Source organism: Manis javanica, chromosome 12 (genome assembly GCF_040802235.1).
Source record: "Manis javanica isolate MJ-LG chromosome 12, MJ_LKY, whole genome shotgun sequence".
NCBI classification, from domain to species: Eukaryota; Metazoa; Chordata; class Mammalia; order Pholidota; family Manidae; genus Manis; species Manis javanica.
The window spans coordinates 73,486,599-73,557,851 of record NC_133167.1 but is presented as its reverse complement, the minus strand read 5'-3'; the positions used below and the strand labels follow the sequence as shown (position 1 = coordinate 73,557,851).

Sequence of the window (71,253 nt, the reverse complement as noted above, 5' to 3'; positions counted from 1 at the left end):
CCCTGGTGGCGTCACTGAGGCGTTGCTCTAGCTTGGGACCTCTGATTACGTAAGACACGCAAGGACTGTGACATTGAAGGGCTGTTTCTTGTTCCTTGGCAGCTGAACGCATTGCTGATGGACACAGGCCCGCTTGGCAGAGACTACCGCTTGTCACAAGTCTGTTTCCTTGCATTTCCTGTGTCAGGCTAACCGCTGTACATACAGACCGCAGTGTAGATCAGGGCGGCCTTTCCCCTTGCTTAGGGGTGGGCACAGGGCTCAGTTCTCAGTTCTCAGTTCAGTGAGATAGTGAGGGATGACGATGGGCTGGCAGTGCTCCTGGACCAGGTGTCTTTGCTTCACAAAGAGGATCACAAGGAAGAAGGTGTAAATTTTTGGTGTAAATGTTGGCATGCAGGAATGTGAAGCCTAGAGCTACTGAAGCCATCTGGCCGACTTGAGGGAACAGCTGACACTCTGAGCCTGGAGAATAGGGAGCTGAAAAAATCTGAATCTTGCTGGTAGGACTGCAAGGCTGCCCTACCTTAGGACTCTTCTTGCGAGTCAATGAGTTTCCTTATTGCTTACACTACCGTAGTGGGCTTGCTGTTACTTGTAGTCATCACCCCTTCTCTGACATAGCCCTGCATCATCTGCTTCATCCTCTCATTCTGCAGTCCTCATCACAAGTGTCTTTAGGTTTCTGCATGTGTTACTGTCATTAGCATCATCATTTTCATCAGCAGGTACACCATCAGCAACATCTATTAGGTGTTTTCAAAGGGCCAGGCCCTGTGCCACATTCATTATATACATTGTATCTTACAACCACCTTATGACTCAGATACTGTTACTATTGATCTTCATAGATGAGGAAAATTAGGCTTAGAAAGGCTGCATAATTCCCTAGGTTGTCTGTTTCGTAGGCAGCAGAGTGGAGGTTCACACCCGGGCCCGGGGGGACTGTTGGGCTGTGATGCATTTCTGCTTTTCATTTGTTGCCACGCTTTTTCCTCTTGAGTTCTGGGAAAATTTCTCAAGCTGGACTTCCAATTTTCTACATTTCCCCTATGTTATCTAACTCACAGTTTAGTATTTCCATTACATTTCATGTGGCCTGCAGTTTCCTTTATATCTCAAACTGACTTCCCTGATCTTGGATTCCCCTCATTTCTTAGATGCAAAATCCTTCTGAATTGTGATAATATGGTAGTGGGGGTTTGAAGATTACTGTATGTTTCTTGCAGGAAGGTCATTTTGTACAGGGGCATGTACTTCCATTCCCCAGGTTGGTCCACTCCTTTCAGACCTTTGAGTCTAGTGATTTCCCTTTTTAGCTTAATCTTATAGGGGAATTTGCCTGTAATTTCCTGTGTTAGACTTGGAGATTCAGAGATGCTGTGAGTCTCTGTTTTAATCTTTCTGTTCCAGGAACGGGGAAGATGATCACCTATCTTTCCTTTTGCCAGTTTAATTTCCAATTGACTGTGAAAAGCATCAAGGGAGCCATCACAGCCTGAGGAGCCCAAGGCAGTGGAATGGCCCACACGACTGGGCTGAGCTATTTGTTTTCCACGTTTACTGTAGCAGCAAGTCAGTGGAGGCCACACCTCTTACACTAACTGCGCTGACTACCCTGTTTAGGAAGCGACCAGTATCTCTGCTCAGCACGTAAGTGAGGTGCACACTGTGGTGTCTGCTCTGAACACTGACCCACGCTGCATTTTCTCCAGTTGCTTATGGGGTCAGGCTTTGTGTCCTTGTCACCACCAGCTTGTTTGTGCTTGATTAGAGCCTGCTAGCTAGAGCCAAAGTCAGACATAACATAGGGAAAACTTTGATGACCTGTCAAATATCTTTCAATGTTGCTGATGCTCTTCCCTTTAACTGCTCAAGGGCTGGGCTTGGCCATGCTACAGAGCAATACAGAGCGTAGGGCTCCCCGCTTCTGCCTCTTCAGCCCTGAGCGTTATGTACCTCCTTCTTCAAGATTCTTATTTGGACAACCCCCTTCTTCCCCCAGGAAAATAACACCCGTCCTACAAGAGGACATTTTCTTTCTTGGTTCCTGTCTGGCTCTGTCTTCTCTGTGAGTTTACCAGAAAAGATGCCGTTGTTTGCCTCTGAACAAGTTTTTAGGCAGGAGAATGGGTTGAAGTCCAGAGAAGGTGAACAGGGGTTCAATTCTAGTGTAATTTTCCTGTTAATGGAGCTGCTAGGCAATCAAGTCATCAACCATTTAGAAGGCAAGTTTTTATAAGCCACACAGTCTAATTCTATATAAAGAAAAGAATGTGGGCAAAAATGAGTAAAGGGGTCAGAAGGTACCGACTTCCAATTATAAAATAAGTAGGTCCTGGGGATATAATGGAGAGCATGGTGACAAGACAAAAAACAATTCTCTTATTAGCAGGGCTCTGGCTCTGCCCTTAGGAGAACAGTTCTGACTGTCATACTGAAGTATATTGGTCTATTCTTTTTTATTATGAGTGAAGGGGTATTTGGGCAGGCCTCAGGTTTTAGTGTCTGCTTTATTTATCAATGAACAGTATTAAATATAATTAAATGCTTTAAATTTAGAGTCTCCTGAAGATGGAAAGTGTTTTTGCAATCCTCTTTCAAATTCCTCCCACCATCCGCTCTATCCAAGGTGTCACTTGTCACCATTTTCTGTAGGGGACGGCCTTTGTCTTCTCACACGTTTGTAGGCAGAATGGGAAAGCACCTTCCCCATGTCTGAAAGCAGCACAGGAAAGCACCAGCTTGAGAACAACTGGTGCAGTCCTTGGAAGTTATCTGCCCACAAAAACATATCTTGTCCTCGAAGACGAGCCAAGACTCCTCACTCGGAAAATAGGGAGACCTTGAGGATGTGTGAAAACACCGTCCCTGCGTACCAGGCAGCTTCTAAGAAAATCAGCAAGGTGCTCTGGCCTGTCCCCCAGGGGCATGTGTAGGGCTCATGCTGCACTCCCCTTGGCAAGTGAATCCATCTCCTTGGTATTCTTGTCCTTCCCCAAGTCTCCCTTAGGCCACCACGTCCCTGGGGTGTGTCCTTTTGCTGTGCCCAGCTTTAAGGGTCCTTTCCTTCCTCCAGAGAATCTCAGCTTCTTCCACCTAAACTGAGCCAGGCCCTTGGTAGGATCTCACCTTTTGCCACAAGACTAAACATGACATTGTCTCAAGGAGAAAGTTAGTGCTTCACTTCAGAGGCATATGATGAATGAATTTTCCCCTGTCCCCTATCAGTTGCTGTTTAGTAGTTCAGTCCACACTGCTTTGAGTTGGTTGGACTGCTCTATTTCTTCTCTAGAAATAGAGCCTCTCCAAATTCGAACACTCTTCGTAAGCCAACTTAAATTCCTTCTCTATAAAACCTTCCAAAGTCGTTGAGACCTTTTTTGAACGCCTTTACCTTTTTGTGGTTGAATGGTGCTGGCAATTTATTAAGGAAAGTTTTATCAAGGACTGCTTCACAGTCTCACTTCTCTGATTATTTTCATTTCATTTCCGTTATGTGTTTACCTTTTATTTCTGCAGCGACATGTTTAGACTTATCAAGGGCAAGAAGCATCCCTGTATGTTCCATGGTGATCAATAAATATTAGTTTTGTGTATTTTAGTGTATTTGACAATAGTTTCTAAAGGTTCATTAGAAAAGGTGTGCGGATAGTACTGAGATGAATATAATGTTTTGATTTAAGGTGGAAGTTATTCTCCACGTGAAAAGGTGAATATAGTCATAGTTATGTCTGATCCCTTGGAATTAGGAAATTAATTCTTTATAGATTTATCACAGCGGAGGACCATTTCCATTTCCCCTCTATGCCCAAGACTAAGAGCTATTGCATCATCCCACCATTCTCTCCCAGGGATTCTAGGTTAATTTCAAATGGCAAGGTGGTGGTGGTTGTGGAGGTGACGGTGGAAGGACTGGAGGGCATTTGGGGAAGTGATGCCAACACCAGAACGAGATTAGCAAGATGGAGTTCCGGGTGGCTTAGTGAGCAGCTGCGGTTAACAGCCGGGCACTACGGAGGTGAACAAAATCTCCGGTTCTTAGTTTTCCCAGATGACCATCAATTCCCAGAAATGCTCTGGGTTTCCACTGTAATTTTCTAATTAATCAGGTGAACTCTGCCCTTCAAAAATGGTTATGATCAGATTGTTACATCCTTACTAATTTTTCCTGCTCTGTACATTGGCAGGTCTCCATAATTCATATGCCAGATTTCCAGCCTGCTGATCAATCAGTAAGTCTGCTCAGAATTCTGTCAAGTGAGCCAAGATATTGATGTATAAATAAAATAATGGGCCACTTGGCTCTGATGATATTAAATAGGAAGCTGATTTCTCAGAGTATGCTAATTCAGTATAACAGAATAAAATCGCCTTGCATTTAGAGCTATGTGACTTCAGAACCTACCAATTATCCTGCTTCTAAAAGCCCAATTCCTCTAATAGGGAAGAATTTATTTAGTTCAGATAGCCCTGATCCTGACTTTTGGTCATAAAGTGCCCTAGATATATTCAGAAGCCACCAGTTTTATGGGCATTTTCTTAAGCCAGAAGGATGTGGGAGGACATGCTTTTGCCATGTTAGGAGGAAGGATGAGAAGGTGCTCTTTTCTAACTCCAGCTTGCAGGGGCTTCCTTGGCCAATCGGACAGCTTGGAAATGTATTCCCCACAGAAGGGAGGCCCAGAGGATGCGGGCCGGACAGGGCATAGGCGTTCTCACAGAGGCCTTGAGAAGGCCTGATGTCTGCTCTGGTGGCAGAGCCGGGAGATGTGTCTGCTGTGCAGGGCCGCCTGCACTCCTGGACTGTGTGAGTGTCATCGATGTGCAGTTGTTTCCAGAGGACACGTGTGGACCAATCAGGAGAGAGACCTGGCATGGGGCCTTTGGGGGCTTCTTTATAGGGTTGGCCTGAAGAGGAGCAGAACTCATTAGAAGGAGGCTGGTATTGTATCTGTGGATGCCCAAAGGTTGGAAAGGAGTTGCCAAATGGTTCCCTGGGGTCATGGGAACTTGAGGGATGTGCTGGAGAGCCTCTGGGAAGCACCACAGTAATCCATGCGTAATCAACAGCCAGACCCATCTTGGGAATACCAGTCAAGCAGGAATCCCTTATTGCCTCTCGCTGTCACCCCCCCTGCATCCCAGAGGGGTCTGAAACTGTAGCTCCCCTGTGGGGGAGGAATAAGCTAGGACAGAGTGGAGACCACGGCAGCCACATGGCCCCCTCCCACTTCTGAGCTGGAGCCAGGTGCCCACACTGAAGGTTGGAGAGAGTGTAATGCTGAGCTTCAGAACTTCCACTATTATATGGGAGTAGGTGTTTTAATTTTTGAAGTCAGCTGTTTTTATGAATAAAAATGACTGAAGGATACTTTATTATCTTCTAGGAGTTCAGAAATGTCCATGCACCTCCGTGCTGCTCTTTCTTCTTAGAGTGCTCTCTATCCAGTGGAACCCTGCTCTCCCTTCAAGGCCCAGTCCCAATGTCACCTCCCCCGTGAAGCCTTCACAGATCTACTCAAATGGAAGCTTTTGTTAACCCCTCTACCCTCTCTTAGCACCTTGTTATGTTACTGGTTTAGTACAGTGCAGACCCTATCCAGAATTTCACCAAAGTCTATGTTAAGCAAAATGGGGCTGTCAGCTAGCTGACACTGGAACAAACCAATTCTCTCTTTTGCATCTATGTTATTCTCTCTGTGCTCATGGGAAAAGTGGAGCAATATCAGTTCAAAAGTTGATGGAAAAGAAAATTAAATTCTTAGCCCTGGGGCCTATGAAATCATGAATGTCATCTTCGCCATCTGAGCCCGGGTCCACACTGCACAGTAAACAGTAGCACCGCTGACATGGTCATTTATTATTTACCCTTCCTGTGACAGACGGTGATGCATCAATGTCTTCCTGAGTTTCCTGTGGAACTGTGCCTTCCTGTGATATGGTACTTTGCTCTGTTCTGAGAGCCCGTGCCTGCCAAGTGATGTCTGCCAGGGGCTACATAATACTGCACAAAATGGAGCAAGGTACAGAAACACGTCATATAAAATTTCAGGACCTTGTTGGGTTGGACAAGTTGCTAAATTGGAGACACTGTGACTGAAATCCCAGGGTTTCAGAGTGTTGATGGAACTGGGGTTTTGTCTTGTATATATTTTATAGGGGCTGGGAAATAGCTCCCTAAGTGGAATCCCTTCCCCCTTTTTGTGTCTATGGGAAAAGCAACAGGCAGAAATAGAAAAACCAATCATAATTTTTATGGAGCCACAAAAGACCCCAAATAAACAAAGCAATCCTAAGAAAGAAGAACAAAGCCAGCGACATCACATTTCCTGATTTCAAACTATTCTACAAAGCTATAATGATCAAAACAATATGGTATTGGCATAAAAATAAACAGACAGACCAAAGGAACAGAACTGAGAAACCGAAACAAACCTTGCATATACAGTCCACTAACATTGACAAGCGAGCCAGGAAACTCAATAGAGAAGGAAGAGTATCTTCAGTAAACGGTGCTCGGAAAGCTGGAGAACTGCAAGCAGAAGAATGAAATGGGACCTTAATTTGAACTCAAACAAATTAAGACTTAAACATATGACCTAAAACAGTAAAATCCCTAGAAGGAAAGATAGGGGAAAAGCTCCTTGACATTGGTCTTGACAGTGGTTTCCTGGATATGACACCAAAAGCCCAAGCAACAAAAGCAAAAGTAAGTAAGTGGAACTGCATCAAACTAAAAAGCTACTGCACAGTAAAAGAAACAATCAACAAAATGAGAAACCAACCTGCAGAAGGGAAGAAAATATGTGCAAATCATGTATCTCAGGCATTAACATCCCAAATATATAAAGAACTCATACACCTCAGTAGCAAAAATGAAATAAAAAGAGTGGAAAATGGGCAAAGGATATAAATAGGAATTTTCCTAAGAAGACAAAAAAATAATAAACAGGTAGATTAACAAGTGCTCCACAACACTAATAAACTGCAAATCAAAACCCCAGTGAGGTCATCACCTCACACCTGTCACATGTGCTATCACCAAAAAGAAAAGATAATAAGTGTTGCCAAGGACGCAGAGAAAAGGTGGGATGCTGTTGGTGGGAATATAAGTTGGTACAGCCACTATGGAGGCTCCTTAAAATCTTAGAAATAGAAATACCATATGATCCTCCAATTCAGCTTCTGGGTGTTTATCCAAATGAATTGAAATCAGGATCTCTGCACTCCCACGTCCACTGCAGCAGCATCCACAATAGCAAACATAGGGAAACAACCTATATGCCCACTGGTAAATGAATGTAAAAGAAAATATTATGTATATTATATATAGACATATATTATACTATCTTTAATTATATATACAAATTATTTGGAAAAGAAGGAATTCCTGCCATTTGAGAGCACTGGTAGGAACTGAAAGGTGTGCTAAATGAAATCAGTCAAAAAGAGAAAGACAAATGCGGTATGATCACTTATGTGTGGAATATAAAAAAGTCAAACTCAGAGAAATAGAGAGTAGTATGGCGGTTATCAGAGGAAATAGGTAAATATTGGTCAAAGAGTACAAACTTCCAGCCATAACATCAACTAGTTACGGGGAAAAATAGTTTCCAAGCTTCAAGAAATTAAATATTAGACATAAACACAAAATTTGGTGTTAAAAACACTAATTGCTAATCACATCCAGAATAAGGAAATAATACAATGAAGTTTTAAAAATCTTTTTAGCTGCATTATTTTTAAGAATCTTAAAGAGATAAAATGGTTACCATCTTAACCATTTTAGGTGTATGGTTCAGTGCTAGTAAATACATTTATACTGTTGTGTTACCATCACTACCTCTATCCCCATAACTTTTTCATCTTGTAAAACTGAAACTCCACACCTATTAAAGAATAACACCCCATTCCTCCTTTCCCCAGACCTCTGGCAGCCACCATTCTACTTTCTGTCGATATTATTTAACTATGCTAAGTACCTTGTATCCGTAGACTCATACGGTATTTGTCTTTTTGTCACTGGCTTATTTCACATAGCGAATGTCTTCAAAGTTCATCCACATTGTATCCATTCTGCAAGTTTTCTACCCTTTTTAAGGCTGAGTAATATCCCGTTGTTTGTAGAGACCACATTCCGCTTTACGTATTCATCTGTTGATAGACAGTTGGGTGGCTTCCAAATTTTAGCTATTGGGAACGCTGTTGCTACGAACATGGGTGTACAGATACCTCTTTCAGATGCTGCTTTTAATCCTTTTGGGTATATACCCAGAAGGGGGATTGCTTGGCCATACAGTAATTCTATTTTTAATTTTCTGAGGAAACTTCATACTGTTTTCCAAAGCAGCTGTACCATTTCACATTCCTACCAAGTACGCACAAGGGTTCCAGCTTTTCTACATCCTAACCAATGCTTGTTGCTTTCTGTTTCTTTGGTAGTAGTCATCCTAGTGAGTGTGAGGTGGTAGCTCACCATGGTTTTGATGGGCATTTCCCTAATGATGCTTCTTTTCACGTGCTTATTGGCCATTTGCATATCTTCTTTGGAGAGATGTCTACTCAAGTCCTTTGCCCATTTCTGAGTTTTGTTAAGTTTTAGGAATTTTCTATATATTCTGGACATTAATTTCTTATCAGATATATGGTTTGCAAATAATTTCTCCCATTAGAACTACAAAACAGCCAGAAAGCAATTAACACAATGGCATTAGTAAATCTTGACATTTGGGACCAGATAATTCTTTGTTCTAAGTACTGTTCTGTGCCTTCGAGGATGTTAACCAGCGCTCCTGACTTCTATTCTCTAGGAGCCCATGTCAGTCCCACCCCAGGTGTGAAAATCAAAAATGTCTGCAGGCATTGCGTCTAGTAAGCAAAGGCCATGGATTCTGCTAAATATGCCACAATTCCCCGGGACAATCTCTCACCTCACCTTTCACAAAAAGGAATTGTATGGCATAAAATGTCATCAATGCTGAGGTTGAGAAGAAACACTGAGGTAACTGTTGGGTTTGTAGTCACATCCCACTAGGTGCCACACAACTCAATTTAGTGATGATTATCCCAAAAATAATGTATATGACTTTACAATTAATGAGACTTTCTACCTCCTAGAGGACAAACATCACCACAAACTAAATGACAACTTTAACATCATTTTATGTTACACTAGAATAGGAAGTTGCTGCATGTGCATAAGTATCACTGAAGAATTTGGTAAGGAACTTAAAAAAAAGTCACACATTTCCAGTTGAGGTGTCTTTACTGATCTAATAGAAAAAAAGACTTACTGCTTAAACTCAAGGTCCTTTACCATATATCTTTATATATTTCCCAACTTTAAATCATATGGCTTCATGCATAATCTATGTCATTCAACATTACAACCCGATAAGCATATGTTGGCAAGAAACCAGTAATGCGGCAGCACGTGATGACTTGTATGAGGTCTGTGGAATAGGATTTTTATTGGCTATTGCCTATAAGTCATGTTTTTATCTTGGAAAGCTAAAGCTTATTACAGAATTATATCAAATCCTACTCCAGAACATTCCAATTAACTAGTCCAAGAATTATGACATAATCAAAGGATTATGACAAATTTGGATTGAAATACAGTAATGATCAAGCCTCCTTTTGCTCCCAAGCTCTGCAGGAGGTACACAAAGTGGGACTCTTTTTTTAAAGTTATTTATTTATTTTGTTATCATTAATCTACAATTACATGAAGAAAATTATGTTTAGTAGGCTCTCAAAGTGGGACTCTTTTCCAAAAATAAGTATACAGGCTGATTGACAGGCCAGACTTACATACAGGAGGCATTAACACAAGTGGTCACTAGGATTGGACAGACATTTCTTTGAAATAAAGATGCTTTAGGTGTTATACTTGCCACCAAGAATAAATTTGTAGTATTCTGGGGGACGACTGTTGCACTTAGACCTCCAGTTCCCACAGAGGGCTTTAAAAAGCCCTCAAAATCACTTCTAGTACTAAAGAAACAGTAAATAAGGTAAATAACTGGAGGGACACTAGCTGACATCTCACTGTCTGGCTCTAAACGTATCTGGTCAGCATTCAGATTTACTTTTCTGGTTTCACATAGGAGAAACATTGAATCATGGATCTGGAGTACTTTTCTGTTCCTCCTAATTTTCATGGTCATTTGGTTAGGTATATTGCAATTACATTTAAAAACTACTGCAGCCATTGTCTTGCTAGATGGCACAATGGTGATTCTGGCAGAAAAGCAGAGCAAAATTATAATAATCACGAAAAACTGTATCTCATCTCCTCCTTGAAGTCCTGGCATTTATATTGATCTGGACAATAACTTGGAATTCTCTCCTATGACCTGGCCAATGAAGGCCTAAAGAGAGGACTAAGAATGAAAAATTTCACTCTCAAAGAACATGAACTGTGGGTGTGCAAGAAATTGTATATTTTGATGAAGCTAACGATCCACACATTTGTAGGAAGCTTAATCAAACTGGACTATACAAGCCATAAGCTGAAGCCATCACTCATCAGCAAGCGGCTTTGAACAGACCCACTCCTGAATTCTACTCAATCAGTGATTAGCCTTGCTGTGTTCACTTAATTAAACCCCACCATCACAAATTCTATATAATCTCCTAGATAACTACATTTCCACTTGAAGCTTAGTCCCTGTGCAAACAATAGCTCCATATAAATTCACTTTTGTTTTTCAGAATCAAGAGAATTTGATTTCCCTTAACACTAATACCACTAGCAAGACTCAACTCACTAACAAAGTACATTTACATTTTTGTTCTATAGAATTGAATAATGGAGCTTAGAATAATCAGGATTAGGAACCAAGAAGAAAGTATGGTCATTACCTCCTCCAATTAAATTTCTACACTGTTTGGTAAATATCCGACATCGTCCCATGTAACAGAAGGAATCACCTGAATCGCAAGTTTGTCCGTTGTGTGCGTGTGTGTCAGGCACACAGTATGAGGAAACCCCACTGCAATATTCAGGGAAGTCACAGCCTTCATCAGATGATTTCCTACACATTTTACAAAGTGGCATTAACTAGAAGGGAAAAGGAACATAAAAAGATTACACATCAGTGATACTCAAGTTTATTTTCTCTACAGCCTTTAAATTTCCATCCATTTTCTTCCAAGTTGCTAAGAGCACTGAGGAGACTCTGAGTCCCCTTGTCAGCTACCTAAGCATCGCAGAGAAATTTAGGTGATGGAATTTATTTTGCATAAAGGAATGGAAATGCTAGTGAAATAAGTGAGAAACTCAAAATAAGCAGACTACCATAACGATGAAGAAGAAAGAAAGTAGAGCTAAGGAATTAATATATAAGTTACTTTCAACTCATTATGTCTATGCTCACACAGTCAGCATCTGATTTTCCCATATGCCATCCTTAAAGCAGAAATCAGCAACCATTTACAAAACAATAAATACACCTTATAAATATTTAGAAAAAAAACTGTGTAAATCTTAAAAGAAGATAATGTAAGGACACAAAGAGAAAGGTTTCTTTCACTTACCACATTGCAAACAACTGAAAAAAATTACTTCCCTAATTAAATATCTCTTCAGTACGTAAGCATTAGCTGATAGCTTTTAGGGCTCCCTTTCTGTACACTTGTTTATGCCAAGAAACATCTAAACATCATCATTGCAAACACTTTCCTCAACAAAAGCCCAATTCCTCATGGCTATCATCACTATCCTATGCAAGTTAAGTCAAATTTATTTTAGATTTCACAGGTACTAGAGGCCCAGCTTATATAACATTTGCCCCACCCAGCAGTGTAGGTTTCTGTGTATTTTTCTCATTTTGTCAACAAAGATTTGCTGCTACCTGTAGCAAATCTGATACAAATTCTCTGAGTGATGGGTGGGAATAAAAAGCACAATGTGTATGCCACCCAAGCTTATGGAGTTAGCATCCAAATCAAAACCAATAATCAGAATTGTTTCCAAAGGAAAATACATGTAAGTATAATGAAAAATATGAATACTTGTTTCTTAAGAATATGCTTCCTTTTATAAATGTGTATCAATGGCAGTCTTACTTACACTCCAATTTCTTTTGTTAATAAAGGGTTACTTCTTATATACCAGAAAATATGAAGGGAAAGTACAGAGGCTCTCCATATAACCCCTGCTCTATACATGCAATACCTCCCATGTTATCCATGTCTCCCTAGAGTGGTACATCAGCTACAACTGATGAGCATCTGTGACATATCACCACCACTCAAAGCCCATCGTTTACATTACACGCACTCTCAGTGTCACACATTCCATGGGTTTGGACAAATGTATAATGACAAGTAGCTATTGTTTTGATATCATACAGAGTATTTTCACTGCCCTAAACATCCTTCATGCTCTGCCTATTAATCTGTCCTTCAGTTCCTGGCAACCACTGGTCTTTTTACTGTCTCTGTACTTTTGCCATTTCCAGAATGTCATGTAGCTAGAATCATACAGTATTTAGCCTTTTCAGATTGGCTTCTTTCACCCAACTTCTTTTTCAAGACCCATAAACACCCAGTTCCTCAAATGCTCTTTCAGCCAAACTTTAGCATCCCACTTGCTCTTCCACTGATTTTTCTTTTCTTGGCTAACATCCAAATGGCCATAAAACTTTGACACTGCTAACTCCTTATTTCTGAGTGTTTCTACTAAACTCTTTTAATTTTGTTTTTTATTTTAGTTTTTAATATTTTTATTTTTCCCAAGACTTTCAGTCTGTATATGTATTATATAATTCAAGGTAAGGGCTGTGTCCCTTTACACAACTGAACCAGGAATGGGTGGATTAATTTATTGCCTTGGACCACCCTATGATCCTTGACTGCACAATAAAGAAAGCAATGTGTATGTCAGAAAACTCATGGTTAGCACCTTGTGATACTTGGGCCCAAGGACAACGAGAAGCACAACTATTACCACAGTCTCAACAAAAGTTGTTCACATATCCCTGTGGATGTCTGAATCTGGTTGTGCAGCAGAAAAGGTATAATCTTTTGGTGCAGCAATGACAGGGAATTTGGTTATCTTTTATACAGCTTGTGTTTGGTAGGTTAGTTAATTTTTTTTCCTTTTTTTCTTTTGATATCACCAATCTACGATTACATGAAGAACATTATGCTCACAAGGGTCCCCTCCCTCACGAAGTCCCTCCCACAAACCCCACGACAGTCACTGTCCATCAGCGTAGTAAGATGTTGTAGAATCACTACTCGTCTTCTCTGTGTTGCACAGCCCTCCCCATGCTCCCCCCATTATACATGCTAATCGTAATACCCCCTTTCTTTTTCCCTACCCTTATCCCTCCCTTCCCTCTCCCATTCTCCCCAGTTTCTTTTCCTTTGGTAACTGTTAGTCCATTCATGGGTTCTATGATTCTGCTGGTAGGTTAGTTAATTTTATTAAAGTTACAGTTAATATGAAGAATTAAGATATGTCCAGTAATGAAAAGAAGAGGAGAGTGACATCAACAATATGGCAGAATAGGAGATTCCAGGCTGTGTATCCACACAGAAACACCTATTTTAGCAACTACTATGGATAAGAATACTTTTATGGGAGCTGGGAATCCAACTGAAAGATTCCAGTCCCCTGGTGAAGCAAAAAATCTGAGAGTAGCTTCATTGAAGGTGGTAAGAGGAAAGGTTTCACTTTATCCACATCACCCCTCCCCCAAGGGGGCACACTCAAGGCCAAGAGAGACCTTCATGGCCCATAATTTCTCTGAGAGGGAAAGTAAAAGGGATATGAGAGCCTAGTTTCCCCAGTGCTGTGAAACACGGCCCAAGAGGCCCACTTTTGTCTCATCCTACCTGGAACTTTGGGGGAATTGGCACAGTTGAATAGTCTAGGGACACAGAGGAGTAGGGAAATGGGACAGGGACTGACAGCAAATGTGTAGATTATAACAACCAGCTATGTAGTCTATTAACTCACAAATTCCAGCAAGAGCCATACCCATAACCAACTGGACACTTCACCAGCATTCACCCACAACCACCCATCAGCCTGCAGCACTTGACACACACACACACCCTGAAGCCAGCACCCTGTGCTCACCATTCTAAGATTAATTACCTAGATTCTTGCTAAATTTTCACCTAATAACAAGCATAACAAAAAACTTAATTTTGTTCTCTATCCATTTTAAAAATCATGCAGGGCCTTCATGAAGTAAAATGACTTTAAGATTTGCAAGTTACCAAATTTTGCTCTGGAAATGCTTTTCATTTCACAAAATCATACCGAATAAGATAAAATTAAAAAGCCAACACTTACCTCTGAACTTTTACTGTCTTGATACTGCAAATTATTACGGCTATATGTGTCATTGTCTCCCAGGAGAGGAATATTAGGGTTATCGTTTCCTTCTTCATAAATGATGTGCACGAATCCTGATACAGTCTCCATTGGTTCAATTCCATATGAGATGTTTTTAAACTGCAGTGTTCCCCAGAATGTTAAAATAATCAAACAAGTCTGAAATGATTCTACCAAAACCATAATCTAATACTCTAATGAGAAAGTTAGGTCAGACTATTTTTTTTTACATTTAAAGTCACCCTGGTTTTTCTACTCTACCTCTTTATTCTTCTTTACCTCTGTTACCCCAGAGCTGGACCACTAATACCACAGGACGCATAATGTTTTATATTACAAATATTCTAATAGAAATATTGAACATCTAAAAGAAAGTATATTGGGGGCATGGATCTATGTGCTTATACTGGTTAAGACCCCTTCCTCGGGTATAGATAGCCTGTAGGACCTTTAGGCACTCTCTTCCTTAGTCTTAGGTCCCTTTCTTCTTTCTGAGACATGAGACAAGTCCCGCATGACGTTCAATGTCCTAAATAATTTCTTTGTGTGGGCTGAAGATACTACTCCTCTAAAAATTAATGGGAGCAGAGCCACAGTTTCCATCAGATCCAGGCATTCGGCAATTATTACGCATCCCAGGAAATCAAGAACTTGGTAAAAAGAAAGAATTTGGGAGAACTAAAGGAGTATAGAGAGACCAGTCAACACCTCTTGCATTCAGGATTGCTCATAGCCTCAAGCAGCAGATCTCAGCACAATCAATATGCAGCCTCCCTTCGGGAACAGAGGCTGGCACAGTGATCAACTCTATCTTATTGGAAATCTGGTTCACCCTCTAGGGAACTGAAATAATAAAGGTGAGTAGAACTAGAAAAACAGGGTCAGCTCATAGACTACCAGGACCTAATACTGCCCATGGAATATCTTTAAATAGGCTACAACCTGAGTCCTGAACAAGTGTTGAGTGACACAAGAGAATTTGGAAACCTGCAACATATCCACGGTAATTGCAATCCATCTGAAAAAAATATATATACAAAAAAAAAAACACGGATAACTTATTTTAAAATGCACATTCCTGATATGTTACTTATCTGTAGTACTTTAGTTACCTTAGCACTTCAATATGAATGGCAATTACCCAATGAAGTTGTGCCAGGTAAAAATAAAAACCAGTATCCAGATTGGTAAGGAAGAAGTCAAACTGTCCCTGTTTGCAGATGACATGATATTGTATATAATAAAAACCCTAAAGAACCACTCCAAAACTTCTAGATAATATCTGAATTCAGCAAAGTTACAGGATACAAAATTAATACACAGAATGCTGTTGCACTACTATTCCGAGTGGAATCCCGTGCCGCCCCGGCCGCGCGCGGAGGTCGGGAGAGGCGGAGCGGCGGGCTCCCCAGCTCCCCGAGCGCTCGGCCCCGCGCCTCAGTAGTAAGCAAAGTGCCGCTGCCGCCTGCACGCGGGTCCGCGGCTGGCAGCCACAGCGCGCCGCGCGGTCGAGGGCGTCAGACATGCGAAGGCGCCTGGAAAGCAGAAGCGGTCTCCAGGTGGCGAGCCGGGATGTGAAGAAAAACACAGCCCTGCGCGGCCTCCGCCCCGGCCCCACCCAGCCACCCAGTGGCTGCCTGCCCCGAAGCGCCGCGGGATCATTGGCCGCGGGGTCCGTCAGTCAGAGGCGGGCCGGTGCCGTGCGAAGGCAGCCATTGGGCGCTCGCGGAGACACCTAAGTCCGACGGCTGGGCTGCGTAGTAGCTGCAGGAGCTGCCGCCGCCGCATTCCACAGTTAGTAGCGTGGAGAATACTGGCGGGAGAGGGTCCTGTCGCGGGTCCTTGCATGCTTCGGTCCGCCGGCCCTGTCCGAAGGAGCGCCCTGCCGTCCCGTCAGCTCAGCGGAACCGGCGGAGTCCAGATGTTGATGGACCCGCGAAGTTCTGGGTCCGCGAAGTGCTCGGCTGCGCCTTCCTCTAGGTGCGCGTGCGCTGGCGGCACCGATCTCGCTCCCCAGCCTCGTATCGCCTCCTCACGCCCGCTGGGATCCCGGCGCCGCAGTCGTCGCTTCTCGGCTCTCCCGCGGTGGCGGAGGGCGGCGGTCACCTTGGCCGAAGCGCTCCAGGTGGTGAGGATCAACCCGGACTTCAAGCCGCTGCCCCGGCCGGACTTCAGCCAGTCGAACTCTGCCACCTCCAGCCGGCGCCGTCGGCCGGCGCGAACGGGAACCCCTACGCTGCCGTGGGCGTGCCTTCGGCCTCGGCGGAGGCCGCGCAACGCGTGGGGCAACCTGTCCCACGCCGACCGCATCGCCAAGCCCATCGAGGGCTTGGCCGAGAAGCGGCTCCCGCTGCTGCAGATCTGCAGTGGAGGATCCAGAGCGGGACGCACTTCAGGGATGAAGGCGACCGGACAGCCCTGCAGACTGGAAGGTAGGTGGCTGCGGTGCGCAGCCGCACCCGGAAGGGGCGCGGGATCCCCTGCCCTCGCCTGAGGTCGTGGTGGAGCCGGTGAGGGGGCGGCGCGTGGCCCGTGGGGCCGGGAAACGGCCGAAGCGGGTGGTGGGCTCCCGGGGCCCGTCCGGGGCTCGGGAGTCGGCGCGCCCCGCTGGAGGGGCTGCACGGGAAGGGAGGGAGCGGAGCGGGTGAGCCGAGAGCGGACGTCCGAGCGGCCGGCGAAGTTCGCCGGGGCAGCGTGGGAGGCACTCGCAGGAGCCGCTGCACCTCTGTCCGTGCCCAGCTGGTGAGCGCGGCTGCTCTCCGCCCCGCGGCACCACCCTGCTCCCGCCGTCCTGGGTCGGGGCCGCAGGTGGAGGCCAGGCCGGACCAGGCCGCACAGACGGGGAGGCCGGCAGGCGTTTTGCGTTGTGTGGATTTATCAGGCGGGGGCCTCGAGGGCGAGGGCCGGGCGGGCTGAAATTCAAGTGTGACCCGCGGCGAGGCGGCGGGGGAGAGGCCGCCTGGAGGAAGCGCCTTTAAAATTAAAAAAATGTTTCATGAGGTATCTCTCTGTTTTCTCTACTTGGGAATGAAGTTTCTTTACTTTGGTCTCGGAATTGACAGTGCATTTTATTGTATTTAAAAGTTTATATCTTTCTGTCATTTCGGTTTGTAGTCTGCAGCTGAGTAATTTATAACTAGCCACAGAGATTCTGAGACAGGGACCGTGGGTGTAGTCAGAGTAGCGTGAGGGCTTCAGGTAAAAGACACCTACCAAAACTCCCTATTAAACAATTAAGCAAAATCAGAGTCACGTTAATTCTCCAAAGTAAAATATCAAACTAGGAGTATAAGCATTCTTTAGTGAAGATTAGTTAAAACTAAGGAGCCAGGAGTAACCTGGCCTGGAATGTTTGAACATACATACCCCAGATAAGAAAAATACCACAGCATGGCCCATGTGTTCATTGTGTCAATTAAATGAGGCTATTGTAAAATTTACTTTAGCCTGCTCAAAGGCCCAGTTTATCTTTAACCTTGCCCAGATTGCTGCTTTTCCTCCTCCAGCCCCTAATCAAGTAATACATAACCTGGGCAATTAATGTGGCAAGTAAACCCAGTCACAGGCAACATAGTGAAAGGCAGGAAGGATCCCATCTTAAAGATAAGATTGGATTTTAACACCCAGGAAGTTAAGAAGTAAGATTCTTCATTATTATTATTATTACTTAAGTATTATTGATATACACCCTTATGAAGGTTTCACATGAAAAACAATGTGGTTAATACATTCACCCGTGTTATTGACTCCCCCCCATACCCCTTGGCAGTCACTGTCCATCAGTGAAGTAAGATGCCACAGATTCACTATTTGCCAAGAAGTAAGATTATTTATTTATTTATTTACTTACTTTATTAAGGTATCATTGATATACACTCCTATGAAGGTTTCACATGAAAAAACAATGTGGTTACTACATTCACCCCTGTTATCATGTCCCCCCCATACCCCACTGCAGTCTCTGCCCATCAGTGTAGTAAGATGCCAGAGTCACTATTTGCCTTCTCTGTGCTACACTGTCTATTCCCCGGCTCCCCCACACACACCATGAGTGCCAATCTCCTTCTCCCTTTCTCCCCACCAGCCCTCCCTCACCCCTCCCCTTTGGTAACCACCAGTCCCTTCTTGAAGTCTGTGAGTCTGTTGCTGTTTTGTTCCTTCAGTTTTCCTTCGTTGTTATACTCTGCAAATGGATGAAATCATTTGGTACTTGTCTTTCTTCGCCTGGCTTATCTCACTGAGCATAATATCCTCCAGTTCCATCCATGCTGTTGCAAATGGTAGAACTTGTTTCTTATGGCTGAGTTGTATTCGATTGTGTATATGTACCCACATCTTCTTTAGCCATTCATCTACTGATGGACACTTAAGTTGCTTCCATATCTTAGCTATTGTACATAGTGCTGCAATAAACATAGGGGTGGGTATGTCTTTTTGAGTCTGAGAAACTACATTTTTGGGATAAATTCCTAGGAGTGGAATACCCGGGTCAAATGGTATTTCTATTTTTAGTTCTTTGAGGAACCTCCATATTGCTTTCCACAATGGTCGAATTAACTTACATGCCAGCCAGCAGTGTAGGAGGGTTCCCTTTTCTCCACATCCTTGCGAACATTTGTTGTTCTTAGTCTTTTCGATACTGGCCATCCTAACTGGTGTGAGGTGATACCTCATTGTGGTTTTTATTTGCATTTCCCTGATAATTAGTGATGTGGAGTATGTTTTCATGTGCCTGTTGGCCATCTGAATTTCTTCTTTGGAGAATTATCTGTTCATATCCTCTGCCCATTTTTTTAATCGGGTTATTTGCTTTTTGGGTGTTGAGATGTCTGAGTTCTTTATATATTCTGGATGTTTACCTGTTGTCGAATGTGTCATTTACAAATATATACTCTAATACTGTAGGATGCCCTTTTGTTCTGTTGATGGTGTCCTTTGCTGTACAGAAGCTTTTGAGTTTGATGTAGTCCCATCGGTTCATTTTTGCTTTTGTTTCTCTTGCTCGAGGAGATGAATTCAGAAGAAAGTTCCTCATGCTGATGTTCAGGAGATTTTTGCCTATGTTGTCTTCTAAGAGTTCTATAGTTTCATGACTTACATTAAGGTTTTTAATCTATTTCAAGTTTACTTTTGTGCATGGGGATAGACAATAATTCAGTTTCATTCTCTTGCAAGTAGCTGTCCAATTTGCGGACACCAGCTGTTGAAGAGGCTGTCATTTCCCCATTGTATGTCCATGGCTCCTTTATCATATATTAACTGACCATATATATACTTGGATGTATATCTGGGCTCTCCAGTCTGTTCCATTGGCTGCAGCTACGTACGGGTCCCTGAGCCTGCAGCAGCAGCCTGGGAAGCTGCCCAAGTCTGCTGATGGAAGAGGTGCAAGAGCACCTGCCCCAGCAGACGCTCAGGATGAGCAGTGGGAGGAAGAGGAGCAGGAAGCAGACTAGGGTCCTGGGGCACCGGGTGCCTCCTGTCCAAAGGGGAAGCTCTCCTCCGCACACAGCCAGGGTACCAGCTGGGTCGTGGGCCCGATGACAGCAGCTACAGGGCCACGCAGGTGAACAGAAGAGGCAGGTTATCCCAAGTTCCCCCCGTTATCCTGCTTCCAACCTGTCCTCACTACCCTCTGTGCTCCTGGCCCTGTGCAGAGGGTCCTGTCAATCACCGTCACCCGTGGGGTCCCTGTCACGGGGAGGCTCATGAGCATCACCCACTCAGAAAGGAGGAAACTGGGTCCCAGAGAGGGAGGGGAATCACCCTTGAGCCTGACAGGACTGTTTGGCAGGGGAGCAGAATACCAGCCCAACCTGTCTTTAGTACTTCCCCACACCCAACATGGCCCAAAGCTTCCCTGAGGCTGCGGAGCAGCCCACCCCTTGCGAATGGCCCCAGGCCAGAAACTTACCTGGCTCTGGCTGCCAAGTTTAAATGTTGCGGGACCTGAAGAACAAAAGTCCCTTTCTGCCGGCCCTCTGGCCTGGGGGCTCCAGCTGGCAGGACAGGGTGTATCTGCAGGACAGAGGGGCACCTGTGAGTCCCTGGAGCCACATGTCAGGGGCCCTTCTCCCAGAGCCTGCCAGCAGCTGGAACCCATACGTGACTCCTGCCATCCTCACCTCTCTTCCTCATCCAGGGTCTCCACAGCCTGGAAGAAGGATCTGAAGTGCTCCTCGGGTTCCAGGTGATGCGTCATGGCCACGTACTTGTGTATGAGCATCTCATGTAGGATGGAACTTTCCTGCGGCAGAGGAAGGACAGGATGTGGACAAGGAGGGGCGTGAGGAGTGGGGCAGTGGGATGGTCCCGGATCTTTGCTCACGTGGAAACCCACCTTCCCTCCAGTGCCATCCAGCCCTACCTGTTCCCACTGTTGGGTCTCTAGCTGCTCCACCAGGAAGGCCGTCTTGATGCCACCGTCACAGCCCACCTGACAAAGATTTGAGTGTCCTCAGCCCTGGGTGTGTTAACTTTCTCAAGATGTGTTAGACCCAGGAGTTGGGCCAGACAGGGTCCTGCCCAAGGGCCCTGCACCACACCTCCCTTTCTGTGGCAGGGTGGTACAGGAGCTCAACTCTGCCTCTCTCATCCCATCACCCTGGAAGGCATCAAGGCAGCCAAAGTGCATCAGAAACAGCCCCCTGCACCCAGAATGAGGCCCAAACCTCCCCACCCATTTTCAAGTTGGAGGACCACTGGGGCCCTTCAAGCAGCAGGCCTGCCAGAAACAGCAACCAGACCTAGGCCAGGATCTGGGGTACCAAGGAGGATGGACTAGACTGGGGAGCTGAGGCCAAGCATCCCACTCAGCTCTCTATGATGACACAGGGAGACTGAGGCCTCAGGCAGGAAGGCACGGCCAGCACCCCCATGTGCTTCCTGCCTTGAAGGAGCAACATCCCTCCCCTTGGGCAGGGCCTGAGGGAGAGGCCAGTCCAGCTCAGAGGCTGCAGCCTGTAGCCCTCAGCCCCACCTGCCCTGGGGCTGGGACCGGGGCTTAAGGGGGGCAGGGGGTCCTTCTGGCTGCCCTCTCCAAGGAGCCCAGCCCCTGGGGTGGAAGGGAGACTCCCAAGAGGCGGGTGGCCTGGTGCTGAGAGCTCCGGTCACTAGGGTCTCTCTCCTCTTCAAAGCTCACCATCCTGCACACCCTGTGCCCCTCTGGCTGGGGAGCAGCCCACCCCTTGCGAATGGCCCCAGGCCAGAAACTTACCTGACCCTGGCCACTAAATTTAAATGTTGCGGGACCTGAAGAACAAGAGTCCCTTTCTGCTGGCCCTCTGGCCTGGGGGCTCCAGCTGGCAGGACAGGGTGTATCTGCAGGACAGAGGGGCACCTGTGAGTCCCTGGAGCCACATGTCAGGGGCCCTTCTCCCAGAGCCTGCCAGCAGCTGGAACCCACACGTGACTCCTGCCCAGCCTCACCTCTTCTGCTCATCCAGGGGCTCCACGGCCTGGAAGGAAGGACCTGAAGTGCTCCTCGGGTTCCAGGTGATGTGTCATGGCCACGTACTTGTGTATGAGCATCTCACGTAGGATGGAACTTTCCTGCGGCAGAAGGACAGGATGTACACAAGGAGGGGCGTGAGGAGCGGAGCAGTGGGATGGTCCCTGATCTTTGCTCCCGTGGGAACCTGCCCTCCCTCCAATGCTATCTAGCCCTGCCTGTTCCCACTGTTGGGTCTCTAGCGCTGCTCCTCCAGGAAGGCCGTCTTGATGCCACCCCCATCCCCCACCCGACAAAGCCTTGAGTGTCCTCAGCTCTGGGTGTGTTAACCTTCTCAAGACATGTCAGACCCAGGGGTTGGGCCGGACAGGGTCCTGCCCAGGGGCTCTGCACCCCCCCCCACTTTCTGTGGTGGGGTGTTACAGTAGCTCAACTCTGTCTCATCCCGTCACCCTGGAAGGCACCAAGGCAGCCAAAGTGCATCAGAAACAGCCCCCTGTACCCAGAATGAGGCCCAAACCTCCCCACCCTTTCTCAAGTTGGAGCACTCATACCTAGGCCAGGATCTGGGGTACCGAGGAGGAGGGACTGGACTGGGGAGCTGAGGCCAAGCTTCCCATGCAAGTCTCTCTGATGACACGGAGACTGAGGCCTCAGGCAGGAAGGCACGGACAGCCCCCTCCTGTGCTTCCTGCCTTGAAGGAGCAACATCCCTCCACCTGGGCAGGGCCTGAGGGAGAGGCCGTCCAGCTCAGAGGCTGCAGCCTGTAGCCCTCAGCCCCACCTGCCCTGGGGCTGGGACCAGGGCTTAAGGGAGGCAGGGGGTCCTTCTGGCTGCCCTCTCCAAGGAGCCCAGCCCCTGGGGTGGAGGGGAGACTCCCAAGAAGCGGGTGGCCTGGTGCTGAGAGCTCCGGTCACTAGGGTCTCTCTCCTCTTCAAAGCTCACCATCCTGCACACTCTGTGCCCCTCTGGCTGGGGAGCAGCCCACCCCTTGCGAATGGCCCCAGGCCTGAAACTTACCTGACTCTGGCCACTAAGTTTAAATGTTGCGGGACCTGAAGAACAAGAGTCCCTTTCTGCTGGCCCTCTGGCCTGGGGGCTCCAGCTGGCAGGACAGGGTGTATCTGCAGGACAGAGGGGCACCTGTGAGTCCCTGGAGCCACATGTCAGGGGCCCTTCTCCCAGAGCCTGCCAGCAGCTGGAACCCACACGTGACTCCTGCCCAGCCTCACCTCTTCTGCTCATCCAGGGGCTCCACGGCCTGGAAGAAGGACCTGAAGTGCTCCTCGGGTTCCAGGTGATGTGTCATGCCCACGTACTTGTGTATGAGCATCTCACGTAGGATGGAACTTTCCTGCGGCAGAGGAAGGACAGGATGTACACAAGGAGGGGCGTGAGGAGCGGAGCAGTGGGATGGTCCCTGATCTTTGCTCCCGTGGGAACCTGCCCTCCCTCCAATGCTATCTAGCCCTGCCTGTTCCCACTGTTGGGTCTCTAGCGCTGCTCCTCCAGGAAGGCCGTCTTGATGCCACCCCCATCCCCCACCCGACAAAGCCTTGAGTGTCCTCAGCTCTGGGTGTGTTAACCTTCTCAAGACATGTCAGACCCAGGGGTTGGGCCGGACAGGGTCCTGCCCAGGGTTTCTGCACCCCCCCCTCACTTTCTGTGGTGGGGTGTTACAGTAGCTCAACTCTGTCTCATCCCGTCACCCTGGAAGGCACCAAGGCAGCCAAAGTGCATCAGAAACAGCCCCCTGCACCCAGAATGAGGCCCAAACCTCCCCACCCTTTCTCAAGTTGGAGCACTCATACCTAGGCCAGGATCTGGGGTACCGAGGAGGAGGGACTGGACTGGGGAGCTGAGGCCAAGCTTCCCATGCAAGTCTCTCTGATGACACGGAGACTGAAGCCTCAGGCAGGAAGGCACGGACAGCCCCCTCCTGTGCTTCCTGCCTTAAAGGAGCAACATCCCTCCACCTGGGCAGGGCCTGAGGGAGAGGCCGTCCAGCTCAGAGGCTGCAGCCTGTAGCCCTCAGCCCCACCTGCCCTGGGGCTGGGACCGGGGCTTAAGGGAGGCAGGGGGTCCTTCTGGCTGCCCTCTCCAAGGAGCCCAGCCCTGGGGTGGAGGGGAGACTCCCAAGAGGCGGGTGGCCTGGTGCTGAGAGCTCCGGTCACTAGGGTCTCTCTCCTCTTCAAAGCTCACCATCCTGCACACCCTGTGCCCCTCTGGCTGGGGAGCAGCCCACCCCTTGCGAATGGCCCCAGGCCAGAAACTTACCTGACTCTGGCCACTAAGTTTAAATGTTGCGGGACCTGAAGAACAAGAGTCCCTTTCTGCTGGCCCTCTGGCCTGGGGGCTCCAGTTGGCAGGACAGGGTGTATCTGCAGGACAGAGGGGCACCTGTGAGTCCCTGGAGCCACATGTCAGGGGCCCTTCTCCCAGAGCCTGCCAGCAGCTGGAACCCACACGTGACTCCTGCCCAGCCTCACCTCTTCTGCTCATCCAGGGGCTCCACGGCCTGGAAGAAGGACCTGAAGTGCTCCTCAGGTTCCAGGTGATGCGTCATGGCCACGTACTTGTGTATGAGCATCTCAGGTAGGATAGAACTTTCCTGCGGCAGAGGAAGGACAGGATGCACACAAGGAGGGGTGTGAGGAGCAGAGCAGTGGGATGGTCCCTGATCTTTGCTCCCATGGGAACCCGCCTTCCCTCCAATGCTATCTAGCCCTGCCTGTTCCCACTGTTGGGTCTCTAGCTGCTCCTCCAGGAAGGCCGTCTTGATGCCACCCCCATCCCCCACCCGACAAAGCCTTGAGTGTCCTCAGCTCTGGGTGTGTTAACCTTCTCAAGACATGTCAGACCCAGGGGTTGGGCCGGACAGGGTCCTGCCCAGGGTCTCTGCACCCCCCCTCACTTTCTGTGGCGGGGTGTTACAGTAGCTCAACTCTGTCTCATCCCGTCACCCTGGAAGGCACCAAGGCAGCCAAAGTGCATCAGAAACAGCCCCCTGCACCCAGAATGAGGCCCAAACCTCCCCACCCTTTCTCAAGTTGGAGCACTCAGACCTAGGCCAGGATCTGGGGTACCGAGGAGGAGGGACTGGACTGGGGAGCTGAGGCCAAGCTTCCCATGCAAGTCTCTCTGATGACACGGTGACTGAGGCCTCAGGCAGGAAGGCACGGACAGCCCCCTCCTGTGCTTCCTGCCTTGAAGGAGCAACATCCCTCCGGCTGGGCAGGGCCTGAGGGAGAGGCCATCCCGCTCAGAGGCTGCAGCCTGTAGCCCTCAGCCCCACCTGCCCTGGGGCTGGGACCAGGGCTTAAGGGGGGCAGGGGGTCCTTCTGGCTGCCCTCTCCAAGGAGCCCAGCCCCTGGGGTGGAGGGGAGACTCCCAAGAGGCGGGTGGCCTGGTGCTGAGAGTTCCGGTCACTAGGGTCTCTCTCCTCTTCAAAGCTCACCATCCTGCACACCCTGTGCCCCTCTGGCCTCACTCCCATCATTCTGTTCCAGGGGTTTGTCTAGGACCTGGAGGCCAGCCATGAACAATCTGAAGATGGGGACCATGCTGTGCCACTGGGGTGGGGAGGTGCCCCGTCTACCTCAGGGGAGCCCATAGAGCCTCTCCTGAACCCCTCACTCGCAGCCCCTAGCTCCCCTTGGACCACCCTGTGCTTCCTCCCACGCCGTCCCTTCGCCCTGCTCTCCCCTCCTGTCCTTCCCAGGGCTGGCTTTTGGCCAATCCCAAGACCCGTGGTCCCTGCACCCATCCTCCAACTTCTCTCTGTTCCAAGCTGCTCTCTCCCTCCTTGTCACCCCAGTCCTGGCAGTTCAGGGCTGGTGGCACCAGCAGCAAGTACAGGGTCTCCCCCACAGCCATGACCCTGGCCAGGCCACTCTCACCTCCTGCCTATCCTCGGATTTCCGGAGGAAACAATGCTGTTGCGTCACCATGGAGGTCGCCTCCTGCAAGGTCCGGGACACTCAGGTGTGCTCATGCTCCCCTCCCACATGGCCCCCCACAAATCAGAGCTTGGGTGGTGGATGCCTCGCCTGAGTCCCCTGGTGCTATGCTGTCCCCACCCCCAGCAGGCTCTCAGCTGAGGGCGATTGCAGCTCCAGCACACACTCATACTCAAGGGTGTCCTTGGGCCACCGCCGGCTGCCCTGAGAGGCTTCCTCACCTGCAGAGTGTCAGGGGAGTTCCCTTTGCCTCCCAGGGTGCCCTGAGCACTCACTGTCACCTGGCTATCATCACGGCTCCCCTCACACGACCAGGTGGGATGGGCACAAAGCTGAAGGCCATCTTGTGCTCCCTGGACCCTGCTCACCTGGGAGGCCCGCACCCCAGGGTGACAACCTTCCATGACCAGATGAGGAGCCTGAGGCCTCAGAGGGCCAGTGATGGGCTCAGGGGGCCCTGGGGAGGGGCCGACCTTGCTCAGCCATAGGCCCCACCCCTGCTGCCAGCCCAGCGCCAGCCCCAGCCCCAGCCCTGACCAGGAGTCTGTCCTCTGGGTCCTCACTGGATGTCAGGCCCCCAGTCAAGTGGAGCCAGGGAGGGAGACAAACAGGACCTTGGGGGCCAGGCGGAGCCTACTTCTCCCATCAGCTGTCCCCTCTCACCATGCACACCTCGAGTCAGCACCCAAGGCTGGGCCACAGCACGGCAGAGGGCTTGCCCCAAGGATTCCCTCCCTCTAGACCTCTAGCCTCCATTTACCTTGAGGAGCCTCTTCCGGTTAAGCCACCTCTCTTTTTCAAGTCTCTTATGCATCCTGGAGCTCTTCCTAAGGGGAGGAGAGAGGAGGGAGACATGTGGCCAACAGGTGGAGGCTTTGGGGGTGTTGGACCCCTTTTCCACTAGCCTGCATGAGGCTTTCCACCATGGCTCTTAGTCCTGGGGAATCTGAGGCCTGCAGTTCTCCTGGGGGCAGATCTGCTTTGGGACAGGTGGCTGTCCTTGGGACAGAGATCTCCTGCTGCAGAACACATGCTGAACATCTCCCATTGGCTTCAACCCACACCTGACGAAGAAACCCAATTCCTGAGGGGGAACCGCTGGCCTAACCCATGGGGGCTCTGAGGGCCCGCCATCCTGTAAGCCCCTGTCCCCAGGGTCTGCCGCCTCCCAGGAGCCCAGCCGACTGAGGGGACACTGCCAGACCTAGGGGTGGTGTCTCTGGTCCACTAAGGTCCCCTGGTCCTAGTGACAGGACTACCTACCAGGAAACATGTCCCCAGGTGCATTGCAGACGACTGATGGCAGGGCTCTGCAGGGCCAAGAGAATGGCATGGAGGTGTGCAAAATTCTCAAGGTCCAGACACTCCTGGGAGGGAAGACAGAGCTGAGAACGTGGCCTGCTTCTGTCCCCCTATGAACTCCTGTCCTTAAGGAGGCAGGCACCCAGGGAGCCCAGCACACCCAGTACCTGTTGAGCAGCCCTCCTCGGTGGAGGACTGTATCTCAACCCAAGGAAGGGGCCAGGAATGGCTGTCCCACCCTCGGGGCCTGCGAGCCCAGGTCAGCACGTCCCTGGCAGGAGGGGCCCAGGGACCGGGCAGGGTCAGACTGTAGGACTCCATCCTGAGAGTTGGCCAAGGAGGGGAGAAGGTCCCAACATGCCAGGATGGACCCTGGGGGCTGTTCCATGGCACACCTTGGCCACCTGGATCCAGAACTCTACCACTCGGGCCCTGTCCCATGCCGTCATGCCTGGGGCCCCGAGGCAGGAGGAGATGACCACATTGGCTGCATCATCCAATTGTTTTATGATCGTATTGATGGTGGGGGCCAGGTGTTCAACATTTCCATTGTATGACTGGCTCCCACAGCGGGTCATGCGGTCGGCCACTGCCACCTTGGTGAACAGTTCCTGGGGATGGCAAGGGGGTGTCATTTAGCTGAGTCCACGGTGCCCCTGGGCCCAGGCGGTTACCAGTCAGAGCTGGAGCCCAGGCCACTGAGGATGTGGTGTGAGCCTTATGGCGGTCCAGGCTTCGGACTCCATCCACTGAGGCACCCAGGAACGGATGCACTGGACCCCACAATGGTGGGGAACAGAGGGGCTCACTGAGAACAGTCATCCTCCCTCACCTCCTCCCTGCAGCACAAGGCAGCTCATGCCTGCACGTCCTGGGGCATCTGCCTCCCATTCTGTCACCCTGTGGATCCCCCTACCCACTCAGGTGCAGTTACCCCCAAAACAACTCCAACCGGGCCTTTGTTGTCTGTCAGGTACATGGCAGGGGCCTCTGAAGTGCGGAGGCTGTGGAGGCCTGCCAGCCAACGGCCTGAGGACCTAAGGCCCTGGCAGCACCTCTCTGAGCGCCCCTCTACTACACTGCCCCTCTCACCCCAGCCAGGCCCTGCCCACCTTCCCTCTGCTATTTCTCATTGGTCTGCAAGGATCCCTAAGTGCCAGCCCTACTGTCCCTGTGGTCAGTGAAGGCTTGGGGGTGAGGAGAGTTTCTCAGGGCATATGGTGGGAAGGTGGCACGTCAGCCCAGATCACAGGAGTGCACATTGGGACAGCAGGTCTGGGACAGCCCATTGCACAGGGAAGGCCCACCCCAACTTCGATCCCGCTCCACTCACCGCATACATCAGGGTCAGCTGCTCGGCAACCAGGCGGGGAGGGAATGCCAGAAGGGTGGACTCTGGAGCTGGCTTTGCCCCTGCCAGGCCTGGTGCCATTCTGGCAGGTGCCCTGGGCCCTGTGCCTGAGGGCTCATGGGGCTCAAGCTCAAGGCTCCGCGGTGGGGCTGAGGGCACTGCTGGGACGTCCTCCGGCTCTGCAGGGGCTGAAGCAGGTGACACCGGCCGTAGCTCCAGCACAGGGGTCTCAGGGAGCTCCTGAACTGGCTCTAGCCATGAAGCCAGCCCTCCCTGTGTCTCTGGAGCCAGCTGCGTCTGCCGTGGTTCTGGAGCAGGGAGGACACAGAGAAAGGGTCACCCCAGGGCTGATTCCCCACACCTTACAATGACAGAAAAGCCCTCACTGCGTTGCAGGCAACCCTGGTCCAGGAAGCCCACCCTAGACGGTTCCCTGGCTGCAGCCCCTCACCTTCTAGCTCTGCCACAGTGGGCCCCAGGTGCTCCTCCTGGGCCAAGTGGTGGAGGACTCGGCCCTCTGGGATAGATGAAAGCTGGCTGCCATGGAGGACGCTGGTCACATCATTGGGCTCCCAGGCATGGCGCCTAGCCCGGCCCATCCCGGGGCTGGGGGAAGGCCTGGGGTGGAAGAGTGAGAAGCGTGGTCTTCCCAGCAACACTGCCCTTCCAGCCCACCCTTGTGTGGGCCTGGCCACTCTGCATTCCCCTGCCTGTCCAGGCAACTGCTCCTCCCCCTTCCTGACCCTGTGTGTCCCGGGACCCCATCGTCTCCCATCCTCCCAAATAGGAAGTTCCCAGTCATCATCCCGCCTGTGGGAATCCAAAATGGGTCACCTGCTGGGTTCTGACGGCTCATGGGGCTCCACCTCGGGGCCAGAGACCACTCCTGGGATGTCCAAGATCGCCGCACAGGGGCTGGTGGGCTCTGGACCTGGCGCTGGCTCTGCCAGGCCCGGTGCCATTCTGGCAGGTGCTCCGGGCCTCAGGGCTGAAGCAGGTGACACCGGCCGTAGCTCCAGCACAGGAGTCTCTTGTGCCGTCCTCACACCTGTCCAGGGAGCCCTCCGCCTGCAGACCTTATTCCCACGGAGAGTTGACTCCTCTTCATGCTGAAGGGGGCAGGGGGTGTATTGTCAGTGGGAAACACAGGAACCACCAGGACAAGGGAGGTTTGCAACTCACCCGAGAGTCCCCAGCCCTCTGGGGTGCGATCAAGGAGAGGGAAGGGGTGCCCCCAGGGAATGAGATTCCAGGCCCTCTGGAGTGGGACTGTCGACCACTCTCATGGGGAAGCCCCTGGCAGGTTGCCAGGTTTGGAACGGGGTCCTGGGTGTAGACAGTCTGCCCCAGGCCTAGAGAGATGGAGTAGGTGAATCCATCCACCAGCTCCTCCATGCTCCCCTGGGTGGAGCTTCAAAAAGCTAGTGCCTAGTAGCTTGGGAGGTGCCTCCTGGGGCTGCCTGGACCTCCCCTCAGGGAAATGTGGGCCTCAGCCCCTGCCTCTGACATCAGGCACACAGGGCCATCTGCATACGACTGGTCACTGAGGGAAGGAGAGGACACACCCTGGGCTCAGGACTAACATGTGGGTGGAAGTACCTGGTCCCAACACTCACCTCCATGTCCTGAATGATGAGAGCAGAGGTGTGACACTGACTGCCCCAACAGGGGGCCACCACCTCACAACATGCTGGCACCCAGAAATGGCCCCCCTCCTCCACAGCCTTCAGTCCTGCCCATACCCCACACCCACCGCACACACACAGAAAGGGCCGGGGGGAAGGTCATCCCGGGATGGGTCACACTTGGAGCCTGGACCTGGGGTGGCCTGCTCTGGGCTGCCCTGTGTTACCTCGGGGTTCCTTGGACAACACAGACAGAGGCATTGGAGGTGGTCTCTGAGCCAACGCCCACAGCGAGCAGGAAGACTGTCCCTGTTTGCTTCCCTGACTTCCATGCCTTCAGAAGGCTCTGCACAACAAGACCGTATGTTGCTCTGTCGAGCGTCTCCGGTCAAGTGAGCAGGACTGGGGTCTGTGACCAGGAACTAGGCACCAGGTCACAATTCAGGTTCTACTGGGTGTGTCATCAGTGACATCACTTCCTGAAGGTTCCATTTCATGGGCCCCTCCCTGCATTCAGACACACCCACATGCCCCTCAGGCTGCTGACCACCCATCCTCCTGGACCCCTTGCCATGCATGACTACACAGATCTCCACCAGAGCCCTCCCCTCGCTATTTGGCAATGTCCCTAGGGTCCCAGCTCTGAGGAGACGAGCTGAGCTCAGACCTCTTTTTCTCACCAGTTCCCTGTCCTGCTGAACCCACAGTGCCACCCAGGAGCTACCCAATGTCCCAACCTGCACAGGCAGGGTCATGCCAGACATTCCTCCCTAGGTACATCCTCAGGGATATATGGATGACACCTCCAACTCCTGGGGGCTGGTGTCATGTGTGTCTGACACACAGGCTCAGAGATGGAACAATGCCAACCAGGCTTGGCATGGGGCGTGGAGCACCACGCAAGTCAGGCCCGGGTTCGGGTCAGGAGATCTTGAGCAAGTCATCCGCCCTCTAGGCCATTTTCAGGTGTGCACCTTGAAGGGGTGGCAATGACAGGAGACCCAGGTGTTGTCATCTACTCCCAAGGCATCCACCTTCCCGAGGTCTCTGTTCTCTGAGGACCATACCCGAGGGCCTCCTGTTGACATATGTGGTGGGCAGCCTTGTATGCTGAACCCAGTAATCCCTCCTAGGAAGCACATACCTGGTGACCACTGCGTGGTGTGAACAGCACAGCCAAGGGGATGTGCTGTCACAGCCACATTGCATGACAAGCAGTCACTTCCCCACTTTTCATGCTTTCTGTACAAAAGGATCCTGACACTGCCCAGGGCAGTGAGCTTGGTAACCCATATCAGTGTGTATGTGTCATGGCTGCTACTCACATATTCTATTTTTCAGACATAAGGCAGTGGGGTTTGGATGCAGCAACAAAATGGATACATTCATCCATTTTGTTCACGGTGTGACATATTTACAGAACAAATGTCATGGTTAAGATCACAGAATAAGGAGCTACTAGCTCATTTTCAACATCCAGCTTTAACCACTTGGTAGGCATTTGACTACGGGTGAGTCCCCGACCTTGGTAGCACAGTTTCTCCTCCTGTCCCTTGGCTGTCATCGTAGGATCTTGATTACGTGAGGTCACAGAGAGCACTGAAGGAATTACGCTGGGAAGAAGGCTTGGAAGGCCTGGCACATCACAAGTGCTTCATCTAGTTAGTATAAATCTATTGTTACGTTCCTCTAACCTGTCTGTAAGCTCCAGAGGGCACAGAACTAAGGGAGTCAATGCAGAATTTCCAGAACCTCCCACCTAGCCTTAGTCCATTTACAGATCAATGGTTGTAACCAGTGCAGGGCCTTGCAACCTCCGGGACAAGGGGTGGAAAGGAAATGGGCATTCTCTCCTCCCGTCCATTCCTGGTATGAACTGGTCTGGCATCTGCCAAGCACTAAGCATCCACTCACGGAGTTCCTGCTAGAAGGGGTGGGTAGGGGAAGGAGAGCACCATCTGCAGCTGGACAAGATAGATGGTGCTGAGCCTGGCTAGCGACTGTAACAAATAAAAGCCTTTCTCCCGACCTGCCCTTTCCCTTGACTGATTTCGGTTTTGCAGTCTCATAGGGTGACTTGCCCTGGCCTGGGAACATCTTTCCAACCAAGGCTATATCTGGCATAGTTGGCAGGATCTGGTGAACCTGAAATCAGTCCTCATGGTTCCCTGTTGGTGCAGACTGCTTGTTTAGATGGTGTGGAGATACTCAGTCCCCTAGAGGTGGTGGGGATACATCTGGGGACCCCCCAGGGGTGGCAGGGATTCACCAGAGGATTCCCCTGTGGATGGCGAGGCTTCACCTGGAGATCCCACAGTGGGGATGGTGTCTGCGGGAAAGTGCCTCCTGGAGGAGTGGGCCTCTCCCCAGAAACTGGGAAAAATGGGGGCACTGGAGGCAGTGGAGTCGGCCCCGTGTAAAATCAGGGACTTGGGAACTGAGTGGCCATGAGGTGGCAGGAAAAGTGGGGTGGTTGCTTCTTGCAGTGTTAGAAAGGGTTTCTAATGAGAGAAATGCCCTCCAGTGGCAAGCGTCCAGGAAGATGAGTTGTGGGGTGGTCTGAGAAGGGAAAGAAAACAGGTCCCACTGCTGTTTGTGCCACACTGGTGGCACAGGACGGGACAGCACAAAAACGGGAGATAGAGAGCCCATGGGGGTGGTGAAGGAAGGGGTGGTGCCTTCAGCCCTGGAGACAGCAGAGGAGATGGTAGGGTAGGAGGTGCAGGGGACAATGGCAGGGTAGGGCCGACGACAGAGCTGTTGCTGAGCCTGCTGCCTGAGGTACCAACCCTCCCATATTGAAGGCCTGCCCGATTTGTTATGCAAATAAAGATGCAAGAACTGCGGGTTCCTCGCTGAGTGGAGCAGACTGCACCCCACTGTCGAGCACTCCACGCTCCGCGACTATACCCAGGCCAAGCTGGAGCCTCTGTGTACATGGCTTTTGCATCTTTGGGGTTTAGGAGTAGAGGGCATTGTTCCATCTGGGTCAGAAATGAGTGAAGTGGCTTCCCTGACAACTCACCCATCTCTCTGGCAGAGGATACAAAATGCCAGTGAGCACCAGGGAATGATGTACTTTTGAATTGCCTGACTGCAGCCCTAAGGGCAGTTTGGCCTAATCAGGGTGAGTTGCCATATTTCCCTGCTAGTTGGAAAACATGTGCATCACTCCAGCAGGTGCTGGGGAGCTGGGCATGGAAAGTGTCAGCTGTTATGTGGACCGACAGGGCCCCTGTGAGGAGTTGTTCACCACGGGGATGAGGACTCTAGTGCTCCGTACAGCTCCTCCATCCTTCTCTGGGTCCCTAGTGACTGTTCTTGCTCCTCCACGTAGGAAAACCCGTAAGTGAGGTCACTCCTGCTGCTCAGATCTGGGGGAGGCTGAAATCAGAAGAGCTCAGAAAGAAGTATGGTCTGCGGCTGAAAGAAGAGGTTTACAGGGCCCTGTGAAGGTCTTGAGGACCCAGATTATGGGTTGATTTGATAAAGGCGGGGGCAGTGAAAGAAATACTCCATGGAGAGCCTAGTAGAATCTTCCTAGAACTGTGGCAACTATTAAAGCCAAAGCAGCAATCCAAGCCGCTGAGGTACAAGACATGGAAGCCAGAGGCAAAGCCTCTCCTCTGGCCCATGTGCCTGCTGGACTTCCAGGGTCCCTGACCCCACAGGAGGGTGATTGGGGATTGTGGTTTGACTGGGGAGGATGTCAATGCCTCCACCTTGGGGGCGCAGAGAGGACTGGAAGCCACATGACATGTACAATTAGCAATTCACTGGTCCCCAGTGAATCTACAATGTGCTCTGGCACTGGTGGAGTGCGGAGTTGAATGTTTTCTGATTTATGGCAACCCTGAGTGGTTTCCTGGGACCCCCACTGTGATAGATGCTCCAAGGGTAAGGCAGTTAGAGTGAAGAAAGCCCAAAATACATTGGGAATGGGGCATTTACCCCCAAAGCAGTACACTGTGTATATTTCTCCAATCCCTGAATATATTTTGGGGTTGGCTACCCTGCAGGGCCTGTGGTTACAGACCACTGCAGGTGAGTTCCGACTGAGGATATGTATGGTAAAGGCAGCTCGGAGGGGACTTGCTAAGCACTCGCCCATAGCTCTGTGTACCTCGGCAAGTGACAAATACTAAGCAGTATGTATTGCCAGGGGGCACAAAGAAATCAGAGAAACCCTAGAGGAGCTGGAGAGGGGAAACCCTAGAGGAGGAGGAGCATAATGTGCACTTATAGTCCTTTTACTTCCCCTGTGTGACACATCATGTTGAGGGCCTTGCTAGTGCTTTCTTCTCTATTGACATAACACAGGAGAGCCAGGAACAGTTTGCCTTCATGTGGGAAGGCTGGGGAAGGCTGGCCGAGGATGTTCACTGTCTATCTGCAGTCCCACCACGTGTCACAGACTTGTAGCCCAGGACTTGGCAGCATGGGAGAAACTGCCAACAGTGCACCTGTTTCATTATCTTGATGACATTATGGTCACATCTGATTCTCTTCCAGATCTACAAGGTGCAGCACCTAGAGTGCTGCAGCATCCATAGGAGAAAGGATGACAGGAGGGACAGAAGTTGGGGCCAGCTATCCCTTTCTGCCTGGCCTCCTGGTTGGCTGCTGGTGGCAGAGGGATCTGTGCTGTAAGTCCGGGGAGAGGAAATCCCAGGGCAAAATACCTTTAACAACAGAAATCAGTCAAAGGAAGAAATAAAGTTTAAAATTCATTTATTGCTTACAAACTGCAGTCTGTGGCCTTCTCTCTTTCCTGCTCCAGCAGAAGCAAAAGCAGCCTTCCCCGTCTCCTCTCAGGTACAGCGGATAAGCCCTCTGTTGCCCAGGTGATTACCCATTGGTAGGGAGATGAACTCCTCTCCACCCCTGAGGAATGATACAAATGCACTAAAGCCATACTTCTTTCCACCTCTGGTTGCCTATTGATATGGAGATGTACTAAAACCAGGCAAGATATTCTGGAAATATTACAGTTTTACCCACTCATGAGCACTGGTGGAAGATTCCATAAAGGTCCAGGTAGAGATGGCCTGTGAGCAGATGAAAATGTAGAGCCAAAGGAGGGCTGTCTGGAAATAAGTGGAAGAATCTAACTAAGAAGGGAGGGACTTGGTTGGAAAAAGACTACACCAGGCAGTAATCATAGAGACATTCTGAGGCCTTAAGGGGAGGCCAGAAGAGGAGACCAGAGCTGCCTATTCCGGCCCCAGAGGGGAAGTGGGGCTAAGCGGCAGCTGTGGAGCTGGATTTCAGTCAACCTGAGTACTTTTTCCTACAGTTGGAACTAGGGGGAAAATGGAAAGGCCAGGGACAAGGGGCGTGCCCCATGGCGTCAGGGAGGGGAGTTCCCTTCCAGGCAAAACACACCCCCCACGGCCCCACCAAAGCTGCTTTTCTGCCCCAACCCTCCCTTTACCAGAACCCCCACCTTCCAGGCAGCTGGCTAAGCAACCCATTAAGGCCATCTTTCTAACTCATCAATGAAGCCTTCTGTTCCATGGGTTCTTGTTCATGGAGTCAAAGAATGAACTTGGCAAACAGAGTAGGAGAGCAACAGAGAGCCTTTTATTTAGAGATGAAGCGTGAGGACAGAGCTCCTGGCTCCTGCTGGGAGAGAACAAGAGAGTCCAGAGTGGTGCGTTTTGTAGGGGATTTATGGGCGGTTGAGAGAGAAAGGGCTATGGATGCAGACCTGCTAAGTGGTCCCAAAGTGTTTTTCTTTGAGGAGACATTAGTTTCTTATCGGTCTTCTGCAAAATTAGCTTAACACAGGAAATTTACTGCTCCTATTCTCTCAGGATAGCAGCTTCTTGGTCTCAGAGCGTATCATCCATGACTGCCTGCTCTACTTTCAAGGTGGACTGAGTTATTGTCTGTCTGTTAACAAGTATGTTAAGAACTTACTTTTTAACATCCTGGGTTTTAAAATGCAATCTTATCTTTTAGATGGAATCCTTCTTGTTTTAACTACATGATTGAGTGGGCTTGTTTGCTGAAATCAGTTGCCCAGGTTGCAGATTATTTTCATTAGAGCTGGAGGAGGAAAAGCAGCATCTGAGTAAACTTAAAAACATAAGCTGGGTCTTTCAGCAGGCTCAGGTAAATCTTACAATAGTATGACTTAATTGACACAATGAAGACTTGGGCTATGCTGAGGTACTTTCTTATCTGGGGGATATTCAAACATTCTAGGCCAAGTTACTCCTGGCTTTTTAGTTTTAAGTCATTTCACTGAAGAATGCCTATATTCTATTTGATATTTTTACCTTAAAGAATTAATGTGACTGATTTTGCTTAATGTTTAACATTCTTGAAGGGGTTTCTTTGCACATTGTTACATTGTTCTGACTGTGATTAACCTGCTTTGCTTTTTTACCAGAGGCCCTCACCCTACTCTGTCTAAAGCCACAGCCCCTGCCTCTCTTACTTCCACCCCAAGGTATATGCAGAGATGAGAAGAATTTGTTTATTCGAACAAATCCCCGGGTGACAGGTGCACAGGGAGAATTTCCACTTTGCTCTGCATCCCACTCCACACCCAGGAGGACTGCTCTGGGCATAATTTAGTAGGAAGAGGCCCTGGCCCACAGAAGCAAGCAGCTGTCACCCAGCGCCCAGCAGGGCAAGTGCACGGGTTGGCTTCAAAAAGGACATGGGGCCTGTGCCAGTTGAATTGTTGAAGAAAATCCCTCTAGATTTCCACTTCACATGGAGCACTCACATTCCACTGGACTCCAGTTGAGACAGGGACCAGTAGGGTGAGGGCCTCCAGAAAAAAATAAAGCAAGATAATCGCAGAAAAATGTAACAATGTTCAATGAAACCCCTACCAAAACATTTTGCAACCTGTGCGATTTAGCAAGCAAGGCCAGTAATAAACAAGTAGTAAAAAGAGGAAGGATTCCACCTTACAGAGAAGATTGCATTTAAAATTAATTTAAAATTAGTAAAAAAAAAGTAAGTTTCTTAACATACTATTTAACAAACGATAACTCAGCCCAGCAAAGCAGGCAGTTTCCTGGGAGGAAATCAGAGCAGTAAATGTCTTGTAAATAACGGGAAGACTGTTAAGAAACTTAATGTCTCTTCAACGATGAACATTTTGGGTCCACTTAGCAGGTCTGTATCCCTAGCCCTTTGTCTCTCAACCGCCTATGAATTCCCTGGACAGGCACCACCCTGGACTCTCTTGCCCTCTCCTGGTGTGAGCCAGGGGCTCTGACCCCCTCTTCATCTCTAAATAAACGCCTCTCGCCGGCTCAACTACTGTGTTTTCGAAGCTCAGTCTGACTCCAGAACAAGAAGCCCGGCATCACAGGCACCCGTGTGTGCTTGCTTCCTGTATCCAGAGGCGCACTGGGCTAGGGAGCCCAGGAAGGGGCAGATTCCAGGAGTCCACGTGACCAGGTGGGGATCGAGGGGAGGTTTGGGGGCGACACCCTTCCCCCTTCCCCATCCTGCGCCCCCAGAGCTTCAGGGTCACGGAGGGCGGCCAGACATCACGACCCCATCAAGAGGCGTCCCAGGCGGCTCCCCTCTAAGTAGTCACGGTCAGGAGCGGGCGTTTGGGGGCCAAGGCCCAGTCTCTGCCTCACACTCCTCCAGACAGGCACTTCCAGGGAGGACATACTCCCCTAAGGCTGCGCCCCAGGGGCAGACACGGGGGACCCCAGGCGCATCCCAGGAGGGAGCCACAGAGGCTGTGCGCCTGGCGTAAGGTGGGGATGGGGGGACGCGCAGGGTGGACGCTCCAAGTAATTTGCAGGTCCGCCCCGCGCGGGCTGGTACGGTCTCTCCACAGGGCGAGGGAGGGGTGGGAAGGTGAAGGCCACGCCTACTGGGCCTCCAGCAGGGTGGGGTGTGGCCGAGGCGCGGCGGGAGCAGGTCCCGGATGGCGCCCTGCCCTGAACCCCACCCCTCCCACGACACGCTCCGCCCGCCGCCCGGCCACCCGCGGGACCCCGCAGCGCTCACAGTGGTGGTTAGCGCGGGAGCTCCTGCTAGGGCTGCGCGCCCTGTGACCGCTCCAGACTCTGCTGGTAAAGCATTTTCCAGTCAGATTAGGTCTAGGAGGAGAGATGCTGGTTTTTACTTGTTGAGATTTCATGATGGTCGTGAGCGGTGGAGAATTGTGGGAAAATAGTCTAGTAAGCTTGGAAATTTATGTTTGAGGGTTTTTTTTTCTTTTTTTGGTTTCAATCAGCTTTAATTTCTTCTCACAGGTGGTGTTACAGAAAGATTGCAGCTTGTGTTTGAGGGGTTTTTGTGATACAAATTTTGATACAGGTTACACAATTATAGTGCTAGAGTAAAGCCTAAAACTGCAATAGTCAAGGCAGTAAACTTTAGGTAGTAGGCACGGTTATTTGAGGAATAGTTATTAGGGGACTATTGTTAGACAATAAGAATCTGGCAAAAATACTTCCTACTATTAGGCGTTTGATTGAGTTCGTTAGTGTTGGGTTATTTTCGTTAATACTATTTAAGGTTGTCCGGGCAATACGGAAAATACAATTGAGTGCTATAGGCAGAGGTTGGGCAGGTACAGCCAGAAGATGATAAGGGCTCAGGCATTTGTACGCGACGTGTGAACACCTCACTGATAAGGTCTTCGGAGCAGAATCCTGTAAGGAAGGGCATTCCTGTTAGGGCTGCGCTTCCAGTGATGAGGACGGAGGTGGGTAGGGGAAGAGTATGGAATAAGCCTCCTGTTTTTCGGATGTCTTGTTCATCATTCAGACTATGAATAATTGACTGCGAGCATGTGAACAATACGGCCTCAAAGAAGGCATGGATGCAGATACGTAGAAAGGCTAAATGTGGCTGATTAATGCCAATAGTAACTATTATTAGGCCGAGTTGGCTTGAAGTTGATAAAGCTACAGGTTTTTTATGTCGCTTTGGGTAAAGGGCGCAAATAGCTGTAAACAAAGTTGTGGTGGCTCCTAAAAGTTTTGTTTGAATTTTTTTATTGTTTTCTGTTAGAGGGTAACATCGGATTAAAAGAAATACCCCTGCAACAGCTATTGTGCTAGAGTGAAACAGTGCTCATACTGGGGTTGGCCCTTCTATAGCAGAAGGAAGTCAGGGATGTAGGCCAAATGGTGCAGATTATCCAGCTGCAGCTAATAGTCCTAATAGTGACTTCAAGGTGCATTCATGTCACAAAAAGCAAGATTTCCTTCTTTCTCAAGGGTGAATATTCCGGTGTATATATGTACTTCTTCTTTATTCATTCGTCCTTTGATGGACACTCAGTTTGTTCCCATGTCTTGGCTACTGTGAACCTGGGAGCGCCTATCTCTTCAACATCCTGTTAACATGGCCTTTGGATATATACCCAGAGGTGAGATTGCTGGATCCTGTGGTAGGTCCATACTGAATTTCCTGAAGAATTACAGATTTCTTTTTTAAGTGCCTGCACCAATTTACATTCCCACCAACAGGTCACAAGAGGTCCCTTGGCTCCACAGTCATGACAGCAATTTTTATCTATTATCTTTCTGATAATGCCATCCTAACAGGTGTGAGGTGATATCTAAGTTTGCTTTGCTTGTTTTTTAATCTGCATTCTCCTAATGGTTTGTGATGTGAGAACCTCTTCATGCACCAGTTTCCATTTCTAAGTCTACTTTGGAAAAATTCTACATCTTTTTCTTTGCCCATTTTTAGTCAGATCGTGTGTTTTTCTTTGTTTGCTTTTTGCTATTAAGTTGTTTGAATTCATTATATATTTTGGATATTAACCTCTTATATGATAATTTACAAATATTTTCTCCCATCCCATAAGCTGCCTTCCAGTTTGTTGACTGTCCCCTTTGTGTACAGAAACTTTTTAATTCGATGTAGTCCCACTTGATTTTTGCTTTTGTTGTTTGCACTTTCTGTATGAATCTGAAAATTAATTGCCAAGACCAATATCCAGTAGTTTACCCCCTATTTTCTTCCAGGAGTTTTGTGGTTTCAGATTTCATGTTCAAGTTTGATCCATTTTGAGTTGATTTTTGTGTACGGTATAAGGATGCAGATTCATTCTTTTGCGTGTGCATATCCAGCTATTCCAGCACCATTTATGGAAGAGACTGTCATTTCCCCATTGTAAATTATTTGCTTCTTTGTGTTAAATTAATTTTACATATATGCATGGGAATGTGTAAAAATTAATTTTACATATATGCATGGCTCTCTATTCTCCTTTATTGATCTATGTGTTTATTTATGTCAATACCATGCTGTTTTGATTATTGTAACTTTATAATAAGGTTTGAAATCAGGAAGTGTGATGCTTCCAGCTATGTTCTTTCTCAATACTGCTTTGACAATATGCGATCTTTTGTGGTTCCCTTCCTACAATTTTTAAGTTTTTTTTTTCTGTTTTTGTGAAAAATGTCAATGGAGTTTTCATAAGGAATGCATTGAATATGTAGATTGCTTTAGGTAATGTGGACATTTTAACAATATTAATTCTTTCAGTCATTGGACATGGAATATATTTACATTAATTTATGTCTTCTTCAGTGCTTTCATCAATGCCTTTGTTTCCAACCTACAGGTCTCTATCTTATTGATTAAAATATTTCTGGCTATTCTTTTGGATGCAGTGGTAAATGGGATTTTTTTCTTAATTTGTTTTTCTGATGGTTCATTGTTGGCTTGTGGAAGTGCAACTTATTTTGAATATTGTTTTTTTATCCATATTCTTTACTTCAATATTAATTCTAACAATATTTTGGTGGAGTCTTTAGTGTTTTCCATATATAATATCATGCACCTGCAAGTAGACACAATTGTACTTCTTCTTTTTCAATTTGGATACCTTTCATTTCTTTTTTTTGCCTAATTACCTTGGGTCGGACTCCCATTACCATGGTAAATAAAAAAAATGGCTAGAGTAGACACCATTGTCTTGTACCTAATCTTAAAGGAAAACTTTCAACATTTCATCATTAAGTATGATATGGTCTATGGACTTGTCATATATGGCCTTTATTGTGTTGAGGTACATTCCCTCTATACCCACTTTGTTGAGAGTTTTAATAATAAATGCATGTTGAATATTGTCATATAATTTTTATGCATCTATTGAGATGATCATGATTTTCAGGGTATGACACTGATGATTTGTGGCTGTTAAACCACCCTTTCGCCCTTGAAATAAATTCCTCTTGATCATGGTGTATGATCCTTGTATTGCTGAATTCAGTCTCTTAACATTTTCTTGAGTATTTTTCATCTGTGATCATCAGGGATATTGGTGTATAGTTTTCTGGTGGTGCTCTTGGTTAGTTTTGTTATCAGGGTAATGATGGCCTTGGAAAAGAAGTTCGGGAATGTTCCCACCACTTGTATTTCTTGGAAAAAGTTGAGAGAATTGGTATTAATTCTCCTTTAAATGTTTGGAATAATTCACCAGTGAAACCACATGGGCCTGGATGTAGTTTTGTTGGGAATATTTTGTTTGCTGGTCCAATTTCTTTGCTATTAATTAGTTTGTTCAGACGTTCTATTTCTTCAAGATTCAAACTTAGTAAGTAATATGTTTGTAGGAATTTATCAATTTTTTTATGGTTGGATTTGTTGGCCTGCAATTGTTTATAGAAGTTTCTTATGATACCTTTACACTTGTGTAATATCAGTTCTATTGTCTCCTGTTTCACTGCAATTTTTTTTACTTGAGTCCTCTTTTTTTCTTATTGAGTCTCACTCAAGATTTGTTTATTTTGTTTGTCTTTTCAAAAAATGAGCTCTTAGTTTCATTGACTTTTTCTATGGTATTCTTAGTCTCTTTCATTTATTTACATTCTGATCTTGTTTATTCCCTTCCTTTTATTCACTTTTGACTTAGTGTGTTTGCTTGTTTGTTTATTCTGGTTTTTAGTTTAATTTGTTTCTTTTTTCTAGTTATATGAGGTGAAAAGTTATGTTGTTTATTTTTAGGAATTTATTCTTTTTTCTTATTGTTGGTATTTAATGCTATGAACTTCCATCTTTGAACTGCTTTTACAGCATTCTATAAGTTTTGGTGTGTTATACTGTCCTTTACATTTATCTCAAGATTTTTAATATTTATTTCTCTTTCAATGTCTTCATTTACCCAATGGTCGCTCAGCAGTGAGTTCTCTAATTTCCATATTTTGTGGATTTTCCAGCTTTCTTTTTGGCAGTTAATTTCTAATTTCATTCTTTTGTGACCAGAAAAAATTCTTGGTAAGATTTCAATCTTCTAAATTTATTAAGACTTGTTTTGTGGCCTAACATATGATCTATCCTGAAGAATGTTCTTTGTGAGCTTGAGAAGAATGTGTATTCTGGTACTACTGGATAGAATGTTCTGTAAAAGTCTGTTAAGTGCATCTGTTCTAACATATTCTTTTAAGCCCAATGTTTTCTTATTGATTTTCTGTCTGAATGATTTATCCATTGTTGAAAGTAGTATATTGAAGTCTCCTATTATTATTATATTGCTGTTTCTTGCTTCAGTTCTATTAGTATTTGATTAATATATTTAAGTGCTTCTATGTTGGGTGCTTAAGAATTTACAAAATTTACATATTACTTATTAAGTTTGAATCTTGAAGAAATAAAATACCTGAACAAACTAATTCCTAGGAAAGAAATTGGATCAGCAATCAAAATTTCTTGTGGACTGACACCTTTATCATTATAAAATTACCTTTTTTGCTTTACAGTCTTTGGCTTAAAGTCTGTTTTACCTGATGGAAGTATAACCCTGCTTTGTTTTGGTTCCCATTTATGTGGAGTATCTTTTTCCATCCCCTAACTTCATTCTGTTACATGTCATTAAGTCTAATGTGAGTCTCTTGTAGGCAGATGTTTTTGGTTTAGTTTTATTAATTATTCAGCCACAGTATGCCTTTTGATTGGAGAATTTAGTCTAATTATATTTAAAGTACTTATTAGTATGTATAGACTCACTACTGATATTTGGTATTTGTTTTCTGACTGTTTTATAATTCCTTTATTCCATTTTTCTTATCTTTTGAATATTTACTTTAGATTTCTGCTTTATCTTACCTTCTGACAACTTCACTGTAATGTGCCCTGGGTGGATCTCTGTGGATTTATCTTATTAGGAAACTTCTTGGGCTTCTGGATGTGGCTGTCGGTATCTTTTCACACGTTATGGAAGTTTTCAGCCATTGTTTACTTGAATAAATATTCTGTCCCTTTCTGTTTCCTTTTCTCATTCTGGGACCCTTGTAATGCCTATATTGGTCCCCTTGATGGTCCCACAAAGCTTAGAAAAAATCTTCACCCATCTTCTCATTTTCTCCTCGGAGTGAAGGAATTCCACTGACCCATCTTGGAGTTTGCTGATGCTTGTTTCTGCTGGATTTAATCTGCTGTTGAAACTCTGTAGTTAATTTTTTCAGCTCAGTTATCACATTCTTCAGCTCTATGATTTCTGTTTGTTTTTCTTAACATTTTCTCTCTTTGTTGAAATTCTCACTTTATTCACTCATTGACCTCCGGAACTCAGTATGTATCATTATGACCATTATTTTGTACTATTTACCAGGTAAATCACTTGTCCATCTCTATGTCATTAAGGATTATTTCTGGAGTTTCATGTTTCTTTCTTTCTTTGGAGCACAATCATCAGTTTCTTCCTTTTCTTTGGTCCTAATGCACACTAGATAAATCAGCCAACTCTCTCGACTTTCTGGAGTGGTGCCTGTCAGGATGAAGCTTACCATTCAGCTTGGCCTGAGTTCCTGAGTGTCTCCCATGTCTTTGTGATTGTGCAAGTAGCCTTTGTTTGTTCTTAGTGGCTCCTAGAACTTGAAGGTGTCCCAAAGGGGAGGATATCCAGTCAGCACCAGATACAGGCTGATAGAAAGCTGAACCCCTAAGGGAACAGCATTCAAAGTATTCAAATAGATACCTTCAGGGACGGACTGGGAGCCAGGAGTTTCTGTCTGCTCCCTTTTCCCAGAGCCCTGTGGGGATAGCCAGTTAAGAATTGTTCTTTGTTTGTTACGGTCCTGTGGACCTGTGACCACAAGCCCTATTGTCTAGCAGGTAATCAAGGGGTATTTCCCATGGGCAGCAGCCATAAAATCCAGATGCCAGACATGTGCATAAGCTCCTCCCAAGGAGACACTGCAACCTGGAGCCAGAGGGAGAGTGTGGAGACAGTGGTGGTGCCCTTGTCTCCAGCAAGACTGCTGCTGGTCCCCAGACATTTGCTTAATCAGAAGCCGGCACGTGGGCAGGAGCTTCTAAAGCATGCACAGGCCTATCTCAGGTAAAGACTGGGAGCTCGGTTTCTCTGTCCATTCCCTCTGTGCTGAGCACTGTAGAGACCGTGGGAGTCCGTGGGGGCTGAATAATTAATAAAACTCACCAGCTTGCTAAGAACTGTTTTTTTCTATTTGCTATCATCTTGTGAAGCTCGGAGATGAAAGAGCTATTGGCTTTCAGTTGGGTGTTTTGTGGGCCCATCCCTCGGTCGGACATCTTAAAAGACTGGGCATGAAGTTCTGAGTCCAGACCCTCTCATCCCAGGGTAAAGCTAGGAATTGTGGGTTCCCTTCCATTTTTATGTCTCTGTGCTGGGGTGGGGTGCATTCCTGCCCATTTCAGCATGGGTATTTTCCCCTTTGTCTGATGTATAGGAGTCACTCATCTAGTTTCTGGGCTTCTTTTAGAGGGAATTGCTCTGTGTTCAGCTGTACATTTAGTGTGTCCACAGGAGGAGCTCATCTGTCACCATCTTGGATCGGAACCCTATTATTCTTTTTATTGATAAGGCAAAAGAAATCAGAAAGCTTCACCTACAAGAGATGAAATCCATTCTAGCCCCAGTACTTATACAGTGCTCGACACTTAACTTGCACTCAACTTATTTATTATATAATCAAAGAACTGCTACTCTTTCTTTTCTTCTTAACTTCCTCCTCCTTCTTTATCTTCCTCTAATGCATGTTTATTGACCATTTACTGGTGAATCAATCAGAAATGTGCATAAGCAAAGGTTGCATTCCTATTCACAAGTGTTATAGAAAGGGACAGGCTTTTGAACAAAAGCTTGACCCAGATCTTTTGTAAGGCAGATGATACTGAATGCTGACCCACAGACCTGAAGAGCTGACCACCCCCAGCACTGAAACAGCAGTTAATCTGGTTTTTTGATCATACTGTAACCCCCTATGGTGTAGAGTGTAAATATAGTGCTTAGGGAATGTAAACTGCATCTGTGGATTGCTGTCCTTCATCAGTGGGGAGCGTGCTGTGTATTTTCACCTGTGGTATTAATTCCTCACCCCTCATTCCCTCTGCTCCTCTTTCAATCACGTCCCACTTCTCCTTCCACTCTGTCCTGACATCTCCAATATTGTTCACACTGCAGTTTTGTTGAGATACTTGTTCATCAACTGTCTTGCCATTCAGGAATCCAGCCTTTGCTGGAATCAATCACTTCTTAATTTAATTTCTTAATTTAAGTTCTAACATAAACACAAACCATAGCCTAAATTTGGAACACAGTAGAGCTCTTTCATTTCACAATGAGGAGAAAAAAATTTTCCTTCTCATTCAGAGAAACACAGAGAGAAGAAAATGACAAACTGGATCATATTAAGATATATTATGAGCTGGCTTTTATCAAAATTCACCAGTGCGATAGAGCAGTGGAAAGCCTGGGTGGGAGAGACTCAAAGTACCTGCATCTGGTAAAGGACATCAAGCCAAATTATGTAAATATACCATCCAATAATACAAAGTACTGAAAGCCCACTAGAAAAATATGGCCAAAGCTAGAAGAGACTTTAGATAAAAGAGGATAGGCAAATAACTGAAGTTTTTTTTAAAAGCTTTACCCTGTTTAATTTCAGGAAAATGCTAATAAAAGTTGCAATCAGCTGTTTTAAGACAGAAATCAGATGAGATGAATTAAAAAGTACCAGGAATACATGCTCCCAGGTTCTGGAACAATCAGATCATTCATGTAGGGTTAGTGAGAATTCAAATTGGTAGAACCTCTTTGGAAAACAGCCAGGATCTACTAAGGCTGTATAGACACCTATGGTGGTCCCTGCACACAAATATCCCCAATATTGTACACCTGTTTGGTCCCAACAACCTGAGTCAAAATGACTGTTCGAGAAACTAACCAAATGCTCATGCACAGGGAATGGTTATACACAGTGCTCTCTGCACCCCATGGAACCCAACACAGAAATCAGGATTTACAAATAATTGCAGAGGGAGAATCTCCCATATCAATTGTTGAGACACAGACAGATGCAGACATAGCCCAAGGATGTACAAGGATTCCAATTTTTCTACATCCTTGCCAACACTTCTTTTTATAATAGCCATTCCAAATGAGAAGTGATTATATTTTGGTTCTGATTTACATTTCTCTGATTATTAGTAATGGTGAACACCTCTTCATGTGAATTTTTCCCATTTCTCTGTCTTTAAAGAAGTATCTATGCAAGTTCCAATTCTTTTCCCTCCTGAGTTGTAGAAATTACCTACATATTCTGAATATTAACCCCTTATCAGATACACGATTTTCAAGAATTTCCCCCAATCTGTAGGTTGCCTTTCCATTTGATTAATTCTTTTGCAGTACAGAGCTTTTAAGTTTTATGCAGCCCCTCTTGTTTATGTTTGTGACTTGCGCTTTGGGGCATCTGACCTACAGGGATCAGCAGATGCAATGTTGTCCCCATAAATACCACAATGATAATTTTACAAAAATATTTTTTAAAAACCTAAGATTCATATGGAACAACAAAAAGCTAACCAATCTTGAGAAAGAACAAAATGGCGGGAATCACACTTCCTGAGTGCAAACTATATTACAAGTTAGAGTAATTAAATCAGTATGGTACTGGCATAATGATGAACATGTAACTCAACGGAACAGAAGAGAGAGAGCCCAGAAATAAACATATACAATCAACTACTAAGGAACCAAGTGTAAATAGGAATGGGGAAAGGATAGGATCTTTGACAAATTATGCCTGGAAAACTGGATAAACCCGTTAAAGAGCTCTCCTGCTAGCTTATGCTCTCCTCTCCCTCTCCCTGCCACCCCCGCCTCTCTCTCTCTCTCTCTCTCTCTCACACACACACACACAGACACACACACACACACACACACACACACAAAATCACAAAATACCAGTGATCCTTTGCTATAACCTGGATGGATTAAACCCTGCATTTTCAGATACCCTCAAGTTTTAAGTGGAGCTGTTCCAGGAGGCAAGTAGAGGGCAAAAGGATATACGATACGGAAACCTCAAGCTGGTCAGTGGAACCGGAAGCTGGGTCACCTCAGGGCTGTGCAGGCCTGGCAGGTGAAGTTAAGAGAGCTGTGCCTGGGTCCTGGCCAGGACTGGGGACAGACATCCCTGTCCCTGTATCCAGAAGCCCCAGCCCCACCCAGCTGTGATCAGGAGGGCAGCCACACACCCTCCCAGAAGCCAGGCAGGAGAGAGGGAACAGCCTAGACTGAAGTCCATCTCTCCCACGGAGCATCGGGGGGAGCCGTAAGACAAGCAGTAACTACACAGCAGTGGGGGTGGGCCAAGTCCCCTACCAATTCAGGGAGAGGGAGAAATGGGTTTGCTTTGCTTTTACGCTCTATGGTTTACATGCAGGTTATTTAGTAAACCAGGAAGAGAATTACAATAGCATTTTCTTTCCTTCTTTTAAAGCCTCTGAAAACAACTTGTCAGACAGGCCACATGATGGGGCCCAGAGGTGTGCTGGCAGGCACAGGTGCAGGTGAAGGTGGTCACTGTCCGAGATCCCTCTGCAGCAGTCACACGGGACTCCTCCAGGCTCTGGCCCTGCCCCTGCCGTTCCTTTTCAATCTGACCCACCTTCTGCCCTCAGAGGACGAGCCATCCCCTCCCCGGACCAGTCCTCAGCTACCCAGCCCCACAGCAATGCCAGCTCCCTCTGCCTCCTCGCCTGCCTCTCAGCTCAGGTGCAGGATGGAGCTAAACACCTTCTGTGCTGTTGCTGCAGTGGTGAGGATGATTCCAGGGAATCAAGAATTCAGGGCAGACGGCAGTACATGCAGAAGACAGCAGAGTAAATAGGAGGGCATTTTCGTACAGCGCGCTCCTAGGTTTCAAACACGGATTCCTCACAGCAAAGCGATCATGCCTGTCACAGCCCTTACATGTGGCATAGCTTTCATACAACAGATAGAAAAACAGTACCAGTGCAAATAGGCCAGACATTTGGAGACGCCAGTGTGGGTTTGGGGCAGATTTACAGTGATAACTCACTTGACCTATAAACTCCTTACAAGCATTTTATATTGGTTCAGTTTGTCAACGTTATCTCATGACCAGAGTTTCTCCCAGAGTGATGCAACTCCGTGTGCAGGCTGCCAATTCAACCTTGCCAGGCTGAAAACAGAGTAGTGGCCTCGGCGAACACAGAGCTTCCCCCTTCAGGGCATCTGGTGTGCTTTGGCTGACATGTACGATTTTCTTGGTCTGAGGTTCTACTGAGGTATTAATAAAATGTTGGATTTCTCTCCATGCATAACCAACTTATTCATCCCTGTACCCACAGCTGTAATTTCTTCCTCTTCATTTGCCATTTATCTTTACCCAGATTCTTCCGCCTGTGGAGGGGACATCAGGTCTGGCTTCTGTGCTGGTCCAGATGGCTGGTAGCAACACCAGTCTCACAAGTGCCTCCCCTCAGCCCCACCCACCCATGGAAGGTAGGGATACACACGAGCAGAGCCGGGGGGCTCTTCCGGCGACTGGGAAGTACAGCTTTGCTATCAGATCTGACCTGGCTACCTGGGGTCAAGGCACCATTCACCACAGCAGGCGCACAGGAATTACGGCATAAAGATTTAAGGGTGCGGTTACATTCTCTTGCTTGGTAAAGTTCACTGCTTGTGGCACCCTCAGAAGCAGTTGTGTTCCTGGAGCCACTGAATCGGTTAGGAAAAAAGAAAGTTGTGGTAATGTGGCGAGGAACGGAATAGTGCCCTAGCAACCTCTCCGAAACCCCCTTTCCCACATCCCCTGGAGAAGCAGAGGAATCTACCCTCTCTTGCCTGCCTCATGTTGAGTGTGAGCAACCACTCTTGAAGGCATGTAAGCCAGCCCCTCGTGCCTTTATCTCCCATTTTAGGCAGCCAATGTTTCCACAGCCTGCTCCAATTTTCTATTAAACCATTGCTCTGAGAGTGACATGCAACACTGTACATCCGTCTGATGGGATGTTTCTTGGCCTTCCGTGGAACACCATGGTCTGTAAAGGGTCTCCCCTGGTCAGAGATGTAACTTGGTTGTCTTAACTGCTAGAGAATCTTCAGTTCCAAACCTTAAATGGTATCTTCAGCATTTGCATCTACCACTGGGTATGCAAAGCAGAGTCCAGAAGAAGTGTCTATTCTGCTAATGACCCACGTACAGCCTCCAGGAGGTACTAGTGTTCATCCAATGTAACCCACTGCCCAGCTATGTGGAGGGCATGGCCACTGGAGAACTTTCCCCACAGCCAAATGCAGTCTCTGTCTCTTTAGCTGACAGTCGGAACTGGTCTTGCTGGCATTCTGTGCCTCACAGGGTGCAAGAGGAATATGTGTAGACTCAGCCTGTGTGTGTGCTGCTGCAGTTTCCCATGGACCCTGGTGGCCGTCTCCAACGGCAGCACCAGCAGGCCGACCTGGTGGCTTGAATCACCTCCCATTCCTTGACAGGCTTCTTCTGAAGCAAACCAACATGGCCTGCATTAACGTGCCCCTCCAATTCCCAGGGCAATCAAAATCCATAAGGCCGTCGCCCACACGGGCATTCTTTTCATAGTCCAGTTTCCCATTTCCCATCTTCCTGACCACACAGCCAGGCCAGTGGCCACAGTACCAGGTCATAAGAAACCCAGCATGAGGGGCTTTCCTCACTGCTCCATTCTGCTGTCACTGCCCAGAAAAGGGCATGGAATTCAGCCCACTGAGATCATTTGTTTCTCCTTCCTCCCAGCCAGTCTTGTCATCCTCTGGTATTACTGCAGCAGCTCTCCAACCAGGATACTGTCCATGCCTCCTGGAACTGGCACCTGTAACCAAGCAGCTCTTTGTCGTTCAGCTTAGAGCTGTTCCTAGGACACTGTCCATGCAGCTCCCCAGGGGCTCCAGCATCGGTCCCAGAGGAAATGAGGCTGCCTGCTCACGGATTCGTGTAGGCCTCCTTGCATCCCCCCGGCAGCCTGCCCCTGCCTGAACCATATCCGTTTGATTATGGGACTCTTCTGGGCTCTGCCTTCCCTATTATGGTGTTTTCCTGACATCACCCAACACATTATTGGTATCTCAGGTTTCAAAATTATTTTATGTACTTCGGTCACTGAGGCAGTCTTGATTAATTCCCAACAGTATGTTAATAATTGTCTCTCAAGTGGTGTGTACCAGGCAGCAGCATGGGGGAATTTTCTGGTCCAAAATCCCAAGGGTCACAGCTGGGAGGTGCTCATTTTCTTTTTTTTTTTGCTACAAGCTCCAGTCTGCATGGGTGTGGGGGACAGACACTTGCAAAATCATGTCTGAGTGGGGGTCACAAGGGCCGGATGCTGTCAAGCGCACAGCTGCCATGTCTAATTCTGATGTGGCCCGCTTCTGTTCAGGACCCCACTCAGATGCAGCTTTCTTTCATGGAGTCTTACAGACAGGAGCTACAAATGGTACCTGGTGTGGAAGACGAGTCCTCCACAATCCAAATAAACCAAAAAAGTGCTGGGCTTCTTGTTTGGACCTGGTGGGAGAGTGACAGCAGTTTACTGATAGTCACACTTGTGGAATATCCCGGGTGGTTTCTGCCTGCATTATTCCTACAAATTTCACTGAGCAGGACCTTGGACCTTCACTAGATTTATTAACCAGCCCTGGTTGGTCACATATGTCCTTGTTGCATTAAAATCATTCCTGGCCAGCTCCTCTGTTTCTGGTATTAATAATGTCACCAACATCATGTATTATTACACTCGAGCATTGCACCGAGTTCAAATCCTTCCTGACCACATAGTGACAATAAGCCAGGGAGCTCAGATCCCCGCCTAGCACAGCAGAGGCAAAGTGGGGTCCTTCCCACCTGAAGGCAAACTGGGCTTGGCTCTTTTCAGGAATTGAGACAGAGAAGAGAGCATTTGCAAGGTCCATCCAGGAGTACCAGCCACGTTCAGCCATTTTGTATGGCTGATATCATGCCTGGAACTGCTGGGACTATGGGCAGTACCCACATTACCTGAGCTTGAAGAGTTTCTATGTCCCATCCACCTTTGCACAGGCCACACAGGACTACAGTACAGCAAATCTGTGAACACCAGAACTCCAGCTTCCAGCATGTCACTCCTAAGAACGGTGATATGTTTGTCAAGTTATCTGCCTCTGTGGATTTGCACAGTTCCAGCCATTCCCCATTTAGAATGTCCAACTAAACAGGCCTGAGGACGGGCTTACATACCTTCTGTTTTACTGTATTAGGCAGGGGAAGTCAACCCCAGTCACACATAATATCCACCCCAATAATATTTTCACATAAAGGGGATGCAGCCACCTCAAGCAACACCTGCTCAAACACCCAATTTTCATCCAAACTTCCACCTCAATACCATCAGCCACTGCATCTCCATATCCTCCCAATCTAACCTTAGCCCCTGCTAAGACTTCACCAAGAGGTTTTGGATTTACAGTGCATTGGGCTCCTGAACCAAGGACTCCCAGGGCCATTTTACTCCTCCCCCTGGCCACTTTTCTCACACATACCCGAATGGTCTCAGGGACAGGCTGGGGTGTGGCTTCGGGACTAGCTCTGTTACACATGGAATCCTGTTGGCTCCACAGAGTGGAAGCTCTCTCCGACAGAGAGACATACTCATCTCCCTGATGTTGCTGAGGGCTTCACTGTATAGTCATGTTTGACTCTATCATTGGCTGATTCAACCTCCGGCCTCTGCCATCAGATGGGGTCCAAAAGTCTCTCATTAACATGACAAGACACCCACTTCTCCTTTAAGGCTCTGCAGTGTTTTCAGGAATTGTGTAAGAGGAAGAAATATACCCAGCAATTATATATTTGGGTTACTGAATGTCCAAGCATGTATGTTGTATAGTTCACATATATCACAAAATTCAAAATAATGTTCATTACTTGTGCTATGCTCACTGCTGTGCCAGGCCCTGGGAGTACAATCACGCAAGACCAGTCTTCAGCATGCAAGGAAGACCAAAGTTAACAAAGTGAGGAAAAAGATAAACAAACAAGAAAAGATCCAATTGTAACCAGTTTCATTAAGTCACTAAACAGGGCACTGAGGTAGCAGTTCCTGATGGGAAGGAGGACCAGGCAAAAGGAAGTCATTTCCAGGAGGTCACATATAGGCTGGGACCAGAAAGGGGAATTTCAACAATACAATAAAAAGGTCATGCGTCATGATCAAGTAGGATTTACTCTGGGGATGCAAGGATAGTTCAATATCCACAACTAATGAATTTGACACATCACAGTAACAAAATGAAGGATGAAAATATGATCATCTCAACAGATGCAGAAAAACTTTTGACAAAATTCAACATCCATTTATGATAAAAATTTGAAACAAAGTGGGTATAAAGAGAACACACCTAAACATAAAAACAGACATATATGACAAACCCAGAGCTATCATACTCGACAGTGCAAAGTTGAAGGCTTTTCTCTGAGAACAGGAACAAGTCAAGGATGCCCTCTCTTGCCACTTTTGTTCAGCATTATACTCAAAGTCCTACCCATAGCAATTAGCCAAGAAAAATAAAAGATATCCAAATTGGAAAGGAAGTACTAAATCTGTCACTGTCTGCAGATGGCTTCATGCTCTATGTAGAAAACTCCAAAGCATTCATCAAAAATCTATTAGAAGTAATAGATGAATTCAATCAAGGTGCAGGATACAAAATCAATATTCAAAAGTCTGTTGTGTTTCTATACACTAAGAATGAATGCAAGAAAAAGAAATTATAAAATCATTCCTACTTACAAATGCAGCAGAAAGAATAAAATACCTAGGAATCTATTTAACCACAGAAGTAAAATAACTATATGCTCAAAATCATAAAGCACCAATGAAAGAAACAGAAGTACAAAAATAAGTGGAAAGATAAACCACGCTCATGGATTGGAAGAATTAGTATTGTGAAAACGTCCACACTATGTAAAACAAACTACAGATTCAATGCAATCTCTGTCAAAGTACTCATAGCACAAGAAGATATTACAATGCTATGAGCTACATTACCTATGCTATATTTCCATTCTTGTGACTAAATTATTTTATAATTTGAAGAATGTACCAAGTTATCCCCTTCACCAACAAAAAGAGAATATAAAGAAGGTAATAATCCTGAAGAAAAAAAATCCCTAAACATTATGGTACTGGCACAAAAACAGATCCTTACATCAATGGAACAAAATATAGAGCACAGAATTAAATCCACACTTACATGGTCAGTTAGTCTACGACAAAGGAGGTAAGAATACATAATGGTTTTGAAAAAGTCTCTTCAATAAATGGTGTGGTTATATTGGACAGCTACATAAAAAGAGGACCACTTTCCTAAAACACATCCAAAAAGAAACTCAAAATGAATTTAAGACTTAAATGTAACACCTGATCCTACAAAACTCCAAGAAGAATATAGGGGAAGCAAACTCTTTGACTCTGCTCTCAGCAACATTTTTTTTTAATCTCTCTCCCGAGTCGATGACAATAAAAGCCAAAATAAACAAATGGGACTACATCCAACTAAAATGCTCTGTACTGTGAAGGACACCATCAACCATACAGAAGAATAATGTACTGGATGGTAGAAGATGTTCGCCCATGAAATATTCAATTTGGGGTTAACATACAAAACATATAAAGTACTCCTCCAACTACTATTGAAAAGACAATCCAATTAAAAAAATGTGCAGAGGACCTAAACAGGCATTTTTCCAAGGAAGACATATAGATGGCCAACTGACACATGGAAAAAATCTCAGTATCACTAACCGTTTGAATTGCAAATCAAAACCACAATGAGATCTCAATTCAAATCTCTTAGAATGGAAGCTCAAATTGGAGACAAAAAGTAACTAGACAGGGATGTGGAGAAAAAGAAGCCCTGATTGTTGGGAATGGGAATTGGCATATCCAATGTGAAGAACACTATGGAGGCTCCTCAAACAATTCAAAATAAAACTCCCATATATCCCAGCAATTTGGCTTTATGTATCTATCCCAAGAAAGTGAAAACACTAATTTGAAAAGACATATGCATCTCTATGTTCACTGCAGCATTATTTACAACAGACAAGATACAGAAGCAGCCTAAATGTCCGTAGATACATGAATGGATAAACAGTGAAACACACACACACACACACACACAAATACACACACACACAGTGGCACATCACTCAGCTTTAAGAACGAAAAAAAAATCCTGCCATCTGGGACAACATCAACAATATCAAGTCTCCTTCAGAGCACTTGCCCTTGACATGAGGTGCTGTGCACTGTACTTGAGCTCTGTGATCTTCCTCCCCATAAAACACAACTCCAAGTAAGTACAAGAAAATGTCACGTTAAATGCGACTGGGGAAAACTCTACAATATTAATGGCAAAGAATCTTGAAAATGGAAAAGATCATCCAAAGCAAAGAATGTCTCAGAAACAAACAACAACAAAACGCTAAGGAGACGAGATCACTGGATATAATGAGGTATCCTGAACTGGATCTTCGAGAAAGGGTCCAACTATGGAAATCTGAGGGAGAGAATGGATGGTGGATGGTGACAGTACACCATCACTGCTTGTAACTGTAACAACGAACTATAATGACGGTAGTAAGAGGGAAGTGATCTGAGCAAACTGCAAAACCCAACTGTGTAACTCAAATTTTCTGTAAATCTAAAACTATCTTAAAATAAAAACGTACTAAAACACTTTTTATAGCTTAACACTTATTATCATCAAACTATCTGCTAGAAATTACTATTAATTTTGATTGTCAACTAGTTCTACTGCTTTGTTTTTTAAAGATACTTTTTATGTCACAGAGAAATATTTAACCCAGGAAGATACATAATTTCCAAACTATGTTACAGTTTTCACATTTAATGGAGAATGCATGTACATATTTACTTATTATACATCATTTTATTTGGCAGGGTCTTTTTTAAGTCATTGTTTCACTGGTATGGCTGTGCCCTGGGGTCCCTCTGAAAAAATGTCTTCATAAATATATGAAGAGATTCAGGTACTATGATATGTATTTCACTTCATGGCTGAACATATTCAAAAGACTGCTTATAAGAACATAAAATAAAATGGTCTAGTGTGAAGGCTCACAAACTCCAAGAATACTTCTATATTTCAGCAGGATTGAAACAAAATCAAGTGTCTGTAACTCAAATACTCAGATTACAATAACGAGAACAGAACGTGTGACCATGAAGAGATTCTATGTTTCATCTCGATATTTTCTAATCACAAAGTGTCTAAAATATATTCAAACATCAGCTCGTAGGTGAAAGTGAGCAAACAGTGAAAAAAAATCAAATTAGAACTGACAAACATTCCTGCAAATGATGGTAGGTGTTGGTACACTGTGTGCCAGACGTAAGTGATTCTTAAGCGATTACACAGAATCATTCAAAGCTACAACACTGGTATGCTCCACAATTTGATAAAACTTAAATGTTGATGTAATTCTTTATAGCTAATGATGTAGGTGAACATGAAAAGCGATCTGCCGCTTTATGCTTACAATGCAAAAGGAATATATAACATGCCTAAAAAATAGGGTTAGATCTCAAGTAAAACCGAGAACATAAAAACCTAAGGGGTTTCCTACAATTTTGACTGCATAAGAGAAGTAACCCCGTGTGAATACGTCAGAGGACAAGCTATATCTAAGATAAAAACACTACCATCACCACAGCAGCACAGCCCCCGAACAGCCCCAGAGGCTCGTCTAGCAGAGACGCACACCATCGCCCCTCTCGGTCTACAATCACAGGAAATGCAAAAATAGGAAAGGAACATGGCATAGAGAAGACAACTGGCAAGCAGTGATCAGAAAGAATAATTTTTCTACTAGCCTCGGGGGATATCCTGCCAATTGTTTCTATGCAGTTTTAGAAACATTTTGCTTGAAATGTGGTTGGGACCACTCTGAACCACAGAGGTAGTTAAGGTAATAAACTAGGACAGGAGAGCAAAGAGCACCAATGGTGTGTCTCCTATGTATCAGGCCAAGGTGCAGGGTCTTTATTTCTACTACATCACTTCATCTCGACATGACTGATGTGACTTACTCAACAACTTCATACATGAGTAAAAAATTACTTCAGAATCACTTCTCTGAACATAAATGGAAGGACATAAATATTCTTAGAATTCCTGCCACCTTCACTCAAGTCTTTAGGCTCAGCACCTTTTTCATACAAACAGAAATAAACAGAGCTCTAAAAGCTACTATTCCATTTCAAATACACCTCACTTACCTCTAAATGCCTCAATTCAGTGAAGCACCACCTCCACCTTGACAGCAGAGAGGGGAGTAGTTTCCCAGCAAGCTAACTGGCCTGCACCTCAGCAAGTCCAAGGGCCACTAAACGACACCAGCAACTGGTGTCCCCAAAAGGTGGCTCCCTTACCTGTGACTACCCATGCTCTCTGGAGATGGGCAAACCAGGCAGGGCCATGGGGGTGACATCAGCGTACAGGCAGAAAGACCTACTGGGCCTGCACCTGCCTCGGCCCCCTCAGGCCAGCCAGGGTGCTCCCTGTGTGGGGCCCCACATCTAGCACCTGGTCAGCCTCTCTCTCTGTGAAGGGGGTCCCCTCACCTTGGAGCCTGGGTAACAGTAGTCAATCACCTCCTCAGCCAGGCCTACTGGATTTCACCACTCCTTACCACCGTGGCCTGCACCTTGCCTTGATTTCCCTCTTGCCTTCCCACTAAGTAAGAGTCACCACAGAGCTCTGGACTTTTAGTGGGACCTTACCAGTGCGATCCTACTTTACAACTTTTGGGAGTTTTAACCTAGACTCTAGTTTTCTCCGCACAAGCTTTAGCAAGTACACTCGGGATCATTCCTTGAGAGCCCCCTGCCGGTCCGAAAAGTGCAGGGATCCTGTGACCTCTCGCTGCCAGAGCCTTGGTCAGAGTCACAAGCCTGTTTCGCTTCCCTGGGGCTGCAGGTAAGGAAATGTCATAGCCCCAGGATGGCTGTCTCTAAGGAAGGGAGATCAGTAGAATAGTGTCATTTACTAGTTGGACTCAGATTTCAGCTTGACTATTTCACAAATTTCATTTACATTATACAGGAGAAAGTGGCTTAGTCCTAAGAAGACTACTTTGAGTGAGGGGCAGGGGAACTTTCTCCAAAGCCAGAGATAAAATTCACAGGCTGCCACAGACATTTATCTGTGGGGGGGGGTCTATCCTCTTCAAACACCAGTTTCTGCCACTGCCTGGGAATCATCATGCTAGTCAACCACTGTAAGAAATCTGATCTGTGAAAAAAGACTTCAGGAGTCATCTGCAAGTCTCACGTAGGCAGCAGCCTAGCCAGAGGTTCACTCAGTGCCATCAGATCAATGAGCCAGAGCCAAGATCCAAGGACCACTATCTACTAGTCTGGTCTGCCCACGCCGTCTGCATATTAGGAGAGGAAAGTAGGAGATCCGCTCAGCCACTCCCCAACATTCCCGTCCATCCAGAGGAAGGGGATCAAGGAGCGGCAGATGCCGGGAAACCTTTCACATGAGACTTAAGACTGGTAGCCAACGATAATTGTCTTTTAGGAGACTAACGGGTGCCCAGATACTTTTTTATGAGATAAAAAGAACAGCATTTAGACAAGAATAAAAGTGAAGAATATATCTCCTACCTTGTGGTGGTCAGCATTGGGTTCTGTGAAATTGATCAAGTTAGAAGAGAGTCAGGAATGCCCCCTGCCTCACTCAGAGGCCGGGGCAGCCTGAAAAAGCAGGCTGGAAGTCAGAGAGAGACAGAAAGAGAGACACTCCTCATGGATACCCAGTCAGGCTGTCGGGGTCTGATTCCAGACACGCGGACATTTAAGAAGCCACTGAAGTATAGCCTGAGCCTAGGCTCTCTCAGTTGCCCACAGCTTTCCTCAGTCCCTCGCATCCAAGGAGATGCCTCTGAAGGGGAATCCTGGCCTCGACTCAGGTGACTTTCCCGGCTCCCAAGGGAGATGGGGGATCCACTGAGGGAGACACAGGGGAACCTGTCACTCGAGACTTTGACATCGGAAGCCCGGGCTATTCCCATTTAAGTGGCTGACGCGCGCCTGATGTTGTGTGTCATAGATGGCTTCCTTCTATAAGGACAGTGAAAGAAAATGTACGCTTGGATGGTGTACTCACCTCCAAAGTTATCCTGCACGAGCTCCCAAAAATGATGCAGCTTATCACACCACAAGGGTATGAAACTAGAAATACATTATGCAAATAACATGAAAAAGCCTACCATCACATAGAGGCTTAACAACATGCTCCTAATAACCAATGGATCAATGTGCAAATAAAAAGAGAGATCAAGCAATATATGGAGACAAATAACAACAATAATTCAACAACGCAAAATCTGTGGGACACAGACAAGCCGGTGCTAAGAGGGAGGTATATCGCAATACAGGCCTACCTGGTGAAAGAACAACCATCCCATATGAGCAGTCTAAACTCAATTAACAGAACTAGAAAAAGAAGAACAAATGAGGCCCAAAGTCAGCAGAACGAGGAACATAATAAAGATGAGAGCAGGAATAAATACAATCGAGAAGAATAAAACAATACAAAGAATCAATGAAAGCAGGAGCTGGTTCTTTGAGAAAATAAAGTAGATAAACCCCTAGCCAGACTAATCAAGAAAAAAAGAGAGCCTGCACACATAAACAGAATCAGAAATGAGAAAGAAAAAAATCACTATGGACACCACAGAAATACAAAGAATTATTAGAGAATACTTTGAAAAATTATATGCTAACTAACTGGATAACCTAGAAGAAATGAACAACTTAGTAGACAATACAACCATCCAAGGCTAACCCACAGAGAACAGAAAATCTGAACAGACCAATTGCTAGCAACTAAATTGAACTGGTAATCAAAAAACTACCTAAGAACAAAATCCCTGAACCAGATGGCTTCACCGCTGAATTTTATCAAACACTTAGTGATGATCTCATACCGTTCCTCCTTAAACTTTTCCAAAAAGTAGAAGAGGAAGGAATACTTCCAAACTCATATGATCAGGCAGCCATCACCCTAATATCAAAAACCAGGCAAACACCCCACAAAAAAAGAAAATTAAAGACCAGTACCCCTGATGAACATAAATGCGAAAATACTCAAAAAATATTAGCAAACAGAATTCAAAAATACACTAAAAAGGTCATGAAAAAGTAGGATATATTCCAGGGATGCAAGGATGGTACAGTATTAAAAAATCCATCAACATCATCCACCACATCAACAAAAAGGAGGACAAAAACCACATGATCATCTCCACAAATGCTGAAAAAACATTCAACAAAATTCAACATTCATTAATGATAAAAACTCTCAACAAAATGGGTATAGAGGGCAAGTACCTCAACATAATACAGGCCATTTATGAGAAAACCACAGCCAACATCATACTTGACAGTGAGAAGCTGAAAGCATTTCCTCCAAGATCGGTAACAAGACAAGGACGGCCACTCTCCCCACTTTTATTCAACACAGTTTGGGAGGTCCTAGCCACGGCATTCAGACAACACAAAGAAATAAAAGGCATCCAGATTGGCAAGAAAGAAGTCAAACTCTTCCTGTTTACAGATGACATGATATTGTACATAAAAAACCCAAACGGATCTACTCCAAAACTACAAGAACTGATATCTGAATTCACCAAAGTTGCAGGAAACAATATGAATACACAGAAATCTGTTGCATTCCTGTACACTAACGATGAACTAGAAGAAAGAGAAATCAGGAAAACAATTCCATACACAATTGCATGACAAATAATAAACTACATAGGAATAAACCTAACCAAGGAAGTGAAAGACCTGTACGCTGAAAACTACAAGACACTCTTACAAGAAACTAAAGAGGACCCTAATACATGGAAACTCATCCCATACTCTTGGGTAGGAAGAATTAATATTGTCATAATGGCCATCCTGCCTAAAACAATCTACAGATTCAATGAAATCACTTTCAAAATACCAACACCATTACTCAACAAACTGGAACAAATAGTTCAAAAATTCATATGGAACCACCAAAAGACCCAGACTAGCCAAAGCAATCCTGAGAAGGAAGAATAAAGCAGGGGGGATCTCCCTTCCCAAATTCAAGCTCTACTACAAAGCCACAGTAATCAGGACAATTTGGTACTGGCACAGGAACAGAGCCATAGACCAGAGGAACAGAATTGAGATTCCAGATTTTAACCAAAGCAGATACGGTCAATCTATATATGATAAAGGAGACATGGATACACAATGGGGAAATGACAGCCTCTTCAACAGCTGTTGTTGGCAAAGCTGGATACCTACATGTAAGAGAATGAAACTGGATTATTGTCTAATCCATATACAAAATAAACTCAAAATGCATTAAACAAAGTCCTGAATGTAAGTCATGAAACCATAAAACTCCTAGAAAAAAACATAGGAAAAAATCTCTTGGACATAAACAAGAGCAACTTCTTCATGAACATATCTCCCCAGGCAAGGGAAACAAAAGGAAAAATGGACAAGTGGGCCTGGCAGGAATGTAAACTAGTTCAACCATTGTGGAAAGCAGTATGGAGGTTCCTCAAAAAGCTCAAAATAGAAATACCATTTGAACCAGGAATTCCACTCCTAGGAATTTACCCTAAGAATGCAGCAGCCGAGTTTGAAAAAGACATATACACCCCATTGTTTATTGCAGCACTATTTACAATAGCCAAGAAGTGGAAGCAACTTAAGTGTCCACCAGTAGATGAATGGACAAAGAAGATGTGGTACATATACACAATGCAATATTTTTCAGCCATAAGAAGAAAGCAAATCCTACCATTTGCAACAACAGAGAGGGAACTAGAGGGTATTATGCTCTTTGAAATGAGCCAGGCGGACAAAGACAAGTACCAAATGATTTCACTCATCTGTGTAGTATAAGAACAAAGAAAAAGAAAACTGAAGGAACAAAACAGCAGCACACTCACAGGACCCAAGAAAGCACTAACAGTTACCAAAGGGACAGGGACTGGGGAGGATTGGTGGGAAGGGAGGGATAAGGGAGAAAAAAGGGGCATTACTATTAACAGACATAATGTAGGGGGGATATGGGGAAGGCTGTACAACACAAGTAGTGATTATATACCATCTTAATATGCTGATGGACACTGACTGTAATGGGGTATGTGGGGGGGTACTTATTGATGGGGGGAGTCTAGTAAACATAATGGTGCTCATGTAACTGTAGATGAACCATACAAAAAAATAATAGTAGTAATAACTTAATAAAAACTTTAAAGAAAAAGATTATCATTTAAATTTGAAGAAGGGATTAAACAATTTCCAGATAAGCAAAAGCTGAGAGAATTTAGCTCCCACCAAACATCTCTACAGTATATTTTGCAGGGACTGCTATAGATGGAAGTGTTCTAAGGTTAAAATAAACAGCTGTCACCAGAGGTAACAAAAAGGGATAGACAAAGAGTACAGAATATGATACCTAATACATAAACAATGAGGAGGAAAAGAACAATAACCTTTAGATTGTGTTTGTAATAGCACATTTAAGTGAGTTAAGTTAGATTCTAAGATACAATGAAGGTACCCTTGAACCTTTCGTAACCACGGATCTAAAGGCTGCAATGGCAATAAGTACATACCTATCGATAATCACCCTAAATGTAAATTGTCTGTATGCACCAAACAAAAGACATAGAGTCACTGAGTGGAAAAAAAAACAAGACCCATCTATATGCTGCGTACAAGAGACTCACTTCAAACCCAAACACATACACAGACTAAAACTGAAGAGATGGAAAAAGATATTTCACGCAACTAAAAGGGAGAAAAAAGCAGGTGTTGCAGTATGTGTACTGGACAAAATAACCTTTAAAGCAAAGAAAGTCACAAGAGACAAAGACGGACATGACATAATGATAAAGGCGTCAACTTAACAACAAGATATAACCATTATAAATATCTATGCACCCAACACAGAAGCACCTACATATGTGAAACAAATACTAACAGAATTAAAAGGGGAAATAGAATGCAATGAATTCGTTTAGGAGATTTCAACACTCCACTCACTCCAAAGAACAGATGAACCAGAGAGAAAATAAGGAGACAGAGGCATTGAACAACACATTAGAACAGATGGACCTTACAGACATCTACAGAACTCTCCACTCAAAAGCAGCAGGATACACATTCTTCTCAAGTGCACACGGAACATTTTCAAGAATAGATAATATACTAGGGCACAAAAGGAGCTTCAGTAAATTCAAAAACATTGAAATTGTACCAACCAGCTTCTCAGACCACAAGGGTATAGAACTAGAAATAAATTACAAGATGACAAAAAAGCCTACAATCACATGGAGGCTTAACAACATTCTCCTAAATAACCAATAGATCAATGACAAAATAAAAAGAGATCAAGCAATATATGGAAACAAATGACAACAATAATTCAGACAACGCAAAATCTGTGGGACGCAGCAAAGGCGGTGCTAGGAGGGAAGTATATTGCAATACGGGCCCAACCTCAGGAAAAGAACAATTCCATATGAACAGTCTAACCTCACAATTATCTAAACTACAAAAAGAAGAAAAAATGAGGCCCAAAGTCAGCACAAATAGGGACATAATAAAGATTAGAGGAGAAATAAATAAAATCGAGATGAATAAAACAATGGAGAGAATCAAGGAAAGCAGGAGCTGGTTCTTCGAGAAAATAAACAAAATAGATAAACCCCTATCCAGAGAGTCTACACACATAAACAATCAGAAATGAGAAAGGAAAAATCACTACTGACACCACAGAAATATGAAGATGTATTGGAGAATACTATGAAAAATTATATGGTAACAAACTGGACAACCTAGAAGAAATGGTCAACTTTTTAGAAAAATACAACCTTCCAAGGCTGACCCAGGAAGAAGCAGAAAATCTGAACAGACCAATGACCAGCAAGGAAATTGAAGCGGTAACCCCAAATCAAAAGTACGACAGGTGGCTCACGAAACAAATTGTTCATTCTGAAGCTGCTGCCTCCGGCGGCCTCTCCCCCGCCGCCGCGCCACGGGTCCCACCCGCCCGTCAGCTCGCACGGCCCTCGAGGCGGCCGCCGAAACACTGCACACACGGCAAGACGCCCGCCGGCCTCCCCGTGTGCGCGGCCCGGCCCGGCCCCTCCGCCTGCGGCCTCGGCCGGGCCCCGCGAGGACCCCACGCGCGTCGGCCGCCCGCCGAGCCACTCGCACAGCCGACTCCCTCACGGGTCCGCCGCGCCCGCAGGGGAAGGCAGGGGTCCCTGCGCCCCGTCCAGGCCGCGCCGAGCCCCGCGGCCACGTACCTTCCGGCCCGTAGAGTTGTCGCTGTCGTCTTCACCCCTGAAGCGGGGACCGCTCTGGACGCTCCGCTGCAGGTCCGCGGCGGCGAAAACCGCCTCCCGGCCAGCTCTCCACGCCCTTGGCGAGACGGTTGGTGGGGGACAGGCGGCCCCACGCGCGGCGGCGGACGAGATGCTCCTGCGCCTCTGCCCCTCGACGGCGGCGGCGGCTGCGGGGGTCCAGGTCGCGCCGCCCGATGGCGCCAGACTGGAGGTGGCGGAACTGGACGGGACGGAGGGCAGGATGCGCCCGGACAGGGACCACAGACCGCAGCACGGACACAGCTGCGGGAGCAGCTACTCCCAACGACGCTCGCGACGCTACTGACTCCTGAATACGGCGGGGGCGGTGCCTGCAGCTACTGCGCACCCGCCGGAGTTACGGGTTTGCGCGCGCATGCTACAGGAATTTTACCTACATTCTCTCTGGTCCACACAAATACTTTACAAGGTAGATGATATTACACCCATTTTAAGGATGTAAACACTGATACTAAGATTAGAGGGTAACCTGATGAACTATATGAGGAAGTCTGTAGTTTAGTAGCTTTGTTCCAATGTTGATTTCTTAGTTTTGATAGATGTACTGTGATTTTATAAGATTTATAAGATAGTAATTTTAGAGGACATTGGGCAAAAGGTATACAAGAATGTTGCACTATTCTTTAATATTTCCATAAATCTAAAATTATTTCCAAACTAAGTTTTTTTTAATGATTTTAAGGGATTTGTTCAAAGTCACTTTTCCACTATATAACTTGAAATGCAATAATTGAAATATTAGATGTGTAGGCAGAGAAACAAGAGGACTGACTCCCTGGTTTAGAAGGAATTAAAGGGCAAGTCAGTGCCGCAAACAGCAGAGAGAAGGTATGGAAAGTCGCTAGCTACAAAAGTAGACTCTGCTGTTCCAATTTGCTGAGGCATTGGGATGGAAGGCAGGAGAAGGGAGGGAGGGAACAGAAGGAAAGAAGGGGTGCTAGGAATACATTTGTTAGGAAAACTCACACTTGAATTCCTGCTGCTGTACCATTGTTCCTGCTGCAATTATTCCAAGGGGAGGCTGATTGGGAAGTCTCACTGAAGGCAGTGGAAAATCAGTCAGCTAACGTGACCTGAAAAAACAAAACTTTGTATGTTCTTTTCCCACCAGACAGGTTCCCCCTAAGCAATTGGAAAAATAACATGCACCTGCACGCACACACACACACAAGCATACAGATCCAATGAGATACAATTCATTCAAGGTCTTTCTATGAGGACATATGTGAAATGCCGTAACTTTCAATCCTTATATCAGGCCAGAACCAGCAGAGGACAGTTATCACTATAGTTTTAAGGATTAAAAAATATTTAAGGTTTGGAAGATGGAAGTGTGAAACACATCCAGCCATGCCAGTGAGCACTAAAATAATATCAAAAAAGATATAAAGTAAAATTTCCTAAGCTTTGTAAGCTTGTCATAGTGCCAAACTGATGTTTAAAAGATAAATGACATGTTTGAATGGGTTTTAGCCAAAAAATCAAAATGACATTACAGAATTTTAACCTGAATGCAATTTTAAGGCTGAGCCATAATAGGAAAATTGCTATGCTGTCTTTCAAATATGAGTGTTCTAGCAAATTTTATTGTGATTCAATAATGCATAACATAAAAATATCCTCACTGAGAATTTTCAAGTATACACTCATTATTGCCAACTACATGCACATTATTGTACAATAGATTTCTAGAACTCTTCCATCTTACGTGACTACAACTCTACATCCATTGAACAACTCTGTTATGCTCTCCCCTAATCCTGACATCATGTTCAACCTAAAACAACATTCAACTTTGTTTCTTTACATCTCATTACTTCAGGTCAACCATGTAAATGTAATCATGCATTACTTGACTGCTTTGTTTCACTTAATGTAATGTCCTCAAGGTTCATTAATGCTGGAGCATGGGACAGAATTTCCTTCTTATTTAATGACCAAATAATATCCTCTGTGTTTATATACCACATTTCCATTTAACCATCGATGGACATTCAGATTGCTTCCACATCTTAGCTATGGTGAATAATGCTACAATGAATACGGGTGTGAAAATATCTCCTGAAGATCCTTTTTTCAATTCTTTTGTATATATAGCCAAAAGTGGAATTGCTGGTTCAAATAGTGATTCTATTTTTAAATTTCTGAGGAACTTTTTAGTTTTCCATAGTAGCTGCACAATTTTACAATCCCACCAAAAGCACATAATGGTTCGGTTTCTCCGTAACTCACCATACTTTCTATTTTTTGATAGTAGCCAAAGGCCATCTCTGCTCTTTATTTGATTACTGTTTGGATGGAGTATCTTTTCCATCCTTTCACTTGTAACCTATGTGTATTTTACACCTAAGGTAGATCTCTTAGAGTTAGTATAGAGTTCATTCTTGTTTTTTAATCCATTCAGCCAGTCTATGTCTTTTGAATGAGGAGTTTAATCCAATTTTATTTCAAGTAATTGCCAATAGTGTAGGATTTACTATTGGTGTTTTATTATTTTTTTACCTTCTTGCTCTTTTCTCCATCTTTTCTTCTCTTGCTGCATTCCTTTGTTTCATCAAATTTTCCGTTGACATGCTCTGACTTCTTTCTCATTTTCTTTTGTATATATCTGTTCTATTCTTTGATTGTTAGTGATTCTAAAGAAATTAATCCAATTGGCTGTTGCCATTTATGAGCACACCCAGAGCTGAACTGTCAGGACGGGCGCCTTCCTTTAATCCTTACTCTCCATTACTGGAGCAATAGATGATAGGCACAAAAAAGCCCCGCGAAACAAGGAATCAGAATGTTCAGGCAATTAAGCTGTCTTCTGTTTAAAAATTATGCATTTTAAAACGCTACTTATGATTTCAGAAAAGGATTATATTCTCCCAATCTTTCTACATTCAAACTTTGTTTTGCCTTCTCTGATATTTTAGTTCCATTATTAAAGGACAATTTACAAAACATATAAGAGAGTATAATAACTCAAGATGCACATCTGTAATTTCAGGGGACAATCCCGGGGCAATATACCTTTGAAACCAAAGTCAGTCAAAAGGAGAAATAAAGTTTATTTCTTACAAGCAGTCATCCACTTCTGCTCCCCCATGTCTCTTGTGACCTGGCTACAGAAGAAGAGTCCTCACCCTACCTCTCTGGTCCAGAGAAGCCCTCGCTGGCCCCTGTAATTACCCATTGATATGGAGACGGACTACTTCTCTCCATCCCCTAAAAATACCCATTGTATGGAGATGCACTAAAGCCAGCAAGAGATCCTGGAAAATGTATTTAGAAAAAAACATTCATTCCATGATAAAGATTTACAAGTCATAATGCCTACAAGGAAATTTCTCTTGAGTCTTATACAATTTATGTGTTTGTGTTCTTACATTATAGTGAAAATAATGAGTAATGCTAATAGCATATTTAATATTCTCTGTTTAAATAAAATTACTACATATACTAATTATATAAGTACATATAATAGTCTGTAAATATGTAATTTATTTGTTAATGTGTTTGAGAGTACAAAAGTATTGTAAAGTAGTGTTATATAGATGTCAACAATTCTAAAATTTCTGAAAGAATGCATGTCTTTTATAATAAAATGAACATTTTAGAAGTCACTAGTATAAAACATCTTGAGATTACAAACAAAACTTAAAGGTAAACCAAAAAAGATCTTTAGAATAAAACGTGATTATTTTACCTTGGTTGTGTTCCACAATGCCATTAAAAGCAAAACTCTATAGTGTCTTACTTTTGGCAAATCAGAAAAAGAGAATTAAGAAGGAAAACTTTTTCACTCCAGCCAATGGGAATTGAACATTGCAGTCAACTGGCTATTAAGGTACTTTAACATTTCTCTATAACAAACTGATAAAATAGTTCAATTAATTTACTTCAAAAACTCTTCAAAATTTTGCTGCTAGGTTTAAGTGAATTAAAAATGTGGTTTAAGATGAAATTTGTGAAAAGGAAAAAGGAATCTGTGTATATGCGTGTGTGTGTGTTTGTATGAACAGTGGAGTAAAACAGACCATAGTGATTCATCACATACTTAGTATCTTTTTCAATTTCTTTCAGTAAAACAAGTTAAAAAATTGTTTCCAAGAATTGTGTTGGGGTTTAATTTCACTTCTAATCTTAAACTTTAAAACGTAAGTGCAGGAGCCTACAGATAGATTTGATTTTTTTTACATCACTGTTTCAGAAGAAAATAATTACTGTTGTCACAAAAAATAATTTAAACTTTCAATCAGTTAGTGATGGACATTCTATATGTTTTCTGATCATTAAGTAGATACAATTAAAATACTCTCATTTGCCTTCCTTACTGTATAGCATTTTAATACAAATTAGAATTATAGAAGGTAATATAAAAATATTAAATTAATATATATCACATTTCATACACAAGTTTTAAACCAATCTCTATAATAAAGCACCAATAAAAGGAAAGCAAGTTAAAATGGAATTCATTCTAAAGGGTTCAAAGACTTTATAGACTTTACTGACTATGAAGAGTAAGTCAGTATGTTTTCACAATATCTCTGTGAAACAAGTAGAAGAGAAACAAAGAAACAAATAAGTCACTTTAGGACAATAAATCCAGTTATTTCTGATTATTTTCTTTGGATCAATTTGTATTAGTAATTTTGACAGGGGAAATAAGCCTAGTAGGGCAGGCTTGCCAGAATCTATGAATTTCTTCCTTTAATTTAAACATTGTAAATTTTAACTGACCTTACTGTTGGTGAGATTAGCTGTATGCCCAGACCAGTTCATGTGACAAAAATTATACTTATCAAAACTTTGCCTACATGGGGCTCTAGAGTCAGGTAGGACCAGTAAGGAGGCCCATGTTAGCAGGTTACCTATGTTCGTGCTCTATGCATAACTGCACTTGATATTAATTAATTGTTCATTAAGATTCTTAGAACTCCTGATCGATACATTCAACTTAAGAAAGTCTAAGGAGAAAGAACATATATAAAAGCTAGGAGGCTAATTTTAAAAAAAAGTCCTGTTATGCTGCCTTTTACCTTTAATTTTTTCCATCTTTACAAATGTCTCTTTCTTTTGGTTATTGGCTGTTTTGTATGTGAAGGCACGTTCCCCTGCTATTTGCTCTCATGGAAGCCTATGCTTCTTTTTAATCCTTTGCGTGCTTACATTATTTAAAATATTATTAGTAACTAGTTTTGTCTGCTTTTCCATTTCCTGTCTCCTTTTTCTTCTGGACACTACCAATTCTGTGAGGCCAAAACCTTTGTATAGTTTCCACCACAGTAAACCCAATACACACAGAACAACTGGCACATAACAGATAGTCAACAAATACTTGGGGCTCACTAATCGTTACTGGCTGCAGTCGGCTCTTCTGCATTTTGTTTGCTCATTCATATTTTGTCCAATTTCATGTGCATAGAAAATGTTTAGAAGAAGGGAGAGAGCACAAGAGAATTTTTTCTCTGGGACTCAACTCTTCAACTTTGACTGCCCATGAGCATCACCAGAGGAACACATTGTAATGTGCCAGTGCACAGGTCCTATACCGAACTAAATCATGATCATTGAGGACAGAGCTGGGGTATCAGATTCTTTGGTTCCCAGTAAGAGAACTCCAAAACTCCAGTTCAGATTGACTTCACATATTATCCTTCAAAGAGCCTCACTTGTCCTCTGGGTTTGTTTGACAGATGAGTTGCAGGCAATGTTACATTCCCACAATATCTGAAGGACATAGTAAAGAGGCCAAGATTCCCCCAGAAAGTCAGCATGTAATCTAAATTTCCTCCATCATTGCTAAAGACTTTGCAGCTGGGTCAAGTACTGTGGGCTAAAATAAACTTTACTTTGAGACATCTCTGTGGTGAAATCCAAAGATTGGAAGGTTGAATTCATTTTTCTGAAATCTCTGTCTTTTATTGATTAAAGTAACAGCTCTACCATTCAAAGCATTTCTGTGATAAATAGAACAATTTAGCAGGAAGTGAAAAATTGGGTTACAATCCCATTGGGGAAGAAACATTGCAATGTAGACATTTTACAATGTAATCACTTTTCAATATAGCTAACAAACAAAGTTTACTAATTAAATGTAAACTTAACGACTACTCAGGTCATGGTAAGAAGAATCAGTTTTTGGAATTTAGATGTGCCAGACCTATAAGTAAATGCTAATTCAATGTCCTATACATATTTAATAAGCTAGTATAAAAATCATGGTATCTTATGATTAAGATTTAGTTTGGAGGGAAAAATGGTTCAGAGTTACCAAATAAAACATGGGTAGAGAAAAAGGATGGTGTCAACATCATGCAAATATCCATAAGCATTTGGATATTTATTATCATTTTAGCTCTTCTTGTTTCTCTTGATTTTCACAGAGCTTCCCATCAGGAAAAGTGTCCAAACATGGATGCAGAATGTACACTGATGGTTGTTTCATAAACATTTGGCAGCTGATCTTTATTGACTTATCAGGAAAACTGCTTGAGTCTTGTACATGCCTTATATGTATATCCTGTACAGGTATAGGACCTGCGCATTGGCATATGAAAACATATATAACCAAAGATGTGGAACACAGATATGATCACAGAGGCTGGAAAAAACAGCAATAGTCAAGTCACCAGAGAAATGTGGAGAAAAACAAAGATGTTTGTTATGAAAAACAAAAGATGTATTGAGGTACTAACCCTTAGTACTTCAGAATATGACATTTTTTGGAAGTAAGGTCTTTATAGAGGTAATTAAGTTAATATGAGGCCATTGGGCAGGACCCTAATCCAATATGACGGGTGTCCATGTAGAAAGAGGAATTTTGTACACAGACATTCCCAGAGAGAGGACAATGTAAAGAGACACACATACAGGGAAAAAGCCATGGGAACATCAAGGCAAGATGGGTTGATGCATCTGTAAGCCATGAGACTTCTAAGATTGCCAACAAAGCACAAAACACTTAGGAGAGAAGCATGAAACAGGTTCTTCTTCACAGCCCTTAGAAGGTACCAACTCTGCTGATGTCTTGATCTTGAATTCCTATCCTCTAGAACTGGGAAAGATAAATTTCTGTTGCTTAAGCCACTCAGTTTATGGTGCTGTTACAGCAACCCTAGAAGGCTAATGAAGTCCTTAAAATTACTTTCATGTAAAGTCTTACCATTTGATGTAGTCATGCTTCCCCATCTCTCCCCAAAACCACACACTCTTAGGTAAGCATTTGTGAAGTTACATCTGTATTGGGAAAAGTGAGAGAGGACTGAATGTTGCCTAAATATTGGAAGAGAATGAAAAACTCGGCTACCGAGGGGATGTCTGCAATATGTGAACTGCAATACAGGATGCTTGCAAACAAGAGTTTGCGAATGACTTACGAGCACAAAATGTAAAATGGAGTCTATGATACGATTTTTTTTCAGCAGTGGTATATGATAGCACAAAAACACAAGCACATTCAGGCTGTCTGAACTCACTGAATTTAT

General features: G+C 45.5%; 2 protein-coding genes and 3 long non-coding RNA genes across 6 annotated transcripts in view; 3 read left to right on the top strand and 2 right to left on the bottom strand.

Annotated features, from left to right (window-relative positions):
* Positions 1-15,643, bottom strand: part of LOC140845114 (uncharacterized) — a 36,455-nt gene extending 20,812 nt beyond the window's left edge. Inside the window, exons 1-3 of the long non-coding RNA XR_012123822.1 lie at positions 14,318-15,643; positions 10,870-11,068; positions 6,439-6,535 (exon numbers count right to left, since the gene is read on the bottom strand). This is a non-coding gene — a long non-coding RNA (uncharacterized lncRNA). The remainder of the gene's footprint in view (positions 1-6,438; positions 6,536-10,869; positions 11,069-14,317) is intronic.
* Positions 136-4,703, top strand: LOC140844833 (uncharacterized). Its single transcript, XR_012123330.1, has 3 exons — positions 136-159; positions 4,191-4,235; positions 4,622-4,703. It is a non-coding gene; the product is annotated as an uncharacterized lncRNA (long non-coding RNA).
* Positions 15,644-16,101: 458 nt separating the features above from the next.
* Positions 16,102-20,622, top strand: LOC140845112 (uncharacterized). Its single transcript, XM_073218867.1, has 2 exons — positions 16,102-16,791; positions 20,502-20,622. Exons 1-2 carry the CDS (start codon positions 16,206-16,208, stop codon positions 20,528-20,530), a joined length of 615 nt encoding a protein of 204 aa, XP_073074968.1. The 5' UTR covers positions 16,102-16,205; the 3' UTR covers positions 20,531-20,622.
* Positions 20,623-23,044: 2,422 nt separating this feature from the next.
* Positions 23,045-64,596, bottom strand: LOC140845111 (ral guanine nucleotide dissociation stimulator-like). Of its 2 annotated transcripts, none has more exons than XM_073218866.1 (10): positions 29,257-29,387; positions 28,874-29,040; positions 28,405-28,730; positions 27,467-27,682; positions 27,033-27,136; positions 26,530-26,596; positions 25,710-25,772; positions 24,300-24,421; positions 24,088-24,191; positions 23,045-23,164 (listed from the first exon to the last, which is right to left on the bottom strand). In XM_073218866.1, the coding sequence occupies exons 1-9, from the start codon at positions 29,382-29,384 to the stop codon at positions 24,107-24,109; spliced, it is 1,278 nt and encodes a 425-aa protein (XP_073074967.1). In that variant the 5' UTR covers positions 29,385-29,387; the 3' UTR covers positions 23,045-23,164; positions 24,088-24,106. The 2 variants fall into 2 exon arrangements, with proteins under 2 accessions (XP_073074967.1, XP_073074966.1); XM_073218865.1 differs by lacking the exon at positions 23,045-23,164 and adding an exon at positions 63,701-64,596 and having other exon boundaries at positions 24,090-24,191; positions 29,257-29,531.
* LOC140845115 (uncharacterized) lies at positions 30,879-32,075 on the top strand. Its single transcript, XR_012123823.1, has 2 exons — positions 30,879-31,013; positions 31,617-32,075. It is a non-coding gene; the product is annotated as an uncharacterized lncRNA (long non-coding RNA).
* Positions 64,597-71,253: the final 6,657 nt, after the last annotated feature.

Excerpts from the sequence above, each read along its gene's own strand:
- LOC140845112 (XM_073218867.1), top strand. The coding sequence starts at position 16,206 with ATGCTTCGGTCCGCCGGCCCTGTCCGAAGGAGCGCCCTGCCGTCCCGT. Across the intron at positions 16,792-20,501 it reads ACAGCCCTGCAGACTGGAAG|GGTCTCCACAGCCTGGAAGA; the intron begins GTAGGTGGCTGC and ends TTCCTCATCCAG.
- LOC140845111 (XM_073218865.1), bottom strand. The coding sequence starts at position 29,384 with ATGGCACCGGGCCTGGCAGAGCCAGCGCCAGGTCCAGAGCCCACCAGC. Across the intron at positions 29,041-29,256 it reads GAGCCGTCAGAACCCAGCAG|GCCTTCCCCCAGCCCCGGGA; the intron begins GTGACCCATTTT and ends CTTCCACCCCAG. Across the intron at positions 27,137-27,466 it reads TCTGGATCCAGGTGGCCAAG|GAGTGTCTGGACCTTGAGAA; the intron begins GTGTGCCATGGA and ends CTTCCCTCCCAG.